Genomic DNA, 72,089 nt, shown 5'->3' on the forward strand with positions numbered 1-72,089 from the left:
GCTGAGTAAGATAAAGGCCCATGGTGTTAGAGGCAGGGTTCTAGCATGGATAGAAGATTCGCTGTCTGGCAGTAAGCAGCGAGTGGGTATAAACGTGCCTTTCTCAGGATGGTAGCCAGTGACAAGTGGTGTTCCACAACGATCAATTTTGGGACTACAACTTTTCACTTTATACATTAATGATCTAGATAAATGAACTGAGGGCATCCTGGCCAGGCTTGCAGATGGTACAAAGATAGGTAGAGGGATAGGTAGTATTGAGGATGCCAGGAGGCTGCAGAAGTATTTGGACAGGTCAGGCAATTGGGCAAAGAAGTGGCAGATGGAGTATAACATGGGAAAATGTTAAGTCATGCACTTTGGTAAGAATTTAGAAGCATGGACTATTTTCTAAATGGGGAGAAAATTCAGAAGTCTGAAGTGCAAAGAGACGTGGGGGTTCTATTCCAGAATTCTCTCAAGGTAACCTTGCAGGTTGAGTCAGTGGTTAGGAAAGCAAATGCGACTTTAGCATTTATTTTGAGAGGACTTGAATATAAGATCAAGGATATGCTTCTAAGGCTCTATAAGGCTCTGGTCATTTGGAATATTGTGTGCATATCTTAGGAAAGATGTACTGGCCCTGGAGCAGGTTTCGAGGACATTCACAAGAATGGTCCCAGGAGTTAAAAGCTTAACATATGAAGAAAGCTTGAGGACTTTGGGTCTATACTTGATGGAGTTTGGAAGGTTGAGGGAGGGATCTAATTGAAACTTACAGACTACTGAATGGCCTGGACACAGTGGATATTAGGAAGATGTTTCCATTAGTAGGAGAGACTTGGATCCAGGGACACAGCCTTAGGGTAAAGGGAAGACCTTTTAGATCAGAGATAAGGAGAAGCTTCTTCAGCCAGAGAGTGGTGAATCTATGGAATCCACTGCCAGAGAAGGCTGTGGGGGCCAGGTCATTGAGTATAATTAAGACAGAGATAGATAGGTTATTGATTATCAAGGGGATCAAGGGCTACAGGGAGAAAGCGGAAGAATGGGATTGAGAAACTTATCAGCCATGATTAAATGGTAGAGCAGACTAAATGGGCTGAATGGCCTAATTTCCACTCCAACTTCTTATGGTCTTATGATACTGTCGTGAATAGATGTATTTGCACCCAAAAGATTGGTAAGAACGAGGTCAAGTATATTTCCTCCTTTCGTTGGCTCCCTCACCACCTGCCACAGACTCAATCAAGCATCTTCATCCAGTAGTCCTGCTGCTGAGCCACTCTTGGTGATAGACATTGACATCTCTCACCCATAGTACATTTTTTTTTGCCATCCTCAGTGCTGCCTTCAAGCATTGTTCAACATCAATGAGTACTGATTCATCAACCAAGGCAGGACAGCATGTGGTTATCAGCAGGATGTTTCCTTACCTATGTTTAAACTGAAACTATGAAATTTCATGGGATCCAGAGTCCCAAGACATCTTCCTGCTGACTGTACCACTCTGCTAACACCTCTACTGGGTATGTCCTGCCGATCGGACATTGTCCATTGGGTACGACTCCAAGATTATGACTACATCAGACTTTTACTTGACTATCTATGAGACAGCTGTCGTGATTTTGACACTAGCTCCCAGATATTAGTAAGGACTTTGCAGGGTTGACAGGGCTGCTTCTGCCACTGTCTTTTCCGGTGCCTTGGTCAATGCTGGGCGGTCATTTATTTGTTGCAATTTTGTTGCATTTAATACAACTGAGAGGTACGCAAGGCCATTTCAGACATTTCAGAGGACAGTTGATAGTCAACCACATTGCTGTGGCTCTGGAGTCAGATGTAGAACAGACAAAATAAGGATGGCAGATTTACTTCCCCGAATGACATTAGTGAGCCAGATAGGTTTCTCTGACAATTGGCAATGATTTCATTGTCGTTAGTAGATTCTTAATTCCAGATTTTTTTTATTGAATTTCACAATCTGCCTAGGTGGGATTCAAACCCACGAAGTATTGATTAATAAAAGACACATGTGAACCGAAGATGCATGAAGGAATTCTCAAGGAATATATTCTTCTGCGTTCTCCTACCTGCAGCCTCTGCTTTGTCATTCCACTGGACAGAAAATGTTGGCTGTTATGCACATAGCTGAAAGATATTCAATTATATCTTGAAGGATCTTAAGGAAAAAGAGGATCAGCTTTCGCCCATTGCTATCTACCTGTTGGATGTTTATACAGTGAGAGTACAGAATATCCCACAATTTTGCTTCCTTGGATGATTTAAGTGCACTCACAGTTAGCATCAGAAGTAGACTGTTTAGTCCCTCAGATTTGTTCTGCCCAGCATTCACTGTGATAATGACCGATTTGCAATTAATCTCCTAATGCCCAGTTTTTCCAAATATCTCAATACTTATGGCAACAAGTCTAATATTCCAGGAATTAACATTTAGAAATTGCCATTTGAGAAAAAAGCAATTGTAGCCTTCAATGATTCTTCATGTAATGAACTGTGTCATAACTTCATTCCTGAAATTTTTGGATTTTTTTTAGGCAATAGCCTCTCATCCTCAAATAATAAATCAGCGGGAAAAAATTGCAATGTGTTCTACCTGTTACAGTTAATAGATTGAAAACTTTATTCAAAACACCTTTATTCTTCTAAATTCAATTGAATTCAATCTTAGTTTTGTTAATCTCTTCTCATAGCTTAAACCTGAGAGTTCCCTCCTGTAGGTCACTCTCATAACTTCAGTCATTATAATATACCGGAGACAGGGAAGAGGCTAAAATGAGATTTGATAGATGTTTTCACAACCACAAGGGGTCCAGACATCATAGGTAGAGAGAAGAGATAATGGGAACTGCAGATGCTGGAGATTCCAAGATAATAAAATGTGAGGCTGGATGAACACAGCAGGCCAAGCAGCATCTCAGGAGCACAAAAGCTGACGTTTCGGGCCTGGACCCTTCATCAGAGAGGGGGATGGGGGGAGGGAACTGGAATAAATAGGGAGAGAGGGGGAGGCGGACCGAAGATGGAGAGTAAAGAAGATAGGTGGAGAGGGTGTAGGTGGGGAGGTAGGGAGGGGATAGGTCAGTCCAGGGAAGACGGACAGGTCAAGGAGGTGGGATGAGGTTAGTAGGTAGCTGGGGGTGCGGCTTGGGGTGGGAGGAAGGGATGGGTGAGAGGAAGAACCGGTTAGGGAGGCAGAGACAGGTTGGATTGGTTTTGGGATGCAGTGGGTGGGGGGGAAGAGCTGGGCTGGTTGTGTGGTGCAGTGGGGGGAGGGGATGAACTGGGCTGGTTTAGGGATGCAGTGGGGGAAGGGGAGATTTTGAAACTGGTGAAGTCCACATTGATACCATATGGCTGCAGGGTTCCCAGGCGGAATATGAGTTGCTGTTCCTGCAACCTTCGGGTGGCATCATTGTGGCAGTGCAGGAGGCCCATGATGGACATGTCCTCAAGAGAATGGGAGGGGGAGTGGAAATGGTTTGCGACTGGGAGGTGCAGTTGTTTGTTGCGAACTGAGCGGAGGTGTTCTGCAAAGCGGTCCCCAAGCCTCCGCTTGGTTTCCCCAATGTAGAGAAAGCCGCACCGGGTACAGTGGATGCAGTATATCACATTGGCAGATGTGCAGGTGAACCTCTGCTTAATGTGGAATGTCATCTTGGGGCCTGGGATGGGGGTGAGGGAGGAGGTGTGGGGACAAGTGTAGCATTTCCTGCGGTTGCAGGGGAAGGTGCCGGGTGTGGTGGGGTTGGAGGGCAGTGTGGAGCGAACAAGGGAGTCACGGAGAGAGTGGTCTCTCCGGAAAGCAGACAGGGGTGGGGATGGAAAAATGTCTTGGGTGGTGGGGTCGGATTGTAAATGGCGGAAGTGTCGGAGGATAATGCGTTGTATCCGGAGGTTGGTAGGGTGGTGTGTGAGAACGAGGGGGATCCTCTTGGGGCGGTTGTGGCGGGGGCGGGGTGTGAGGGATGTGTCGCGGGAAATGCGGGAGACGCGGTCAAGGGCGTTCTCAATCACCGTGGGGGGGAAGTTGCGGTCCTTAAAGAACTTGGACATCTGGGATGTGCGGGAGTGGAATGTCTTATCGTGGGAGCAGATGCGGCGGAGGCGGAGGAATTGGGAATAGGGGATGGAATTTTTGCAGGAGGGTGGGTGGGAGGAGGTGTATTCTAGGTAGCTGTGGGAGTCGGTGGGCTTGAAATGGACATCAGTTACAAGCTGGTTGCCTGAGATGGAGACTGAGAGGTCCAGGAAGGTGAGGGATGTGCTGGAGATGGCCCAGGTGAACTGAAGGTTGGGGTGGAAGGTGTTGGTGAAGTGGATGAACTGTTCGAGCTCCTCTGGGGAGCAAGAGGCGGCGCCGATACAGTCATCAATGTACCGGAGGAAGAGGTGGGGTTTGGGGCCTGTGTAGGTGCGGAAGATGGACTGTTCCACGTAACCTACAAAGAGGCAGGCATAGCTGGGGCCCATGCGGGTGCCCATGGCCACCCCCTTAGTCTGTAGGAAGTATGGCGTACTGACCTCTACATCGCCGAGGCCAGACGCCAACTCTCCGACACCACCTCCTACCGCCTCCTCGATCATGACCCCACACCCGAGCACCAAACCATCATCTCCAACACCATTCATGACCTCATCACCTCAGGGGACCTCCCACCCACAGCCTCCAACCTCATTGTTCCCCAACCCCGCACGGCCCGTTTCTATCTCCTTCCCAAAATCCACAAACCTGCCTGCCCTGGTCGACCCATCGTCTCAGCCTGCTCCTGCCCCACCGAACTCATCTCCACCTATCTGGACTCCATTTTCTCCCCTTTGGTCCAGGAACTCCCCACCTATGTCCGTGACACCACCCACGCCCTCCACCTCCTCCAGGACTTCCAATTCCCTGGCCCCCAACACCTCATATTCACCATGGACGTCCAGTCCCTGTACACCTGCATTCCGCATGGAGATGGCCTCAAGGCCCTCCGCTTCTTCCTGTCCCGCAGGCCCGACCAGGCCCCCTCCACCGACACTCTCATCCGCCTAGCGGAACTCGTCCTCACACTCAACAACTTCTCTTTTGACTCCTCCCACTTCCTACAGACTAAGGGGGTGGCCATGGGCACCCGCATGGGCCCCAGCTATGCCTGCCTCTTTGTAGGTTACGTGGAACAGTCCATCTTCCGCACCTACACAGGCCCCAAACCCCACCTCTTCCTCCGGTACATTGATGACTGTATCGGCGCCGCCTCTTGCTCCCCAGAGGAGCTCGAACAGTTCATCCACTTCACCAACACCTTCCACCCCAACCTTCAGTTCACCTGGACCATCTCCAGCACATCCCTCACCTTCCTGGACCTCTCAGTCTCCATCTCAGGCAACCAGCTTGTAACTGATGTCCATTTCAAGCCCACCGACTCCCACAGCTACCTAGAATACACCTCCTCCCACCCACCCTCCTGCAAAAATTCCATCCCCTATTCCCAATTCCTCCGCCTCCGCCGCATCTGCTCCCACGATAAGACATTCCACTCCCGCACATCCCAGATGTCCAAGTTCTTTAAGGACCGCAACTTCCCCCCCACGGTGATTGAGAACGCCCTTGACCGCGTCTCCCGCATTTCCCGCGACACATCCCTCACACCCCGCCCCCGCCACAACCGCCCCAAGAGGATCCCCCTCGTTCTCACACACCACCCTACCAACCTCCGGATACAACGCATTATCCTCCGACACTTCCGCCATTTACAATCCGACCCCACCACCCAAGACATTTTTCCATCCCCACCCCTGTCTGCTTTCCGGAGAGACCACTCTCTCCGTGACTCCCTTGTTCGCTCCACACTGCCCTCCAACCCCACCACACCCGGCACCTTCCCCTGCAACCGCAGGAAATGCTACACTTGTCCCCACACCTCCTCCCTCACCCCCATCCCAGGCCCCAAGATGACATTCCACATTAAGCAGAGGTTCACCTGCACATCTGCCAATGTGATATACTGCATCCACTGTACCCGGTGCGGCTTTCTCTACATTGGGGAAACCAAGCGGAGGCTTGGGGACCGCTTTGCAGAACACCTCCGCTCAGTTCGCAACAAATAACTGCACCTCCCAGTCGCAAACCATTTCCACTCCCCCTCCCATTCTCTTGAGGACATGTCCATCATGGGCCTCCTGCACTGCCACAATGATGCCACCCGAAGGTTGCAGGAACAGCAACTCATATTCCGCCTGGGAACCCTGCAGCCATATGGTATCAATGTGGACTTCACCAGTTTCAAAATCTCCCCTTCCCCCACTGCATCCCTAAACCAGCCCAGTTCATCCCCTCCCCCCACTGCACCACACAACCAGCCCAGCTCTTCCCCCCCACCCACTGCATCCCAAAACCAGTCCAACCTGTCTCTGCCTCCCTAACCGGTTCTTCCTCTCACCCATCCCTTCCTCCCACCCCAAGCCGCACCCCCAGCTACCTACTAACCTCATCCCACCTCCTTGACCTGTCCGTCTTCCCTGGACTGACCTATCCCCTCCCTACCTCCCCACCTACACCCTCTCCACCTATCTTCTTTACTCTCCATCTTCGGTCCGCCTCCCCCTCTCTCCCTATTTATTCCAGTTCCCTCCCCCCATCCCCCTCTCTGATGAAGGGTCCAGGCCCGAAACGTCAGCTTTTGTGCTCCTGAGATGCTGCTTGGCCTGCTGTGTTCATAGGTAGAGAGAAGCAGTTTCCTCATACAAAAGGATCAAGAACGAGAGGGCAGAGATCTAAGGTAATTTGCAGCAGAAGCAAATATGATTTAAAGAAAAGCTTTTTCACACAGCAAGCAGTTCGATTTGGAATGTACTGTCTGAAAATGTGATGAAGAATAATTCACTTGATGCATTCAAGAGGGCATGAGATGATTACTTAAACAGAAATGATGTGCATGGTTACAGGAAAAAGGCAGGAGAGTGTGAAATCATGTTCATTTGTACATGATGGGCTGAAAGGTCTCTTTCTGCACAGTAATAATTATATGAAGTATCACTTTATAATGCAGTTAACAAAACCTCCCATCACTTTACTGATGTTTGAGAGAGAACAAATAGGGTGTAAATTGGCCACGTTGGATTTGTCCTGCTTTCTGTGGATGGGACATGCTCAGATTATTTTCTACATTGCTAGGAGAATGTCAGTATGCTGGTGCTGTTATCTGTACCTTTTCTGCTTAACTAGGCTGTAGCTAATTTTGGTGCATACATGTTCAGCACTATTTCCAGAATGTTTTAAGAGTCCACATGCTTTATCCGTTTCCTTGCATACATTGATTTGTTTAACCCTTAACCCTGGTTTAATAAAACTTGCCTTGGAATGGCTAACATCCTGACCCCTTCTTCAATTATTAAAACTGGCACAATGTATTATTCTGAATATCTGACATTTCCCTATATTAACTGACATCAGTTATTAATTTACTTTGGGCTTGCAGTATTTCTGACAATCTGTTTTTCCCTAATGCATTTTTATGACTATGTTTGATTTTGGTATCTCTTGAAAGATTTTTTAAAAAGACTGTTTTTTCAGCCTTTGTTGCTCACTGTATCTTTTCCATTCACTGAGACCTAAGCTATTTTTTTGCATGTTATTTTTCTTTCTCTTAGTTTGATTTTGTCTCTTACATTTTTAGTGATCCATAGCTGTATATTTGAATAAGTGAGGCCTTTGTCCCTGAAGGGAATTAACTAGTTTGCTTTGCATTAGATTCTTTTTTTAATGTCTTCCATTTACTTTCTGTTGCTTCACTTGTTTAAAAATTTGTCGGGTTTGCTGTGGACAAATCTCTCTTTCAACCTGTTGAAGTCTTAGCCATTTCTTAGTGCTGTTTCATCTTTCTCCCTTTCAAACACAACATTGAATACACTCGTATTATAATCGCTATGTAACATATTTCCATGTGTTATTAGGTTGCTAGCTTAATCAGTTTCATTACTCGTGTCTTTAATATACACTGCCCCTTTGTTGGTTCTTAGACATAGTGAATGTATGAGTAGCTCAACTACCAGCGTAAATTAACAGAAAGAAGGTGGCCAGTTAGAAGGTCACTTCCATACCGCTGTCAAATGCTTAATGGTAGATGACGTACAGATGCAGGCAAACCATTTGCAGAGGCCAAAGGGAGGGTTAGTGAGCAACCTCACAAGGCAAGTTAATTGTTGATGAAGCAGAAAGAGAGAGGACTGCAAGAAGGAGGCATTCACCCAATTATCCCTGCAGCCTCTAATAAATATTGGCTATATCTATCTCCTGGTTCACTGTGCAACTCCAAGTCTCTGTGGATATGCTAATTATGACTTTCCTGATTATTTCTAAATGAATTCACAAAATCATACGATGGAATGCTGATCTCCCACTGTGAACCTGCCTTCAAATCATTACCATAAGACATAGGAGTAGAATTGGGCCGTTTGGTCCATCAAGTAGCCCTGCCATTTGATCTTGGCTGTTATGCTTCATAACTCTATTTTCCAGCCTCCTCCCAACAACCTTTGATCCCTTCACCATCAAGACCCTATCTATCTGGATCCTAAATACACTCAATGACTTGCCTCTATAGAACTCTGTAGCAATGTGTTCCACAGTTTCATCAGCCTCTGGCTGAAGAAATTTCTCCTCATCTTAGTTCTAAAGGGTCATTCCTTCACTCTGAGGCCATAAGCATGGGTCCTGGGCTCTCCTACTAGCAGATATACTTTCTCCACATTCAACCTATCCAGGCCTCTCAGTATTCTACAGGTTTCAGTCAGATCCTCCAGCATCCTTCTAAACTCCATTGAGTACAGACCCAGTGTTCTCAACTGCTCCTAATAAGACAAGCCTTTCGTCTCCAGAATCATACTTGTAAACATCCCCTGGACAACCTCCAAGGCCAATATATCCTTCCTTAGAGATGGGGCTCAAAACTGCTCAAAATATTTCAAAAGTGTCTTGACCACTGCCTTATACACCCTCAGCAGTACGTACATACTTGCTCTATAGTCTAGCCGTCTCAAAATAAGTGCTAACATTCCATTTGCCTTCATAACTGCTGACTGAATCTACAGGTTAATATTTACAGAACCCCAAGCTAGGACTCTTAAGCCCTTTTGTGCTTCAGATTTCCATAGCTCTTTCCCATGTAGAAAATAGCCTACACCTCTATTCTTTCTACTAAAGTGCATAACCTCACACTTGCCCACATTGTATTTGACCTTTGCCCACTCTCCCAGCTTGTCCAACTCCTTCTGCAGCCTTCCTGCATCCTCAACATTATCTGTCTCTCCACCTATATTTCTGTCATCTGCAAACTTAACAACAATGCCCTCAGTTCCTTCCTCCAGATCATTTCTATATAATGGGAATAGTTGTGATCCCAACACTGATCCCTGTGGAACTCTACTAGTCACCAGCTGCTATCCTGAAAAAAAAAGCCATTTTGTTCCCTCTCTTTGCGTTCTGCCTGCTGGCCAATCTTCTACCCTTGCCCCTAACATCATGAGCCGTTATCAAGTAGCCTCCTACGCAGCTGCTGGAATTCCACACTGATCATATCCACTGACTTTTCTTTGACTAATTATCTTGTTACCTCCTCAAACAGTTTGAACATAGTTGTCAGGCGTAACGTCCCTTTGATAAAGCCATGATAAAGCAGCCCCATTTTACCATATATTTCAAAGTATTCAACAATGCCATCCTTCATAATAGACTCTAAAATCTTACTAATGGCCAAAGTTTCCTTTCTTCTGCTTCTCTCCCTTCTTGTACAGTGGCATTGTATTAGCCATTTTCCAGTCATCACCACTAATGCCTCTACAATGTCCTCAGTTAAATCCTTCAGAACTCTGGGTTATACTTCACCGGGTTCGGGTGATTTATCTACCTTCAGACCTCTCAGCTTCCCCAGCAATTTCTCCTTAGTGATGGTCATTATATTTTTTTTGTCCGATTACTTGTTCTGGAAATTTTAATACCCTCTGCTAAGCCTTACCCTCCTTTAGCATTTACATAATTTTCCATGCAACTGAGCCCTACCACTATTTAGTTTAGTCTTATTGAAACAGTAGGGTATCCAAGGACCATTTGTAAAATTTCATTGCAAAGCCAGTTTCCCAGCTATTTAGTTTTAAGCCCTGTTAATTCTTTCCACTAGTTTCCTTGTCCTGGCCAATTCATATGGTGCCTATCCCAGTGGTATGTTTCCCACACCCCTTTTACTGCAAGCCCCCTTCATATTTCCCTGTTCCAATTTATTTTTGCTTTGGGTTATATTTCAGGGATTATATTATTTGTTTATGCCCTGGGTGATTTTTGAAGATTCTATTCTGGAAACAGACAATAGACAATAGACAATAGGTGCTAGAGTAGGCCATTCAGCCCTTCGAGCCAGCACCATCATTCATTATGATCATGGCTGATCATCCACAATCAGTATCCTGTTCCTGCCTTATCCCCATAACCCTTGATTCCACTATCTTTAAGAGCTCTATCTATCTCTTTCCTGAAAGTATCCAGAGACTTGACCTCCACTGCCTTCTGGGGCAGAGCATTCCATATATCCACCACTTTCTGGGTGAAGAAATTTCTCCTCAACTCTGTTCTAAGTGACCTACCCCTTATTTTTAAACTGTGCCCTCTGGTTCTGGACTCCCCCATCAACGGAAACAAGCTTTCTGCCTCCACAGTGTCCAATCCTTTAATTATCTTATACGCCTCAATCAGATCCCCTCTCATCCTCTGAAACTCAAGTGTATATTAGCCCAGTCCCTCCAATCTTTCAACATATGATAGTCCTGCCATTCCGGGAATTGACCTCGTGAACCTACACTGCAATCCCTCAGTAGCCAGAATGTCCTTCCCCAAATTTGGAGACCAAAACTGCACACAATACTCCGGGTGCAGTCTCACCAGGACCCTGTACAGCTGCAGAAGGACCCCTTTGCTCCTATACTCAATTCCTCTTGTTATGAGGGGCAGCATGCCATTAGCTTTCTTCACTGCCTGCTGTACCTGCATGCTTGCTTTCATTGACTGCTGTACAAGAACACTCAGGTCTCGCTGTACTTCCCCTTTACCTAACTTGACTCCATTTAGATAGTAATCTGCCTTCCTGTTCTTGCCACCAAACTGGATAACCACACATTTATCCACATTAAACTGCATCTGCCATGCATCCGTCCACTCACCTAGCCTGCCCAAGTCACCCTGTATTCTCATAACATCTTCCTCAAATTTCACACTGCCACCCTGCTTTGTGTCATCAGCAAATTTGCTAATATTACTTCTAATGCCTTCATCTATATCATTAATGTATATTGTAAATAGCTGCGGTCGCAGCACCGAGCCTTGTGGAACCCCACTGGTCACCGCCTGCCATTCCGAAAGGGACCCGTTTATCACTACTCGTTGCTTCCTGTCAGCCGGCCAATTTTCAACCCAAGCCAGTATTTTGCCCCCAATACCATGTGCCCTAATTTTGCTCACTAATCTCCTATGTAGGACTTTATCAAAGGCTTTCTGAAAGTCCAGGTATACTACATCCACTGGCTCTCCCTTGCCCATCTTCATAGTTACATCCTCAAAAAATTCCAGAAGATTAGTCAAACACGATTTCCCCTTTGTAAGTCCATGCTGACTCTGACCTATCCTGTTACTGCTATCCAAATGATTCGTAATTTCATCTTTTGTAATTGACTCCAGCATCTTTCTCACCACTGACGTCAGGCTAACTGGTCTATAATTCCCTGTTTAAATTGGCCCATACATCTTGTTATTCTTTAAACAGGTCCTCTTGCCTACTATTCTCTATTTTGTTGGTCCCAGCAAGGACCACAATGATTGAATTTTCCTTTATCCTCTCCAAAAACCCTTAAAGCTGGTTTGGGATGTCATTTACCCTGGAATAACATTACATCAAACCATGTGGGACTTTTGACTGAACCAATAAAGGTTGCGATCTGTCTCCCTATTTATCAAATCGCCTGTAATATAATTACTAGATTTGGCTTTCCCTGTTCTCACACCCTGTCCCTTATGAAAAGTCACGTTCTCCAGAAAGCCATAGGCTACATTTTTTCTACTTTTTCCCCTCATTTGTTAATGTGTTGAACAAAGGGCCAATACACAAAGTAAGATCATATAAGGGTATGGATAATTTATTAGCTTAGGTACAGGATTGGCTATCCAACAGAAAGCAGAGTCAGGAGAAATGAGTCTTTTTTTCTGGTTGGCAAGATGTAACTTGTGGAGTGCCAGAGGTTTCAGACCTCAGGCCCCAACTATTTATAATCTATATTCATGACTTGAATGCAGAGATAGAGAATACTATAACCAAATGTGCAGATTTATAGATTCACGAAAATAGATGGGAATGTGAATTGCAATAAAGAGATAAGAAATTTACAAATCAATGTGGATCAGTTCGGTGAAGAGCCAAAATTTGGCACATGATATTTAATGTGGATAAGTGTGAAGTTATCTATTTTTGGTGCAACCTGCTCTCTAAATGGAGTTAAACTTGACAGTATTTCAATGTAGATGGATCTTGGTGTCCTCATGCATGAATCACAGAAAACTAGCGTGCAGTTATAAAGGAAGGAAAATAGGAATTTTGGCATTTATTTCTAAAGCCATGGAGTATAAAAACAGGAAGTATGGATGCATCTGTACAAGACATGAGTGAGACCACTTCTGGAGAACTGAATACAATTTTGGCCTGCTTACTTGAGGAGGGTTGGAGTTGCATTGAAGGAAGTTTGGATGGGGTCCACTAGATTGATTGCAAAGATCATGAAGAAAGATTGAACACTTTAGGCCTGTGTTCTCTGGAGTTTAGAAGGATGAAAGGAGATCTAATTGAAGTGTATTAAATGCTAATGGAGACTGACAAACTAGACTTAGAATGGATATTTCCAGTAGTGGGCAGAATTGAGGTCATAGTTTCAAGATAAGATTTAAAACAGAGATGAAGAGAAATTACCTCTCTCAAATGCTTATGAATCTGGAATTCATTATCCACAGTGCAGTGGGTCCTGGGACAGTGAGTAAATGTAAGGAGGAGATAGGCAGATTTTTAATTAGCAATGGGTTGAAGGATTATAGAGAGCAGGCAGGAAAGTGAAATTGAAATTGAGATAAAATCAACCAAGCTCTGATTGAATGGCAGAGTATGCTCAAGAGGCTGAAGTGCTTTCACTCGCTCCTAATTCTTAAATTATGTTCTTGTTCCCACAGTTATTGTCCTTTTACTCACAACTAGCAAGCATATTGTATTTATTGGACAGGATTGGATTCTGTGTTCCATTGTTTCTTTTATCTTGATGGGATTCCCATTATTCCCAACATTATCTGTGCCTACATCCGACCCCTACCCCAAAGCTTCTGCACCAGGTGGTATCTAATGTGTAAAGCATACTTTTCAGATATGGAGCTTACCCTTCTGTGGTACCCTTCTGCTGATCCTTAAAAGTGAAAATCAAGCACTAAATATGAACTCATGAAATTGAGATTATTATAATCACAAGCACAAACTTGCTGTTGTTACCGGGGGATGTTTTAGATATTCAGGCAGAATGCATAAGTGTCAGAACCAAGGTCAATGCGGTGGAATCATTTATTTTCTAGTCGCAGTCCTCCATTGGCTCTAACAGAGTTTGAATTTAAAATAGATGTGATAATGTAATTGTATAAATGAGACAGTATTTAGCTCTATGTCAGAAACAAGACAGCGAGGTCACTTTAGTTAACAAGTAAAAAAGAAAGCATAGATCGTCTAAAAACTGGTCTGCAATTGAAATCACTTTCTACACAAACTGTTTCTTCCTGGATCAGTTATGGCTGGTTGATTTCCCTTTTTATTTGCAGTGATGTCGATCCAGACTTCTCCATTAAGACCTCTCCAGTTACGGTGATGAGGCACTTCACTGGGTTTTCAAATCTCAAATTTTGATCAGAGCATTTTCAGAAAAGAACAAGAAGATAAAGATTGTTTCTTTTCACTAGTTTCTCTCTAACTAGCTGAGTTCAAGTGCAATACACTTTCCACAAATGGTTGTGTCACGTGATCTCTCTCTGACGATATCTGAGAGTCCGTTATGTCGTTTAAGCTGATGCTCTTCACAAATCCAATACTGTCACTGCAGCAATAAGTGTCTTTTTACTTTGCAAAGTGTTCTTTTCAAAAAATTCAAGATATATATCCAACATTTTATATCATGTATTAGTATTCAGATTACATATTATTGTAACAATGGTATAGAGGCATGTTGTAGCAGCTATTTTCTCCTCTTTATTACGCCTGGTATTTCTCATTCCTCAGCACACTGAAATGAAAAATCTGATCAAATGTTTTCCATACCCAATTGCATAGTTGAAAGAGATCAAGGTATCCTATTGCAGTTAATATACAGCAAAAGGAGATAATGAGGGAGAGGTGGGGAACAGACCATTGCTCCTCTCTCAGCCAAATGCCACCTTCCTGCACATATGTCTGTTTTGCCCTCGAGGAAAAAACAAAAAAGGACTAGAAAAATGTTACTATCAAGTCAAGTGGAGCAGAAGGTCTACTGTGTAATCAGCCTAGGATCAAGCAGATTGTAAAGATTACAATTGAAGAACTATCCCTTGGTTAAGTGACAATGGGAACTGTAGATGCCTGTGTTGAAGGTAAAGACCATCCCTCATTCTAGGTGCTGCAAACCAGTTGCAAAAAAAAAATACCAGGACAAAGGAACTTCAATCAGCCTACAAAACCAAGGGCCTCCACAAAAAAACAAATATCATCGTCCCCTGCTGAAATGGACACAATATTCAAACACCCACATTTTGCCAAGAATTTAGACACCGATCCATTTTTTTTCTAAAAGTTTTTTTTGTCTTTTTGAACTCGACTATTATATTTAATCTGCGCTCAATTGCTAATTCTTCTTTCATTTAGCAATCAATAAACTTGTTATATTTGTTAATTCAAGACAACCTGGTTAAATAGCTCCTTTTAAAACATAAGTTCATTTGTGCCTGGGGAAAAAGATTTCCACAAAGAAAGGGATATTTGTTTACATTGTGCTTGTTGCAACCAATTAAGGGGTTTGGTGAATAAAACTCCTTATCATGGAGCTTGACAGCTTAGAGTATGAATTAGGGAGTCTCAATCAAGGTCAGTTTGTGATAGTGCCCCAAACAATAACAGATGGTTTATCCAAAATATTTAACAATTGATTTCCAGAAACACATACATGAGCAAGAAGATGCCCAGGGAATGCTCAATATCAAAAATAACTGAGTTACACCTGAGACCAGAGAAGACCTTGAGATCAAGATAGTTGATAGATAAATAAAGATTTAGGATATCATCGTCATGCATAAGAGATGGTAGGTCAACTTGTGTCTCCAACCTACCTCTTTAGAAACCATATACAGGATTTGTTGAAAGGAATGTTCAGTAAAGATCCGATTATGACTGGGATCAAGATGTGGTGATATATCTATTGCACATCAAGAAGATTCATCATTGTCAATATAATGACAGAAATTGCAATTTGATGGCTAGCAGTAGATCCTGATAATGTTTGCACAATTTAGTAAGTTCACACAAAAGCTTGAATAATTTAAATTCAGGTAAATATGAACATGTTTGGTAGGAATATTTAAGGAAAGCAAATGGCTACATAAAATTCACACAAGTGTTTGAGAATACGGGGAGTTTAATTTTTACAAATTTTGACTGATATTATCATACTGCTTTAAATAAATATTGCATAACCATCTTGTTTACTATCATTCACTAAACATGCCAGCTAACATCTACAATGAGATCCATTGTTACTCTGTCAGCTCTCAAAGATGAGAGGAATTCTTTGGAGGGACAGAGTATGCCCAAAACAGACAGATTTAAGTGAGCAAATAATATCATAATGTGCGTCATGCACTTTCAAACCAAGAAAGATAAATTGGAATAATTTCTTTGTGCTATAACTAGGGATTGTAAAGAGATTTAGGGATCCATGTGTGTAAGTCACTGAAGTTTGTCGTGTTAGTGCAAAAGCTGTACGAAGCAAATGGAACAGGGAGGAAGATTTCTAACTGCACTGAGCTGTCGTCTATCTATAGTCTATTTGATTTTGGGCATCCCACCTCAAGAAGGATTACACTGTCCTTGGTCAGTGCACTGAGCAGTTTCAGTAAGCTGGTATCAGTTAAAAGGCACAGATTGCACAAATATGGTTTGTATTACCTCGTGTGGGAAGGCTATGTATGATCTATTCTAGATTTTATCAGAGGATAATCAGATTTTACAGCTAAGGTAAAGGCACACATTATCAAACTAAGAATCAGAATAATGAGGTTCTGATCTTAAATTTAGAGTGAAAGCATATAATAGTTATCTGTTGAAGATTTCAATGAAGAGCAAAAATGGAAAGTGAGGCACCCAACATGAGACTAGCTGAGGTCACTGTTGTTCAGAATGCCAGGTACACTGTAATAGCTCGACCAGTTCAGTTAATTATGCTGGACTGAACTATCAAGATGACCTAGGTTTGTTAGAAAGGAGTCGCGGTGATTCATTCTTATACTTTTCAACAGTGAAGTACAAGTCTCACTGTCTGTGATGATGAGGGAATTTTATATGCTGATTATCTCCAAAATTTCTTGGTCAACATTTGTGAATTTTGTGATTTCTGTGCATCTGATTCTGATCCTTTCCTTTCTTTTATGCACTCTGTTTGCTTATAAAGGGCTATAGCGGGGTATTGAGTGGCTCTCAAGCATGTGTGCACCTGATAGATACAGAGCATTCAGTGAGGGTTTATTATCAGTTTAACAAAACCTCACTGATGCATTTATTATGTATCATGATTGTCACTCATGTACTTTTGACAACATATACTGAAAATTGGGGTGGGGGGTTGTGAGGGAGCTGTTTGAGCTAGTGTCATAGAAATTCAGGTTTTTGGTGAGTGACAGTGCTACAGAGGAGAAGGGTCAATGGAAGAAATGCATTGAAACGCAATGGAGAGTGCTGCTGATAGTTACATGGACATGTTGAATGATATAAATGGAGTATGTATTTCAAAACACAGTGAGAGTGGGGTTCTTCTACAGGATGTGAGTGAATCTTGTTATAACCAGACCCCAAAGAGGTCTCACCAGGTTGGTATGATTGCAGGATGGATACCCTGAATTGTGTAGCTCCCTGGTGAGGAAAGATGAACTAATTCCCCTTCTTTATTCACACTCTCTGTCTGTGATTTACACCATGGTTAGTTAAAGAAGAATGTCTTCCTTGTGAAGCTTTCTTTCCAGATCTGAATGAAATTATGTTCAAAAAGGAGCCAATTTAACCAGACTTTCATGAGTTAACAAAAGAGTGAGATCAACAGGTACTAAGTGTGAGACAAAGTAATAAAGCAGTGTGCATATACACAGATTAGAAATGAGGAGAGCATAAAGGAAAAAGATTAAAATATGCATGGGTCAGTGACTTGTGAAGAGAAAATGGTGGAATATTGAGGGTTGAACAGTTGATTTGGATTCTTGGCTTTGCATTTTTGTTAATCCTTTTACCCTGTTTCCTTTTGACAGGCTTGCTGTGAGCCGGCTGCTAGCACTCAGCGAGAGAGTCCTCCTTTTGCCATGCTTCTTTTTGAATGGTTTGCTGGTTGTCTGATTTCTTGCATTCAAACCAAAGGACTCATTTATCTGCATCATAGGTTGGCAAAAGAGACTTGAGATGCAAGTTGGTGGAGAAACAAATTTAGTTATTTATTTAAAGGACTGGAAAATGCCATGTTTAACATTAATACAGTTGACCGAGAGTTGCAAATATTAAGTTGAGAACAGGGAATTCTGGATTTGGTGATAACAAAATCTGATTCTGATCCTTTCCTTTCTTTTATGCACTCTGCTGGATGAACACAGCAGGCCAAGCAGTATCTTAGGAGCACAAAAGCTGACGTTTCGGGCCTATACCTTTTCTGATGAAGGGTATAGGCCCGAAACGTCAGCTTTTGTGCTCCTAAGATGCTGCTTGACCTGTTGTGTTCATCCACACTTTGTTATCTTGGATTTTCCAGCATCTGCAGTTCCCATTATCTCTAATACTATTCTGAATTTGGTGATGTGTAATGAGCTGGACTGGATTAGAAAGCTTAAGGTGAAGGAAGCCCTGGTGTCAGTAATATACAGAATTCACCTCATAGTTTGAGACGGAGAAGCTGGACTGAAATTGTTGTTTCTGTTAGGCAGGGAGACTAGGTCCTATGGGCACAGCCTTAGAATTAGAGGGGATCAATTTAGAACGGAAATGAAGAGATATTTATTCAGCCAGAGAGTAGCCTGTGGAACTCATTGCCACGGAGTGCAGTGGAGGCTGGGACATTAAATGTCTTCACGGCAGAGATTGATAAATTCTTGATCTCACAAGGAATTAAGGTCTATTAGGAGTGCGTAGGTAAGTGGAGTTGAAATGCCCATCAGTCATGATTAAATGGCGGAGTGGACTCAATGGGACAAATGGCCTTACTTCCACTCCTATGTCTTATGGTCTTATGGTTTTATGGAAATATGAGAGTGGGCTAGCCAATAACATAAAAGAAGATCATGTGATTTTTTTTAGATAGCTAATAGATAAGAGTGGATTTTAGACAGCTGGAAAAAGAGGCTGGAGAATTAGTAATGGGGAAAAAAGAAGAGGAGGAACTGAATAGGTATTTGGCATCAGTTTTCAAAGTGGAAGACACCAACAACACCACCAATAACAGGAAGACAGAACTTCAAGAGAGTCAGGGGCAGAGGTGAGTATAGTGGCCATTACTATGAAGAAGGTGCTGGGAAAGTTGAAAGGTCTGAATGTGGATAAATTACCCAAACAGATATGACTACACCCCAGGGTTCTGAAGGAGATAGCTGAGGAAATTGTGAAGGCATTGGTGATAATATTTCAGGAATTACTGAAGTCAGGGAGGGTCCCAGAAGACCCAGAGACAATCGCTAATGTAATATCCCTGTAGGAGAAGGGAGGGAGATAGAAGACAAAAACTGTAGGCTGATTAGCCCTGACCTCGATCATTGGTATGATTTGAGAGTTCATTATTAAGGATGAGATTGCAGAGCACCTAAAAATGCATCATAAAGTAGGGCTGAATTAATGGCTTCATCAAGAGGAGGCTGTGCCTGACAAATCTGTTAAAATTCTTTGAGGAGGTAATAAGCAAGTTAGACAAAGGAAAGCCAGTGGATGTGATCTATTTGGATTTTCAGAAGGCTTTTTGATAAGGTGCTACACAGGAGGCATCTAAATATTATAAGACCCAATGGTGTTAGGAGCAAGATATTGGCATGGATAGAGAATTAGCTGACTAGCAGAAGGCAGAGAGTGGGGATAAAGGATTCTTTTTCAGGATGGGAGCTGGTGCCAAGAGGTTTTCCAGAAAGAAGTGTTGAAATCACAACTATTCAAGTTGTATAGTAATGATCTGGACAAAGGAACTGAGAATGTTGTTGCTAAGTTATCAGATGACATAAAGTTAAGTGGAGATATAGATAGTGTTGAGGAAGCAGAGAGGCTGCAGAAGGACTTGGATCAACTAGGAACACAGGCAAAGAAGTGGAGGATGGAATACAATGTGGGAAAGTGTGAGGTTATGTACTTTGTAGGAGAAATAGAGGTATGAATCATTTTCAAGATGTGAAGAAAGCTTCCAAAATCTGAAACACAAAGGGACTCAGGAGAAAAAGCAGAAGTTGTTGGAAAATTTCAGCAGGCCTGGCAGCATCTGTGAAGAGAAACCAGAGTTAATGTTTTGGATCTGGTGGCCCTTCCTCAGAACTGGACTTAGGAGTCCTGGTCCAGGATTCTCTTAACTTGCAGGTTTAGTCAGTAGTTAAGAAGGGATGTTAGCATTCATTTTGAAGGCTAGAACACCAAGTCAGGTATGTACTGCTGAGGCTGTCTAAGAGTCTGGTCAGACCACATTTGGAATATTCTAAAAGCAGTTATGAGCCCCATATCTAAGGGAGGATGTACTGACCTTGGAGGGCGTCCAGAGGAGGTTTACAAGAATGATCCCAGGGATGAAAGTCCTGCCATCTTAGGAGCGATCGAGTACTATGGGTCTGTTCTCAATGGAGTTCAGAGGGAAGAGGGAGATCTGATTGTAATGTACAGGAAACTGAGAGACCTGGATACAGTGGTACGGAGAAGATGTTTCCACTTGTAGGAGAGACACAGGGCTTAGCCTTAGAGTGAAGGAATGACCTTTTAGAAATGAATTGAGAAGGAATCCCTTCAACTATGGGGTTGTGAATCTGTGTTATATAAGACCACAGAGGGCTGTCGATGCCATGTTATTGAGTGTCATTGCTGTAAACTGGCTCTCGATTATAAGGAGATCAAAGATTATGAGGGGAGGGCAAGACAATGGGGTTGAGAAACACATCAGACATTTTTGAATGGTGGAGCAGACTCAATCAGCCAAATGGTTTAATTCTGCTCTAGTATGTCTTATGGCATTCATAGAATAGCAACATCTGATAGTTTATTTTGAAAAGCAATGTTCAGGATCGCATTAAACAAACTTAATTGCAAAGTGATAATAATTGAGGTTTTATACTATTATATCCATCTGGAAAAATGTATTTGCAAGGACTACATACTGATTTCCCGTAGTCATATAACGTCTGCAGTAAGTCATTTGTACCTTAGTTTGAGAAACCTTTAAAGAAAAATTACTTGAAATGTGTCAGAAATGTGAAGCTGAAAACTGTGTGGATTTTCAGAGCTGTAAGAAGGCCAGATCCTGCTTAAATTAAAGCAGATTTAAATATTATTTAATGTGTAGGTGATTAATTTGAACGTATCCCTTTGGATGACATACAACCATTATGCTGCATTCTGCTAACTTATCTAAATGTGAACTTCAGATTGGCCATCAGAAAAAAATACATAATTACATTTCAATACCTGATGTGATGGTGAATATTGATTTTAAAACTTACAACGTTGAACTTCCTCCACAGTGAGAAGCACTAAACGAGAAATGAATTACATTTGCTCTGTTGTCTTCCCGAAGTCTGTGTGCATTTGTCGTCAAAGGGTGATTTTTAGGATCGGGTGAGATTTATACTTGCCAGGAACAAGAACAGTAACCTGTCTTTATAGCAAGCTATTACAATAAAAAAAGGCCCAAGGCATTTTACAGAAGCAATAAGATAAAGTGGATCATGAAACAAAGATTTGGGGAATATGCTCGACTGTATCCATAGTAAATCATGAAGCCAAGAATCAATAAATGAGAGCTTACCTTACATTTGTATGAGGTCCCAGAGGAGCTGTTTGTGACCACATTGTTCTTTGCCTTTTTAAGCATGTTATTGGAAGTGATGTTCTGATTTGCTGAAGACTTCCCAATCTACAGAACAGTTGACACATTATTTGCCCTCATACAGTGTTCATGAACTGCTTTATAGTTACACCCGCAGGAAGGAGTTACAGGCTTTTAACCCAGTGGACGTGAAGGAACAGCAATACAGTTGCCTGTAAGAATGGTCACAGGTCATCATGACTTAGGGAAAGTTAAAAATTATCATGCTCCTGTACATCTGCTTCCTTCTGGATAGTAAAGAGCACAGGTTTCAAAGGAGATGCCAAAAGAGCCTTGATGTTTTGGAGCAGTGCATCCAATAGATAATGCATGCTGCGACCACTGTGTACTGGTGACAGAGGGAGTGCATACTGAAAGTAATGGATGGGATGGTAAACAAGTGAGTGACAATGTCCTGGATACTATTGAACTTCTTGCTTATTGGAACTGTATCCATCCATCACATGGAACATTTTCTGTCACATTCTTGACTTGTGGCCTGTTTAATTGTGCACAGTCTGCAAGAAACCAGGAGATGAGTTGCACACTGCAGAATTTCTGGGCTAATGCCTGCCCTTGTAAGCCATAGTATTATATGAATGATTGAGTTCAATCTTGGTTGGTAGCAGAGGATTCAGAGATGGTAATTTTGTTTACTGTAAAGGACAGATATTTAGATTCTCTTTTGTTGAAGATGGTCATTGTCTGTCATTTGTATGCCATGAATGTTACTTGCCACTTTTCAGGCCAAGCCTGAATGTTGACCAGGTCTTGCTGCATATGTGCATGGAGGAGGAGTCAGTAATGTTACTGAAATCTCCCAAAGTAAATTCTGTTCCCTTGTTTCTTCCAATTCATGTTCAATATGGAGGTGTACTAATTCATCTGCTGAGGGGCATACTAGTCAGCAGTATATTTCTGCTGATATACTCCAAAGCTATGAACTGTCAGTAGGACCAATGTTAAGGATTTCTGGGGTAAATCTCCCCTAATTGCATACCACAGTGCAGCTCCTTCTGGCATGTCCATTCTGCCAGCTGGTCAGGATATGCTTCTAGAAAATGATGTTGGAGCATGGAACATTAATTAAAAGATTTGAATTGTTAAGTATGGTTATGTTAGGCTAAAGCTTGAGTAGTCTGTGAGATAGCTCTCCAAATTTCAGGATAAGCCCTCAGATGTTAATAAGGAGGACTTTGCAGGTCTTGATTGTTTCTGTTTCTGAGGTCAATATCTAATTGTTCATACAACATCACAGTTTTTAAGTTTTGTTGTGATTTAGTATAATTGAATGACTTAGCAGGTCATTCCAGACTGCATTTAGGAGGTAATCACACTACTGATCATAGATAATACATCAGCCTTATCTACTGTTGGCACAAATGTGAAATGTGCTGACATATGATACAAGTTCTCATCTGTCAATTCCAGCCTTTGTGAGAAGTTGGCTCTAACTCTGCATTCAGATTACGTTTAGAGGTTATGCAAAAGATAAACACTTTGCAATTGCACTGTGGTTATATATGTATTCCAATGCAATTTAGAGACAGTAAGAACTGCCGATGCTGGAGTCAGAGATAACACAATGCAGAGTTGGACACAGCAGGCCAGGCAGCATCAGAGAGAAGGAAAGCTGATGTTTCGGGAAGGTCCCAACCCAAAATGTCAGCTTTCCTGCTCCTCTGATGCTGCCTGACCTGCTGTGTCCCTCCAGCTCTACACTGTGTTGTATCTAATGCAACTTGGATGTGTTCAATTTGACAATCAATAGGGTCACTATCAAGACCTTTACTCGCAATCACAGCAATTAATATCTATCTTCTAAAATTTTCTAGTTTAATTTCCGATAGATAATTTGATTTGTCTTATCACATGTAATTGTTTCAAACACCTTCCTGCAAAAATTCCACCCCCCATTCCCAATTCGTTTGCCTCCGCCACATCTGCTCCCAGGATGAGGCATTCCACTCCTGCACATCCCAGATGTCCATGTTCTTCAACGACCACAACTTCCCCCCAGCAGTGGTTGACAATGCCCTCGAACTTGTCTCCCGCATTTCCCGCAACACATCCCTTACACCCCGCCATCGCAATAACCGCCAAAAGAGGATCCCCCGAGGCCTCACGTATTACCCCACCAACCTCCAGATACAACGCATCATCCTTTGACACTTCTGCCATTTACAATCCAACCCCACCACCAATGACATTTTTTCATCCCCACCCTTGTCTGTCTTCTGGAGAGACCACTCGCTCAGCGACTCCCTTGTCCACTCCACACTCCCCTGAAACCCCACCATACCCGGCACCTTCCCCTGCAAACACAGGAAGTGCTACACTTGCCCCCACACCTCCTCCCTCACCCCCATCCCAGGCCGCAAGATGACTTTCCATATTAAGCAGATGTGCACCTGCACATCTGCCAATGTAGTATACTGTATCCACTGTACCCGGTGTGGCTTCCTCTACATGGGGGAAACCAAGCGGAGGCTTGGGGACCGCTTTGTAGAACATCTCCGCTCAGTTCGCAATAAGCAACTGCACCTCTCAGTCGCAAACCATTTTAACTCCCCCTCCCATTCCTTAGACAACATGTCCATCATGGGCCTTCTGCAGTGCCATAATGATGACACCCGAAGGTTGCAGGAACAGCAACTCATATTCCACTTGGGAACCCTGCAGCCCAATGGCATCAATGTGGATTTCACAAGCTTCAAAATCTCCTCTTCCTCCACTGCATCCCAAAACCAGCCCAGCTCGTCCCCGCCTCCCTAACCTGTTCTTCCTCTTACCTATCCCCTCCTCCCAACTCAAGCCGCACCTCCATTTCCCACCTACTAACCTCATCCCGCCTTCTTGACCTGTCTGTCCTCCCCGGACTGACCTATCCCCTCCCTACCTCCCCACCCATACTCTCCTCTCCACCCATCTTCTCCTCTATCCATCTTCGGTCCACCTCCCCCTCTCTCCATATTTATTTCAGAACCCTCTCCTCATTCCCCTTTTCTGATGAAGGTTCTAGGCCCGAAACGTCAGCTTTTGTGTTCCTTAGATGCTGCTTGGCCTGCTGTGTTCATCCAGCTCCACACTTTGTTATCTCGGATTCTCCAGCATCTGCAGTTCCCATTATCTCTGATCACAGTGAATAGTGTTGTTTAGTGTCCCTACTCTCTGGTGCCATCTTAAAACACAGAAGACAAAACAAAACACAGAATCTAAAGCCAGAAAATAAAACATTAAAGTTCATCTCACAGTCCTATCTCAATAAGTTTAGGGGGCCTTGAAACAGAAAAATATTTAATCACAGTGCACATTGATCTGAATTGATAGGTTCCATTTATTTATTTATTTACCCTGCCAGCTTAAGAAAAGTGTGAGCAGGCGAGTTGTATGTGCAAGGCTAGTTATGGACAATCCCATCATATTTGAGTGAGCTGATTGAACAAGTTGGATACTCTGGGAGCATACAAACAAGAGCAGAATAGTTAGTTGCTTGGATCTATTTTCCTGTTTGATTAGATCACAGCTGATTGGCTACCAGTTTCACATGTTGGCCTTTGCCCTATATCCCTTAATACTTTGTTTCTTTATTTCAAGTTCACAGATGATTGAACATTAATGATCATTCATGGAAAAGAGTTTCAAATTTCTACCAACCTTTCTGTGTAGAAGTCAACCTAATTTCATTCTTTCAAGGTTGATTCTTAGATTGTGCCTGCCTTCCCACAGCCCTGATGTGCAAACATAGATTATCTGTATCTCCCATATCTGCTTCCCCGAATCCTGTGAAAGCTTTGACAGACTTAGTTCATTACAGCTTTACATCTTGTCAAATACAACCCTGTTTTATTTAATAGCTACTTGTAAACTGACCGTTTATGTGCAGTCATAATTTCAGTAAGCCTACATACACTCCACAACACTCATATCTGCAGTAAGTGTTTGTAACTCAAGTTATACTGACTTCTAATTGATGTCTGAGTATCACACATGTTGATGCATCAGGGAGGGACAGAGTTACCTGAATGTTTCAGGGGGCAGTCACAACCCATAGGTTAGTTTTTTTTAATGGTCCATGTAGGGGACACAAAAGCTACCTAGATGGTAGCACTAGTGGAAACTCAATTATAGGTATAGACCAATCGGTTAAAAGTTCTTGCAATTTGTATAGACAAGAGCAGGGAAGGTAAGGAGGTCGAGCAAAATGAACAGCATGGGAGCTATCCAATTAGGGATATTAATTTGAATACAGTAATCCTTGTATCAGTAGTGATTGGGCACAATGGAGTTGAGAACAGAAACTGTTCTCTGCAGCTGAAAACATGAGTCCCAAAGACTGTCTTGTCTTTATAGTGTCATGATTAAAGATGTCTCCTCTGAACTACAGTGGAACTTTGCGTAAGAGGAGAATATCCAGTTCTCATGGTCCATGTGGGTTTGATGACCTAGATATGACTAAGAAAGAATTTCTGCTGAAGGAGAATGCAGAGCTAAATTAGAAAGCAGATTCACAAAGGTAATAATCTCCAGATTACTACCCGAACCACAAGTAAATAGAATAATTAAGATCAACAAGGTTGCTGATAACGTCCTGCAATGAAAACTTGTGATGTTTATCACTTTTCATGCGTATAATACTTTGTGCAGACAGATTTCTTGTGGTATTGTTATGTCCTGTTCATTTTTGTTGTTTTTCAGGGATATTTTAGTGGATCTGTTTATTACCAATAGAATCCATAAGAGCTGCAATCGTGCTTCAACAGTAAGGAAAGCCAGCTGTTTAAGGATTGGCAAGCAGATGGAAAACAGAGATTTGGAGTAAAGAGGTCGTTCTCAAAATAGAAGGTATACATGGGGTGTCACAAGGATCAGTACTTGGTCACCAGCTGTTCATTATTTTAGTCATGATTCAGACCTGGGTACCAAATGTAATATTTCCAAACAGGCAGATGATACAGAGCTCAGTAACAATGTGTGTTGTGAAGAAGATGTAAAATATTTTCTGGAGGGTTAATGAGTAAGCAATAAAATGGCAGATAGAATAATGCTGAAAAAAATAAGGTTATCCACTTTAGTAGGAAGAACAGATGTGCAGAATATTTCTTAAACGGTGAGAGATTCTAAAGTGTGGATATAACAAAGAGACTGCAGTAGTTACTGTCACTTTAACATCTGTCAGTGTTCGCACTTAAAATATAAATAGAGTTACAGCACGCAGCAGCTCAATGCACCTTCAACCCATTGACCTTCCTTTGCGACTAGAAGAACTTGTGCATCTGATTGCATTTCACCAAAGACTTTCCTAGGACAAGAATACTGCCATGATGGCCTTTTGAGTTCAGCCCCACTTGACTTCCCTAGCCAGATTTTCTGGTGTTAGCCAATGTGGTTCTTTTGTTTCAGCAGGGTTGTTGGCCCATTAGGCTTCACTCCAAACAACCAGCAGACTGTACATAACTGCAACGCATGAACTGATCAACATGAGAAGGCTCCAACCCTAACACTGTTCAAATTGATCGTACTGCAAAATGGCTTTTATTTTTGTGAAGGAGAAATTTAGTGAAGATATTTGTTCTCACCAGAGTCTGGAGGAAAATATTTACCACCCCTGTTTCATTTCTCATAGTAGGGTTCGTGTATTTAGCTTCTGTGTTTTAGCTAACGGCATTGCGTGCCTGAATGTAAATCCAGCAGCCTAGGGTGTTGATCTGTATTCATGGTATTCTGATGAGTGCAAAAAAGTTCCTTCTAATCACAGTGAGGAAATCTGACCTGCCTGAAACATTCTGAGAATTTAAATGTTTGCTATTAACCTGCCATTGGGAAAACAGCAATTTTGTCTCCCTCCCTCCCAATAATGTTTCCCCACGTAGCTTTCTAGAAGCTCTGGACAGACCTGAAGCATTCCAGCCAGTAACCCTGTTTCCCTATCCACTTGATGCCAGGCCTGATGTGTACTCCAAGAACCTCTGTTTTATCTCTTTTGTTTGGAGGAGGTGCAGGCTGATTTTAGGTTTTGAAGAGAGTTCATAAGTACTGTTGAGGTTTATAGCCACTTAACAGCATGTTCAGATTGAGCTGCACACACTTATCATTTAATGGTGAACACAGCTTGCACCATGAGAGATAGTAGGAACTGCAGATGCTTAAGAATCTGAGATAACAAGGTGTACAGCTGGATGAATACAGCAGGCCAAGCAGCATCAGAAGAGCAGGAAAGCTCTTGTTTCGGGTCTGGACCCTTCTTCAGGACCTTCTTCAGACTGCATGCTGTCTGCTTTACTTTATGTCTCATCACACTTTGCGATCCCCACATCCATTTTGGGGGTATATTGAAGTTTTAGACCATGATTGCTATGAGAGTGCAGATTGTATAGACAGAAAAAAATTGTGACAACTGCAAAATGTTCCTATCTTACATTTACATTAACAAAAGCTGTTGATTTTCAATCTACTTATTTAAATAACAATAACTCGTCAAACTCATTCAGGAAATGTTAAATTCAAGTATGTAGACAAGCTGACGTTTATGTAAATCCAACCAACCCATAATTTGGAAGATGTCAGTTCAATCTGTTTCAAGCACCTTCGATTTTACCTAATTATAGACCTGAGGAGAAGATTGCAGTATAATATTACACAGTAATCTTTAGACAATCTTTTATGGTTAGCAGTGCAAAAATTGAATTAATCCTTGAAAGATGAGAATTATACACTTTGTTAATATTGTTACTTGGTGCTGACAGCCTTCTATCTTCTTAGATGATGGCCACCACCATCGTCGTCATCTCTGTAGATCCACCTGATATGGCTCAGGAACTATTGCAGCAAAAGGGCCTCTGCTGCATTTCTTGCAAAGCAGGACAGTGGGCTCAGAAAGTGCACTATTTTTTGTCCTCTGTTTTCTCTGGCCCTCTTTTCAGCCAGTTGGTCTTTTTTCTTTTGCTTCTCTCTACCTCTTCCAGTGCCCTTCCAGGCGGTAAGCCTCCAGATATCATGGCTATCAGTGATGATCTCCTCTTTGTCGATGGCAATATCAGCAATCTTCTTATCCCACTCTCAGGAGTCAATGAATTGGACAAGTGATTGTAGTCCAGTGGATAGTTTGCTTTACAGAAGGTCTTTGGGTGTAAGGTTATCCTTTGATAACTTGATCACAGCCAAGCCTAGCATAAACTCTATTGGCTTAGAATTTAATGTATGCTGACAGACATGCTTTCAGTCTAAATGATTTTTAATTTCCAGGTTTATAAAACAAAACAATACAAATAATTTTTTTCATCCTTGCAAACTTCATAAAGTATATTCTCCTTTTAATAAACTCATAAATAATCAAATGAATTTTCTGTTTTCAACAACGTTAATCAGTTGTTTGTATTATATTTTATTAATAATACACTATCTCTAGGATATGAAAAGAACAATCTTGACTTACAATATGTCACCAGTGTAATGGTTTAATGCCGAAATGGTCTTTGGGCAAACTTTATTTCAATGAGAGCATTTTACACATATTTTCTGTAACCTAGATGGCATGAACAACTATCTTGCAAAGACAATGGTAATACATGGTTTGCATTTGTTTTGCTTAAGTATGAGATTTGATTCTTATCAAATCTGCTCAAACCATGAAATCAGTATAAATTCACAAGAAAAGCACAGGAACACTGTCAGATAGAATTTGACATTGATGCATATTAGAAGATAATTAGACAGATGCCTGAAGCTTGGCCACAGGTGTTGATTTCATATGATGTCTTAAAGGATGAGACAGAAGTGAAGCAACCAAGTTTACATGTATTTTTCCTATTCTAAGTATGAAAGTTGTACACACTTTACTCAGGGATTATCCCTCATTCATAAGGTAGTAGATTATCAAATTATCAGGAGCCCTGTTGCTTGTAATTAATATTGTGTTTTGTTCTTTGAAAAGCTATCAGAATATCATACACCTAAATGTGCTGGAACTGTTAAAATTATTTCCCCATTTTCAAAGATAATTGGGTATTTTACAGGTGAATATCTAGAACAATAAATAAAGCAAAGAACTGTGGATGCTGGAAATCTAAAATAAAAACAGAAATTGCTGGAGAAACTCAGGAGGGGTGGCTGAATCTATGGAGACAAAGCAGAGTTCAGAATGCCGCTGTTTTGTGTAAAAGGTTAAGGGAGTGAATGTGTGTGAATGTAATGCCAATCAAGTGAATTACTTTATCTCACATGATGTAAGACTTGTGTATTGTTTGAGTTGCAAGCATCGAAACAAGTGGAATGTATTCCTTTACACTCCTAACTTCCACTTGTAGTTGGAGGACAGACATTAGAGTGACAGGTTTCAGAGAGATAGGATTCCAAGCTCTGCCTTGCCTTTTAGCTACAATATTGATTTGACAAGTTCATTTCAGCATCTGTTTCATTCGTAGCCATCAGCATATTGACAGGAGGAAGTCAGCAATGATAATGCCACAAATGTTCATGTGTGATGCTTGAATTTACTTTTGTTGGAGGTGGTTTTTGCCTGGCACTTGTACCTTTTGAATGTGACTTGCCACCTATTAGTTCAAGTCTGGATGTTGTCCAGGTCTTGCTGAAAATGAACATGGACTGCTTCGACATCTGAGGACTCATAAAGGCTGATGAACGTTCTGCAATCGTCAGCGTGGATCCTTACTTCGCATCTTATCAGGACGAGAAAGGCGTTGATGTAATAGCTGAATGTGAAATTTTATCAGCTAAGAATCATACTGAAATTGAAAGGGGTACAGCATTGCAGAATCTAGGGTGCAACTTTAGAGGTGTTTCAAGTAAGTACACAGCCAATGTCAAACCAACAATGACTGCTGTGATATTGAATATATGAACAGATAGAAGTTATATCATTGCAAAAGAAAAATATTAGAAATTATAAGGAGTTTTATAACAACTAATTTACAAAGTTGATTGGGGCTGGAAACTAATGTGAAAAAATAAATTGCCAGGGCTGGCTCAAAGGGAGGCAAAATCTAGGGTTGGGTCAGAACCTGCTTCTCCTTTATTTACTGCTGTTATATCCATGGCCTCCCAGCTTCCTTTTTGATTTCGCTGTCACTGCCATCTCCTGTGCAACATCAGGTGGAGGAGTGACAAGAGGCACAGCAGGAAATGGAGAAGCAGTAAGTAACAGATAGAGAATAGAGATGCCAATGGTAAAATTTTTTAAAAAATGACTGTAAGAAATGGAATTGATTTGAGATGAATCTGATTCAAAAAAGCATACAACATTGATTGAGGCAACTAACACCAGATTGCCATCTAGTGTTGGGAGGATTGAAATGCACTGAGAGGTAAATACTCAGTTTTGCTGGCATTATAATATTACTCATGAAAAACCAGAAATGAAAGATACTTTAGACATTCTTATAATAACAGCATTTTTAAATGACAACAGCTAGATCTAACAAAAATATGTACTTACAAGAAATTTAATGTCATAAATAACTAGTTGTATTTTATATTTGAAATTAAGTAAATTCACGAGTTACATGTGGTAACCTTTTCTGAAAGTACAATATCCCTGAGAAACCCCTGGTTTTCTCTTTTATTCAAGAGTTTAACTTCAGTGGTGAGAAAGCTTCCAGCAACAATTATTAGGGATGGAACTCGGCCTCACGTTGGGAAGAGGGGCTGGTTTGAAAGAGATTCATGGATTTCTAAAGTGGAAATCATGCTTAACTAACACGCTGGTGTTTTTTGAAGAGGTAGCAGAAAGGGTTAATGAAGGTAATGCTATTGATGCTGTATACATGGATTTCCATAAAGCATTTAATACAGCATCACACAACAGAGTTGTGAGGAAAGTTATAGGTCATAGCATGAAAGGGGCAGTAGCAACATGGATGCAAAATTGACTGGATGATAGGAAACCAAGAGTTAATGGGATAAAACGGTGTGAAGTTGGATAAACACAGCAGGCCAAGCAGCATCAGAGGAGCAGGAAAGTTGATGTTTCGGGTCGAGACCCTTCTTCAGAAATGGGCTTTTCTGAATTTTTGAAGAAGGGTCTCAACCCGAAACGTCAACTTTCCTGCTCCTCTGATGCTGTTTGGCCTGCTGTGTTCACCCAGCTTCACACCATGTTATCTCAGATTCTCCAGCATCGGCAGTTCTTACCATCTCAGTGAGAGTTAATGGGTTTTTTTGTCTCAAGGATGTTTTGCAGTGAAGTTCCACTAGGATTAATATTGAGTCCCTTGCTTTTCCTGATGTATATTGGTGACCTAGATCTTGGGATGCAGGGGGCAATCAAAGGTTTGCAGATAACATAAAAAATTGAAGAATATTAACTGTGAGGATAGTGTAGAATTTCAAAAGAACAGACAGGTCTACGGAGTGAGCAGATAAGGTGGCAGATAATGTTCAATGCAGAAAAGTGTGAAGTGATGCATTTTGGACAGGGCAACATTGAAAGACAACATAAAATAAAGGATAAAATTCTAAAGGTAGTGTGGGAGCAGAGGTACCTAGCTCTACATTTGCACAGATCATTGAATGTGCAGAACAGATGAAGAAAGTAATTAATAAAGCATGCATTGGCCTCAGCATAGGGTACCAAGGCCAAGAGTAATTTTGAACTTCTGTCAGATGCTGGTTATCTCTCAGCCAGAGTACAATACAAGGTGCCACATTATAGGAAAGATATGAATGGATTGGAGAGAGTTCAGAAGTAATTCACAAGAATGATACCAGGGACAAAGAATTTCAGTTATGAGGACATCTTGAAGAGGTTAGAAATTTTCACTTACGAGAGAAGAAGGCTAAAAGAAGATCTGATGGAAGATTTCAAAATCAAGGGTTGCCAAATTGAGTTAATCTCGAGAAACTGTTCTCAATCATAAAAGCAACAAGAATAAGAGGGCATAGATTTAAATTGATCTGCAGAAGGAGACAATATAGTGTGGAAAAAATCCTTTCTCACTCAACAAATGTTTCAATTTTAGAATGCATTGCCAGTACGTGGTAGAGGCACATTCAGTTGAGGCATTCAGTGTGGTATTGAACAATTGTTTGGATGAAAATAATGAGCAAGGTAATGGGTGGGGGGGGGGAGCAAGAGATAGGCACTACTTGATGATACTTATTTAAAGACCCACTGCAGTTATGAAAGGCTGAATAGCCTCCTTTTGCTCCATAACATTTCTGCGATATTAAAAGTATTGTTAACACTCACAAACAATGAAGGGTACCTTCATAAATGGGACAGTTGAAACAATTCACTCAGATGATTTGAAGCAAAAGAAACTTCTTGGTGTAAGTCTTTAGAGAAAGAGCACTACAGGTGAAATCAGGAGGAGCAAAGAAAGATTTCAGCCTCGACATGGTAGGCAATAGAACAAGACTGATAGCACAAACTGGAAGATAAGATATAATAAATATCCTGTTGAAGCAGATAAATTGAGACAAATGTTAGCAAGAAGTGTAAAGGATCGAAGAGACAATATCAGCACTATGGATGGAGAAAAGAATCTGTAGGAAAGTGAGTTGGCTAGGTGCTTTGTTCATTAAACTGAGTATACAAAGGTAAGATGTTAAAGAGTTAGTGCATGGGGATAATTAAATATGAATGATTAACTGTTAAAATAACTCTTAGAGAAGCTGATATTGTGGGTTGTCTGATGAAAACTAAAATATTATTTCTGTACTTTTTAAATTATCAATCTATTGTGAAACCTAAAAGTAGTTTAATTTTAAGCAAACCAGAACCTTGCAGAAATGCAACATCAATTTTGTGAACTCAACATTTTTATATTACTTTTTCCAGGCATTCATATATTACTTGACTTGCGTAATAGTAAAACAATGTGACAAAGTTGTGGATGGAATCTTCTCCTGGCATTCAGAGTCTTGGCTGCTGGCTGGAGAGCTGGTGTGAAAACTATACTGCTAAAGGGAATAGAGATAATCCTGGAAATTGCAGTCTTACTCCTGTAGTGGGCAAATTATTGGAGAAGATTCTGAAAGCTATTATTTATGATTATTTAGAAAAGCACAGTTTGATTAGAAATAGTCAGCATGGCTTTGTGAGGGGCAGGTCATGTTTCACAAGCCTTACTGAATTCTTTGAGGATGTGACAAAACACATTGATGAAGGTAGAGCAGTGGATGTTGTGTATATCAGTTTTAGCAAAGCATTCAATAAGCTTCCATATAGTAGGCTCTTCAGAAATTAAGGAGGTATGGGATTTAGGGAATTTTGGCTGTCTGGATACAAAACCGGTTGTCCCATAGAAGACAAAGAGTGGTAGTAGATGGAAAGTATTCAGCCTGGAGCTCAGTGACCAGTGATATTCCGCAGGGGTCTGTTCTGGGACCTCTGCTGTTTGTGATCTTTATAAATGACTTGGATGAGGAAATGGAAATGTGGGTTAGTAAGTTTGCTGATGACGTGAAGGTTGGTGGACTTGTGGACAACGTGGAGGACTGTTGTAGGCTGAAGATCAATGGGACATTGGCAGGATGCAGATCTTGGCAAAGAAGCGTCAGATGGAATTCAACCCGGAAAAGTGTGAAGTGATTCATTTTGGAAGTTTGAATTTGAATGCAGAATACAGGGCTAATGGCAGGATTGTCAGCAGTGTGGAAGAACATAGGGATCTTGGGGTTCACATCCATAGATCCCTCAAAGTTGTGACCAAAGTTGATAGGGTTGTAAAGAACATAGCATATTGTGAATTGGCTTTCATTGGCAGGGGAATTGAGTTCAACAGCCATGAGGTTACGCTGCAGTTTTTAAAACTCTGTTTAGACAGCACTTGGAATACTGTGTTAGGTTCTGGTCACCTCATTACAGGAAGGATGTAGAAGCTTTAGACAGGGTGCACGGGAGATTTACCAGGATGCTGCCTGGACTGGAGGGCAGGTCTTCTGAAGAAAGGTTGAGGGAGCTAGGGCTTTTTTCATTGGAGTGAAGAAGGATGAGGGGTGACTTGATAGATGCTTACAAGATGATGAGATACATAGATAGAGGGATAATTGGAGACATTTTCCCAGAGTGAAAATGACTATTACGAAGTGGCATAATTTTAAGGTGATTAGAAGAAGGCATAGGGAAGATGTCAGAGGTAGATTCCTCACACGGAGAGTGGTGGGCATATGGAATGTGCTGTCAGCGTTGGTAGTGGAGTCAGCTACTTCAGAGATTTTTAAACGACTCTTGGATAGGTACATGGAGGATAGTAAAATGTAGGGTATACAGGGAAGATTGATCTTAGTTGGATAATAGGTTGGCACAACATCGTGGGCTGAAGGGCCTGTGCTGTGATGTACTGGTCTATGTTCTATGTTCTATTCATGGAAAGCCCTTTGAACTACCCATTAGCCAGGCAGTGGGGAGACTTATGGGCCTTCTTTAGAATCAAGATCACCAGCGGCAGAAGACCTGTCTAACAGGGGCTCCCAGCAGAACACAGGCCGGTGGTTCTTGAGTCAGCAGCATTGCTGGGGAAGATAACAATTGGTGCCTTTAGAATTTTTCAGGTTTTGCAGGCAGCCAGATTTTTTTTTTCTTTGGTAGTTTTCTGAGCTGACCTATAAACTAGTTTCCTCTACTCTATTTGCATCAAAGTTATGAATGCATGTTCTTTTTGAATTGTAATCATAATTTCATATCTCACAAACTTTGCATGTAAAGTTTTTGGGGAAATGTTTGGTGTCTGTCACCTCTGATGCAAGCATTTGCATTTTATTAAGGTAGTAAACTAAAGTCATTCTCTAATATCTATATTAGATGACTTAATTTAGTCTGACCAAAGTCCTGCTTCAATTGCAAGTTTTCTTAAATATAATTAGCATCAAATGTTGAATGTGGAGATTAAGCAGGTATTCAAACTTATTCAGCTTAACTTAAGTTATGAGTGATTTTTAAAAATTTCTTGGAAAAAAGAACAAGCCACAGAAGCTTCCAATCTTGCATTTGTCAGGACAGGCACAAGAATGCCACAGTTCAAAGGAGTAACAATTTATATTGCATCTGAAATGAATGCTAATTAGTTGGCATGTAGAGTGTAATTGGTCAGTCATTATGATGTACAGTCTTTGTACCTGGCATCACAAAATCATCCAGGGTGAACATACATTTTGATCCTTGAACCCTTTTCCTAAGGGCTAACCAAAATAGCTCCCACAATATCCTCCATACTTTGGGTTTGGGTGAGAGTGTAGAATGCCTTTTTTTGTCTATATGCTTTCATGGGATATGGGCATTGCTGTCAAAGCCAGCACTTTTTATCCATTTCTAATTGCCCTTGATTCCTTTTTGAAATATTATTGCTGAGATATGCTTAGGATGATGAGGCTTATGAAAAATGTCACCCTTTGTATGATTTTGCACTTTAGTTGAGGTCAGTCTATGGTGGGTGCTTTTCACATCTCAATTCTCATGTGGACAAATTCAAATACGATATTACGTCTGTGGTAGTTGAAATGTCTTTTTGGCTTGACAGCGGCATCCTGTTAAATGAAATAAACCACTTGTGATGCTATTATGTTATAGCAAAGTCAAACGGCTAGTTTCACCAGTTGCTGAAATTTGAATGCTCATAAATCTAATTAGAAAGACGTGAGCCATTGGCTTACCATGCAAGCTTGACCTGAATTTAGGGAGTGTCAAAGTATCCTGTGGGATATTGAATGTCGCAATCAGATCATTGCTGGCCGTGCATCATGCATACTCACAACTGGGCTTCACAACTCTCTGTAGACTGGAACTAGGCTTTTCAAATTCCAAATGCAAAATCTGCAGCACGGTAAAGTCACTTCAAAAATTCTGTGCTGTCAGAGCTGTGATCTGGTATCAGCTATACACCTGCCAACTGGCAGCTGCTAATGCACATGAATTGCAGATTTAAATTACATTACAAAGATATATGTGGCCTTTGGGCCAACTTGTCTTTTCCTGCTGGTGATGAAGCTGTTGACAGCACTGAAATAGGAACTGTCTGTTATTCACTTTTAAGAAGCAGGTAGTGAATATGTTTAAATCCATTCATGGCTTTGATCTCTTTTAACTCGTCCTTGGTACAGGAAGTGAAGGAATTGCTCCACATTTTAAGCAGGAGTTGGAAACCATCAGTAACTTAATGTGAAATGAGGCATGTTCAGACTCCTTGTGTTAAGATATGCATTGTAAAAGAATGCAGTAACTTGTTAGCACAAACTTAATGTGTACCAGCATTTCTGAGCTATTCGATTTATAAGTGAAACTCAAAAAACTACCCTAAATTTCTAGTTTATGACCTCCCTTGACATCTGTATAAAGAATGATCAAAGGGGAAAAAAAAACCAAGTGGATATTCAGTGATGTGGATTTTCCAGTGTTGGACTGGGGTAGATGAGGTCACGCGACATCAGGTTGTAGTCCAACAGGTTTATTTAAAATCATTTGTTGGTAAATTTCCTCGCCTGGTTCCCTTTTCGTTCAGAAATAATTTTGGCATTGATGACGCACTTGCTTAGCCACAAACATAATCAACAAAGTACAATTTGGCATGATTGATTATTGCTGTGTTTATTTCTAAATAGAATTTCTTTGGAATCTGGCAAAAGGTGTCAAATGCTAAATTTAGTTGTTTGACTATTTTGATCAGAATAATTTTGAGCATGGAAAAGCTTACATTGAGTTGGCTTCAAAAACAAAACAATTGGATGTATTGATGGGATTTCTGCCACCTTATTTATGGATGGCATGGCGGCTCAGTGGTTAGCACTGCCGCCTCACAGCACTAGACGACCCAAGCTCAGTTCCAGGCTCGGTTGCCTGTCTGTGTGGAGTTTGCATGTTCTCCCTGTGTTTATGTGGGTTTTCTCTGGGTGCTCCAGTTACCTCCCACAGTCCAAAGATGTGTAGGCTAAGTGAATTGGCCCAAAGGAATGTGTAGATTAGGTGGGTGAGAGGGGGATGAATCTAGTGGGATGCTGTGAGGTTTGGTGTTGACTTGTTAGGCCAAAGGGATTCCACAACACCACCCCCCTGCCATTATCCTGCATGTTTATTCTTTTTTTATCCCATTGCTCTGACAAAGTTGTAGCTGGGTAGCAACTCCCAGCCACTTGGGCCAAGTGGTATCTTGTCTCAACCCTTCCTCAAATTTGAACTTATATTTTGGTTCATTCTTCTCCTTTTCTACAACTATCTTAAATCTAACTGAGTTATGGTCACTGTGTCCAAAATGCTCCACTACTGATGCATCTTCTACCTGCTCAGGCTTATTTCTAAATATTAAGTCGTGAACTGCCCTCTTCCTTGTTGGGTCCTTTGTGTGCTGGCTAAGAAGGTGCACCTGATTATTAATTAAGAATTTTGTTCCCTCCGACTTTGTACAGTAAGACTTTCCAAACTGCCAGGGTGTCTAGGATTTCACATAGAGTGCAGGATGCAACTCATCGGCCTGTGAATCCGAGGCATACCTTAACTAAGTAGAATATGGACCCTTTTATTTTACCCCTTATTTTTAGAAAATTCTTATTTTTGCCTATGTCCTGAATTTCACTCATGGCCAGTGCTGGTGTGTCTGCTTGTCTGTGAGGGACCTCACCTCACCATTTCCTCTCCACTCCCTTCCTCCCTTCCATCTCCTCACCTCACCTCTTCCTGGCCTCTCCTCTCCAAGTCTCCAAGTTCTCTCCTCTTCTCCCGTCTCCATTCCTCTTGTCTCCTCACCATCTATTCTCTTCTCTCCCCGTCCTCCCTCCCTCTCTTCCTACAGTCTTCATACAATGCTGAGTATTTTTCCAGATGGCGACCCAGGCTGGAATTGGAGCAAGACTCATGCCTACTTTGCCCCATACAGCAGGACCTCTAGGACATTGTTTACAAAACCTATTGCTAATTTCCCCATGTCTGCCATGTCCTGAGCAAATGTTAGGAGCCATGTCAGAAAGTTCTTGACTGAGAATGCTTGTCTAGGTACACAACAGGCTCTTGAAGATGGTGGTGGTATTTATTCCAGGATATCCCAGCAGTGATGAGCTGTTCCGGTAACAGCATGTGATAAGATGGAGCTGGGGTAAGATGTGAGGGATGCCATGGCATGGTTTAGGTAGTTAATTTGGTATGCTTGTTAGGTAAGGCAAGAAAACTTAGTAGGCCATGTGCAAAAATTGACACACCTTGTTCTTTGCCAAAATAAAGCGCATCCACTTCAGCCCAATGATACCAGGAATGCAATATTTCAGATACATGAAATTTGAAAGTTTCTCATTATTCTCAAAGAATTTGAAGTGGAAATTTGACAAAGGTACTAAAGTAAATAGGAGAAGCTGTTTCTATTGGCAAAATAGATAACCAAAAGCCACAAATGTAAGACAATTGGCAAAGAAACTAGAGGCAGTATCAGATCTTGTTTTTGGTCAGAACCGCTTGGAATGCACAGCAGTGAAAAGAACAATATTTTTCCAATGGCAATTGAAAACAGACTCAATAAATGACAGATGTGTAAGCATATGAGACTAATGGGATGGCCCTTACATAATGTCAGCCTTTTTCTGCTCCTTAACAATTTATGATTCTATAATTATTTGAACAAAGGTCAGGTGAAAAATTTACACATCTCCTTGAAAAGCTGAATCGCAAGAAATCAATTAGCCTGAATCCATAAGAATCAGCACTGTGAAGAGTGTCTGTAAAAGCCATCACTTTCCTTAACTTATAATTATGACATTTTTGTATTTTTATGTAATAATTGCAAACCTGCCAATTGACTCAGAGGTCAAATTCCACTTATAAATTATGACTGGCCTGGATTAATCTTGACTAAGCTCTGAACAAAGTGATTAAGAAGTTTGCAATATTTCAATAAATTTACTACTTAGTCATCAATTTGATCTTTCTTTAAAATGTTGGTAATCTCATGGTGTAAAAAGAAAGTGATTACCTTCATACGTATCATAAGAGTAGAGCAGAGAATGCTTTGTCGTTTCACACAATCGCTATTGAGTGGGAGCAGGCCATTTGGCTACTGAGTCCACACCAAACTCTGAACAGCATCCCACCCTGACCCATCCCTGCACTTGCAATGGCTCATCCATCAAGACCACACATCCCTGGATACTACAGGCAATTCAGTATGGCCAATCCACCTAACCTACCCATCTTTAAACTATGGGAGGAAACCAGAGCACAGATATGGGGAGAATGTGCAAATTCCACACAGACAGTCTCCCAAGGGTGGAATTGAACCAGGTCCCTGGTACTGGGAGTGTGCTGTGCTAACCACTGAGCCACCATGCTGCCCCTTTGAGTTTCCTTTTGTGTTCTGTTGATCAGGCTGATAGGAAGTCAACATAGATCTCTGACAAGTAGAAAATTATTCATCACGTAGATTTAATTTAAATTAGCAAATTTCTGATTGACAACAAAAGTGACAACCATCTCATATGGATCAAACAATTGTTACAGTTCAGGTAACTCTGTCATTTTTAATTTACTATAAATGCAAAATGGACCTCCCCTAACTGGACAACATATGCAAGCAAAAACCTATACCTTTTTAGCTGACAGAAATTGATTGGCAGTTCCAAGATTAGGCATTATTTCAACTGTGGTACAACAACAGAAGTCAGTGCATACAAGATTAAAATGTATTTGGAAAATATTTTGTACATTTTTGAGTGCTAGGACCTCTCAGTGGACTTTCATACACTTTCATAGATGATAGAAATTTCAGTAGTCCTTGCAAGTTTCTGACAAAATTAATGACTATGAGAATTTTGAGGCATTTTAATAGTCCAAATGTCTTCGCAGGCATGCCCTTCATCATAATTAAAGACATGGTAGTGCAAACTATTCCATAAGCTGCTGATGAACAGGTGCATGCACACCATCTGGTTTCTAAGATATAATTTGAATGGCATCTAGAACAATGTTCTGTACCCTGATTAAATTCCAGTTCAATAATTCAGGCCTGATCCCACAGAGAATTCATTCCTGACCTACAAATTTTTTATTTCAGTGAGGAAAGGGAGCTTCTATCCTAAATGCAGCTGTCAGAGAATTACATGAGGTGAAGTACAAAAATGCTGCTATTTTTGTCACAACAGCCTCCTACAATATTTAATTCTCCATAATAAAGAAGAACAGCAAGCTATTTACTGCAGTGGACATGGTTGAAGTTAACAGTGAGGGAGCAAAATGATGATAAAACTGAGAACAGTTGTTGTTTGATTGCATGTGAAACCAACCATCCACTTCCACATGTGAAGAATTCTCAGTTTATAAATCAACTTCCAGTTCATTTGACCACAAACTGAACTGCAATAGCCATATAAATACAAAGGTTACAAGAGCAGGCCAGAGGCTGAGAATGTTGCAACAAGTGACTCATTTTTTCTGACTCCCTAAAGTCTGTCATCATTTACAAGGTGCAAGTCAGGAATCTGATGGAATACTCCTCACTTGTCTGAATAGATGCAGCTCCATAACCAGTCCAGAAGCTTGGCACCATCCAGGAAAAAGTAGCCCACTTGACTGGCACTACACTCACTCCCTTCAGCACTGACAATCAGTAACAGCAGCATGTACTACCTGCAAGATGGTCAGCAGAAATTCACCAAAGATCCTTTGATAGCATTTCCAAAACCACAACCACTTTCATCTAGAAACAAAAGGGGAGCCAATATGTGGGAACAAGTTCCCCTCCAAGCAAATCACCATCCCGATTTGGAAATGTGTCACCGTTCCTTCACTGTTGTTGGGTCAAACTAGAATCCCTATAGAGTGGGAAGAGGCCATTCAGCCCATCAACTCTGCACTGACCTTCCAAAGAACATTGTACACAGACCCAGCCCACCACCCCATTCACACGATCGCACATTTTACATGGCTAATCCACATAGCCTGTACATCTCTTGACATGACATGGCAATTTAGCACGGCCAATCCACCTACTCTTTACATCTTTAGATTGTGGAGAGAAACCAGGACATCCAACAGAAACCAATGCAGACACGGGGAGAACATGCAAACTCCACACAAAGAGCCAACCAAGGGTATGGAACACAGATCCCTGGTGCTGTAAGATAGCAGTACTAACCCAAATCAAGCGCCTTAGATGAGACACAAATCCACAAGGGTAGTTTCGGAGGCCAGTGCCTCATACATTAGGCCACTGATGCTTCACATGGGAATCCCGCAATTCCATCCATAACAGATTTCAGGGGGTATATCTACAGCATATGGACTGCAATAGTTCAAGAATCACCTTCTCAAGGGCAACTAAGGGTGGGCAATTTAACGCCGGCCTAGCCAGTGACACCCTATGTCCCAGAGTAAATTGAAAAAATACATCACAAGTGTTTACATTGAAGGCTCAATATAATAATTCTTCAACAATAAACAAGGGGACTCAAGCTTGCTACAAAATGAAATTCCTTCAGCTCTGGAAGAAACAACTGTATTTCTAGTTTATGTTCAAATGCAAACAGCAAATGAGCTATCCTGATTATTATTATGTGAACCAACATGACCAACTAAGGTGCCTTTGCAAATATAGGGCAGTTGACTCTGTTTATTACTTCCACTTATTGATAAAATTGGTGTTTTGGCAATAGCTCATTGCTGCAAACTTGTGGTGACTGACACAATCAGTCATGATTATCGTGGGTTGAACTGCTAAGTGATAAAATAAATTTACTTCTGCAAATGCTTATAGCTAATATTGGTTTAAAGCTGAATAATTCTAAAAATTCTGTAATGTAATACAAGCATATTCTTCAAAATTATGTCATAATTACAAATTATATATTCAAGAAACTTTAAAGGGCTGTAGAGTATAAATGTTCAGCAGTTATTGTGTATTCAAAGAGTAATGAAGTGACCATGAATGGGTGCTTTGAAAATTAGAGATAGATGATGATTCAGCATCATTTGGGGAGATGACTGCCCAGTAATATTATTGTGGGATTGTTAATCCAGATACCCAGTCAATGTTCTGGGGAACTAGGTTCAAATCCAGTTACAGCAGATGGTGGATTTTGAATTCAATAAAATTCTGGAAGTAAGAGCCTAATGATAACCAATGAAACCATTGCCGGTTGTCAGGAAAAGCTCAACTGACTTACTAATGTCCTTCAAGGAAGGAAGCTGCCACTCTTTCTTGGTCTGGATTCCAGAGCCACAAGAATGTGATTGACTCTTAGCTACCCTTTGGACAATTAAGAATGGGCAAAAAATGATGGCCTGGCCAGCAACGCCCTTGTCTCATGAATGGATAAAAAAAAGCTAGCGCAAAGGTTATGGTAATAGTCAAAGAGGAGAATTTGATCTGTTCATAATCCCTATGAGTTGTCCAGTTACACTTATTTCTTGTTTCTTTCACACAGATATTTATTCTACGTGTACAAGACAAAACAAGCTCATGGACCTTTAACTCCAGGTAAGTAGTTGTTGAAGATGAGTAATGACAGGATGATCTAGTATGAAAGGTTATTTTTCCAATCAGAATTGTTCTGAGTAAGTATTAGGCTTACGTGCACACAAAGAAAGATATTGTCCCTTTTCTATTGTTATTCACTGACTCTTTTAATGTTATGAATTTTACTAAATAATGAGGTTTATTGTTCCCATCTGTGTATTGTTCCCATTAGTTCAACTTCTGTTGGAATGAATGACAGCGGGAAAGACAAGGCTGCTCATTACAGATAACAGTAGATTAATCGCAGATGTGAAGTTAACAGTGGGGAGGCAAAAACAGAATGTGTTTGATATGAATCAGACAGTTAACAGAAGTGTAGAATGCATCATCGATGCATGATCATCAATTAGTCAATTCCTTTGTCCTATATGTAAAAACCATTGTAAAAGTATAGAACTTTACTACCACTTAGTACCTGACTCACTCCTTGCATCATTTTCTAAAAGCTATTGGGAAGTTGAAGGGCTCAAATTATCAAATCATTCAAATTTCCAGTGGGGCCACAATCTGGACAAGAAGTAAAACTAATGTGATCCAAATGATGATTATTTCGGACAAATCTACATCAAAACTTTTGAGGCACTGTGCCACATATATCAACAAAGAAATCATGCCAGTCTTTTTTTAATGCCAAATTACTTTAATTGTGGGTTTCAAAAAGGGCAATGACTTTTGACTGTTCTCGGCCTTGTTAGCCCTCTGTTGAAACAACAGAGGCAATCTCCCCATTGCCAGAATAACTGGACAAGTGGTTCGGTCACGCAGCTGGAAGTCCACTCTAAATACAGTAGTAAATTTGTACTTTGACCTGATCAGGCAGCTGCTTAAAACAACACCTTTTTTATTGTGTTGTGAATTTGATTATTTTGTGAATTAAAAGAAAAAACAGTCATGATAAAACCCATAATCTGAACATTTCAGGCAGCAGATCTGGCTGCCACCATCTATAATTTATCTTCATATAGCTTTTTCCATGCATTTTTCATAAAAAAAGCTCAGAAATTAGGAAATCCATAAAATGTTGCATGCTTTAAAACATATAAGCATTAATATAGAAGAAAAAGAATCAGAAACAATAATAACAAATGACATTAAGTGAATGCTCCGAGAATTATTGTCTAACCACTAACAGTCAACAGGGAGCTTTAGAAACAGGCAATGCCCAAAAAAAATTGAACAAGATCCTTCAAGATGTTTCCTTTCAAGTTTTTGAGAAGATTTGTAGCTTGGGTCATGGATGAACTTGTAGACTTGCTTGCTGAGCCGATGTGTTTGATTGCAGATGTTCCATCACCTGCTAGATAACATCGTAAGTGCGCCTCTGGTGAAGCGTTGGAGTTCTGTCCTGCTTGTTATTTATATGCCTCAGTTTGCTGGGATGGTTGGCATCACTTCCAGTTCAGTTTTTCAGTAGCTTTTATAACGGGTCTGGTTCAATGTGTTGGTTGATGGAGTTCTGGTTGGAATGCGATGCCTCCAGGAATTCCCTGGCAGGTCTCTGTTAACCTTGTTTTCCTATTATGGATGTGTTGTCCCAGTCGAATTTGCATCTGTGTGTATTGAGACCAGTGAGAAGCGCTTTCGGGAGTTCCTTGAGATGAAGAAAATGCAACATGTTTGAGAAGTATTATTTGCATCTTCCTCATCTGGACAGTAAAAAGAATGGATTGCCAATTGTAAAGCCTTGGTGATGTTACTTCCATTGATTCCTGTTGTAGATCTTTGTTTAAAGTCACTGTAAGATAGATTTCTGGTTTGGATGCATAACCTGTGACTTTTATAACGGAGATTCTCTTTGTGATTCTAGGAATATGGATGTCACTGGCAAACTGACATTTATTACCCAAACCTACTTGCTCCAAAGGGGCAACCATATGTCTTTTTTTTGTTTGTTTTATTTTGAACCAAATTTCGCCTGTATCATGAAAACTATTATGCTCAAAATAAGGTCAGAATACTATTATGTGGGAATTTCCAGGATATTTTTCTTCTGACAATGAAGGACTGACAAATAAATTCAAATTATGATGGATGTGATTTTTAGGAGACCTTTGAGTTCATAGAATTTTCAATGTTCTGCTGCCTTGTCCTTGTGGTGGTAGAGTCTATTGATTTGGGAGATGATCTGAAAGAAGCAATGGTAACCTGGCAAACTGGCATCAAATACCCATACCTCCTTGACCTAAAGAGGCAACAGTGTGGCATTTTAATATTTATTTTGCAAAGAATAAATCATGTACATTGCCGTCATATTATGTTGTTTATAACATGAATTAATCTTCAAGCTGGTAGATAAGTAGCTGATCAAAAACAATGGATCTGAAAATAGTTTGGATGTAACAGCTGACATGTTGATTGCTAAGGTTGATTTGATTAACCTGGTTGGCAGGGCTGGAATTCCTCCTTCCCTCACAGCACCATGTTTTGTCTCATCTGAAGATGGTATCCACAGGTCTAATGTATTTTCATGGTGATGTTGAATAAAAGATTATTAGAAAGGCATTTCTGACCCCGCAGACATCTGTAGGTGTCAAGGTTATGAATCAACCATCATGGTTTCTGAACAAGATAATGGGAACTGCAAATGCTAGAGAATCCAAGATAACAAAGTGTGAAGCTGAATGAACACAGCAGGCCAAGCAGCATCTTAGGAGCACAAAAGCAGATGTTTCAGGCCTATATCCTTTCTGATGAAGGGTATAAGCCCGAAACATCAGCTTTTGTGCTTCTGAGATGCTGCTTGGCCTGCTGTGTTCATCCAACTTCACACTTTGTTATCTTGGATACTCCAGCATCTGCAGTTCCCATTATCTCTGATCACAATTTTAACCTCACTGCGAAGCCTCTTCCAGGGATGCCTAACCTGAAGAAGTTACCCTCCTCCCCCTCTCTGTTGAAGGGTCTAAGCCCGAAACGTCGGCTTTTGTGCACCTGAGATGCTGCTTGGCCTGCTGTGTTCATCCAGCTTCACACTTTGTTATCGTGCTTTCTGAAGCCTAATTCAAAGAAGGTGGAGAATGAATGTGTGTGGTCTGGTTGAAAGGCAGGTTGTCAATTTCAGTCGGTCAAAGCTATATTAATATGGCTTTATGAGATTTAACTATGGCTGGTCACTTTCCTGGACTTCCAGGAATTCACCAGACAATTCACCAGTGAGAATACATCACCAGTTGAAGAAGCTGAAAGCATGTCAGGGAAATTTGAAATGAAATCTCATAGCTGATTTTTATTTTGTTCACCTGCTTATGTGAAAAATTTACATAGATTTTCCTTTCAAACCTTTTAATGGTAGCTATCACAACTTTGGAGACCTGTAAATCCATCTGTTCTCTGATATGAGTCCTTATCTTTCAGATAAGCTTCATATGCTGTTTAACTTTAGACCTCAGATGAGGGCCAAGGACCAGCAAACACATGAACGCCATGAGGATCAACAAACAAAGCAGCAACAGACTGTGTTCCTCACAGAAGTGTTAGTTCATACAATAGATGGGATAGCAGACTAATACATCTTACAAAAAGGCCACACCTACAACATAGTTTGCGGGTTAGAGGATAAATTTTGTCAACATATTGAGACATCAGTATTTCAAGAAGTTCAGGGTTTCATGGCAGATGCTGACAGTCATTTGCAGTCTGAAATAAAACTTTATGCTAAGTGGTAGAAATACAACTCAGCATCAATGGAGAGAGAAATTGTTCTGTTGAAGGTCATCTACCTGAAATAATTGCTGTTTCTCTCTCCACACATATTGCCAGAACTGCTGAGTATACCCAACATGTTTTCTAATCACTGGTTTAAAACAACACTTTGCTTTTGCTTTCAGTTGACCTGAAGTTACTTACCAGTACTTGTGAAAGACACAAATGCTTTAACTATTTTGGCTGAAGACACTTTCAGAGCTCTATGGGAGAGATTTGTGGGATCTTCTAGCTGAGCAGCAACAATACATCAGACAAGTGACTGATAAATTGTTTTCCAAGGAATAATGCCACTATTGCCACTAATTATACCAATCAGAGTGAGTGAATGATCAGGTTTGTGCCTCTCACAGACTTTCTGTAAGTAAATAGAATGTGGGCTGTAAGAAATAAGCATACCCAGATCACTGAGGAATGTTTATCAACATAATTTCTGGAAGGTGACCATAATGTTTTCATCTGTTATTGAGCTCTTCTCACGTCAAAGCAGACTTAGCGACTTTCTGCCTGGGGTCTAGGGAATGACATTTGAAATATGTTGATAACACCAATGGAAAAATCAACAAAAAGCAGTTTGGTGAGAGCCATATAGTAACTAGATGTGTCATTAAGGAAGCCAGAGAAGAGGTGAATCAAGTGCCTGGAAAATCTTAGGACATGCTTTAACATACACCAGCCAGGGTCTTCATAATCATTCTCATGTCCTGCATTACATACTGAGGGAACAAGGACTGAGCACAGACAACTTGAAATAACCGAGGAAGAGGAAGACATGGTGAAATATCGGTGAGCTCATGCACCGGCAAAGGCATACATTCCTGTCTGGGATTCACAGTCTATTATTGGCAAGCAGACATAGTACAACTGAAAAGCCGATCAGTACTTCAAGAAATTTTTTGTGCTACTCCAGGAATATCCCATTCACGATACCTAATATCGATCATCTACCTCCACCTGAACAAAGCATAAACGTTGCTGTAACTTCCCATGGAGGCCGTCTATTGCTGTCCTTAACATCACCATTTGGCTTTACGCATTTGTAAAGTGTGTGTCTGTAGGTGAAAGCCTAGCATTTGGCTTACCAACCCACTGGCCACAAAAAAGCTCTGATTCCATAACTTTATATCACAAAATATCTGAAATCCTTTAATATTAGAACTCACTGCTAAAGCAACAATTTGAAATAATATCCAGCTTTATAACACCAATGTTACCTTTATGAGAAACTGGGATATTTCCAGATAATGTGCAGAAAAAAATGCAAGCTCTGAACCACAAAGTAAATTATGTCTACTTACATAAAGAAGTTAACACCTTACAACATAGCATCTTCGGAAGAGTACCTCGATATATATTCCTTAGAATATGTATCATTGTATGATGCCATCTTTGGAAGATACAGCTCAACTATTGCTTGGGGCAATAGTCAAGTCAACTGAGCCAAATATAGCAGAGATCATATACAATTATGTCAATTATTTCAAATTTTCCACTGGGAGGACAGTTACTGTCATACCTGAAATCACCTTTTGGCTGAAGAGAAGCAAACTGTTGACAGAGTATGCATGAAGCATCTGACACCATATTGCATGACATAGGCAGAATGACATTGAGAATCAGTGGAATATTGAAAATAGTCTTAAAACATATTCCATCTTCTAAATTATGCTATATGTTATGAAGAGCTGAGGATCTTGCACTGATCCCTAAGGTCATTCATTGTCTGCCACTCAGAAAAGGTCCCTTTATTTCTACTCTTTGTTTCCTGTTTGCTAACTAGTTCTCTATCAATTTTCAGCACACTGCCCTCAATCCTATTTGGTTCAATGTTATGTGCTAATCTCTTACATGAGACCTCATCAAAAACCTTCTGAAGCTTTCCAAGTAAGCCACATTCACTGTCTCCCCTTTTCAACTCTTCACAAAATTTCAGTAGGTGGACAAGCATGATTTTCCGATTACAAATCCATGCTGACTTTATCTGATCTTGTACTTTTCTTAAAGTGCTCTGCCATTAAATCTTTCATAATGGAGTTTAGCATTATCCCTATTAACAATGTCAGGCTAACTGATATATAATGACACATTCTGAGGAATGGTCGCTAGACCTGTTTTCACCTTCACAGATGCTGCCAGACCTGCTGAGCTTTTCCAGCAACATTGTTTTTTTTCCCCGATATATAATGCCCTGTTTTCTCTTTATCTCCTTTTTTACATCAGCTATCCTCCAATCCATACGAACTATTCTCCCACCTACAGAGTCTTGAAAGATGACCATTAATGGATACATAATTTCTAAGGCCACTTCCTTAAATAGACTGGAATATAGATTATTAGACCCTGGCAATTCATCAACTTTTAATCTCATCGATTTCTCCAACATCATTTCCCTACAGTTACTGATATCCTTCAGTTCCTCCTCCTCACTAGCAACCAAAGACATCATTGATATATCGGAGAAAGAGTTGTAGATCAAAGCCTCAAATAGGACTGGAACAAGCATGTTCAACACACCCCACAAACAGACAGACATTTCTGTGGTCCCTGCATGTGCCCATAGCCACACCTTTGACTTGGAGAAGGTGAGATGAGTTAAAGGAGAAGTTGTTCAAAGAGGTAACAACCTTGGTCAGGCAAAAGAGAATACTGGTGGCTAGAAACTGTTCAGGCCACCTTTAAAGGAAGAAGCAGAAAGTCTTCAGACCATCTTGATGGAGAATAGGCATTTGGAGGGATTGCACATCTGCAGTGAAAAGAATGTGGTTAGGGCCAGAAAACTGGAAATTGTGGAACTGATGTAAAGCATCAGAATAAACACGAATATAAGTGCCAAGAGACTGAACAAGTGGGATAAAATAGTCAAGATAAGAAATAATAAAGTCAGGAGGCAGAAACAGATGGTAACAATGGGTTAACCATAGAACAGAAAATCAGTGAGAGGGTTCAAGCACATGGTTAAGTATCAGTGTTTGTAAAAGAAACAGAAGATCTTGGCATTTGTATGGCCAAGATTTAATATGTGGATGCTTCTGCTCATTCAGTAGTGAATGGCCACCCAAAACAGTCTGATAATTTAGAGACTTTTGTGCTGCAGCCCGTCCAGGATACAGGACAAATTCATCACTGTGTCAGTGGTGGAAACCTGTTTTGAGAAAGTGGGACATAGAAAAGGAAAATTAGGATTTGAAAATTAGCCATGCCAAGTCAGGATCCAAGGAAGGATGGTGCTGAAAGGAGTAATATTGGAACAGAAGTTGGTGCGTGTTTTAAGCAAATTTTTGGTTCTGTATTGTGGTTATTGAGGATGGAATCAAAAGTGCAACATGATATAATTTGGAGCAGTCAGATCTGGAGGTGGTAAAAGCATAGATAAACATTTCTGATCTTTTTAAATTTGGGAAGTAGGCTAGGCTAGCATTTATGGTCCATCCTTTATTGATTTTGAAGGGTAAATGTTAAGCAGAGGAAGGGACAGAGCTGAATGATGTTAAGTTCATACCTTTCAATTGAGAAAGAAATACTGTCTGTCAGAACAATGACCCATCTGTGGCTAACTAAGGAAGCTGGGAATAGTACCATTAGACAAGAAAGAACTGTAAATGCTGGAAATCTGAAACAAAAAATATAAATTGCTGATGAATTTCAGCATGTCTGGCAGCATCTGTGGGAAGAAAGCAGAGTTAACGCTTCAAGTCTGGTGAGTCTTCATCAGAACACAGATTGAAAACATTAATTCTGATTTCCTTCTTACTGTGAAAGCTGGTATTTGGTCAGAAGTTGAGTAAATAATAGAAACCATCAAATCATCATAAAATTCAAGGAAAGAAAAAATTGAGTATTAGAGAAACTATTTTGAAAGATAGATGCAGATTATAGATATATTTCTACAATTATATAAAGAGCAGAAGAGTAGTTAAAGTGAATGTTAGTCCATTAGAGGGTAAGTCTGTGGAATTAATATTGGAAAACCAGGAAATGTAAGAAGTGTGATAAAATTTGCTTGTTCAAACAGACCCTATGAAAGACACAAAAATATCCTGTGAAATGAGTATGATTTAAGAGGGAAAAGAAAGAGAAAACATAAAAAAGTTCTGAAAGGTATACACAGGTTCTACAATGAGATAAAAATATGTTATGTAAGTTAGAAAAAAGTTGCTGTTGACATACATTTTCTTTAGTTCTCAAGGAGTGTCATGTCAGGCTCGAAATGTTCACTCTGCTTCTCTCTATACAGATGCTGCTAGATCTATTGAGTTTCCCCAGTATTCTCTGTGTTTGCTTCAGAATTCCAGTAGCTTCAGTATTTGTTTTTAATCTGATTCTTGGGCTGGAGGGGTTGCTCTATGAGCATTGTTTGGATTGGCTATCCATTATGTATTCACTTCACAATTTGAAGACTGAGGTGATCATACTGAAACACATAAGATGCTGAGGGGATTTGATCTGGCTAATATTGGAAAGATGGTATTTCACCTGAAAAGTCTAGAATTAGAAGGCAGAGTTTAAAAATAAGGCCTCTCCCAGATAAGATGTAACTGAAATTGTGTGGAATTTTCTTCCACAGAGAGCAATGCATGCCGAGATATTGAATTCATTCAAGGCTGAATTAGATTGTAGATTTACATAAGACTCAAATTATAAGGAATTAAAATGGGGTCTGTAATAAAGATCATAGATGGGCTTAACGAATGACAGGGTTGATTTGAGAGGTTGGATGGTCTACTATTCTCATTTTTATGATCTATCCACTTCACAAGTTATAGCTATCTCTCTGGATTTCTCTGTTTTTTAAGATTGCTTAGTTTTGAAATAATGATTTTCTCAGTTATTCTTGTGTACTGAAGATTTACTTTGAAGAAAAGGAGCCATACTGCTCTGCTGAGTTTAATTATCTTTTATTTGCAGATCACACAGGATATTGCTATGCTTGTTCTTCATTTGATGAAAGGTAGAATGTTCATTTATCCTGCATTAATTTTCTGTAGTAGGTTGAGATTTGGTAAAGTCAAGTTTCCAATCTGTTTCCTTCAGTTTATGAAGAAGTAGCACATTTGTTCACTGCCTGTCTATTTTGTTTATTGTGGCAAATTGACATAATCCTCTTAGCTACCAAGTCTGAATTAGCTGAAGTGAACAGCAACCAACAATTGCATTTGCCTTCCAGCAGTAGGAGCTTAATAATACCTTTATTGCTTTTGTAACTAACCTGACTGCAAATGATAGCTTGGTATCTTGCTTGGTTGGGCATATAATAGCTACTTGACAGTTTGCATTCAGTCATTTACATCAAAAATTATTGCCCCTGAACATTACCATTTAAATGTTTATAAACTCAGTTGAACTATTTGTTAACAAAGTGTAGAGGTGGGCGAACACAGCAGGCCAAGCAGCATCAGAGGAGCAGGAAAGCTGACGTTTCGGGCCTAGACCCTTCTCCTGAGATGCTGCTGGGCCTGCTATGTTCATCCAGCCTCACATTTTATTATCTTAGAAGTAAACTCTTCACAGCTTTACAGTTAGATAAAGCTTATCCATCCTTCACTTGCTGTTGCATTTCCTCTGTTAGTTTGTGACTACTGCTTTGAGATTAAGTAAAACAAAGAAGTGGAGATCTGAAGATCTGAAACAAAAACAGAAATTGCTGGTGAAACTCAGCAGGCCCGACAGCTTCTGTGGGAAGAAAGCAGAATTAATGTTTTAAGTCCAGTCACTTCAGTATGGTTTTGATGAAGAGTTGTCTTTAATTTTGAATGTATGTTTTTAAAGTTTGGTAATTGCTTTCTTGGTTGGTTCTAGTCCACCTTTTCACAAAGAAGACTAAAATTTAATGGCTGTGCTCTGTATACTGGTGAGAGAATACTCTCCAACAAAATATTTTTAATCAACTTGATGCAATTTCTGATGGCTATCTTTATTTTTCCAATGTTGTGGGCAACTGCAAGTATGTATGAACTCCCATTGTAAGGCTTTATGATTTTTATGTTGATTACATTTCCCATTCTCTTAACTGATTTTTTTTCTCTTTTAACTTGACAGAAATCAGCAACACTTGGATAGAATCGTAAATTATTGTTCAAATGAACTTGAAGCAGAGTTCTGTAATTGTCTTTTACTGAAGGACAATTATTGTGATGCTGAACAGAAGAAAGGCAAGTCTTCTATTTTGCACAACTTGGTTACCGTGCTGAATTTGATTCATATTTATTAATATACTGAAAGGAGTTTAGTAATCTGTTTTAAGATGGTTTCTCAAATAAGCAGTAATTAACTCTTATTTGAACAGGCCAACTCTATTTCTCCCATTCTTTTTTATCCAATTAGTTTGTCATTTTTAAGCTCTGCTGGTTGTTGCCTTGCCTGAGAGATAAAACATATTTATGGTAGTTACGATGATTCACTAGTGAAGTGGGACTGAATAGTAGAACTTTGGATCTTGCAGAAGTTTCTTGTCCATCAGGCAGTGTAGTGACACTAATAGTAGAAATAACTGTTAGGATTAGCAATTTGAACCATTGTTTCATTCTTTTTCTTTCCTTTTCATTCTCTGTTCAGAGAGAATCCCCATGAAAAGCAACAATAATAATACAACAGGGGCTGTTGTCCGGTAATGGTACATCATAGTTATGAATATCTGTGGCTTACAACAATATGGTGACTGACCCTAGTCAAAATTACTAAGAGATGTCATCAGCATATAAGTCTACACCTGTAATGTCACTCAACATCCAGAATTCTTTTTTGAAAGTGTAGTGAATACAAGAACTGCTGAAAGAATGCAATTTGGCCCCGAGTAACCAAAATGAGTCAACCATAAAAAGTGAAGGTTGCAGCAAAGATAAATTTACATGGTTGTTACACAGGCAACTTTGTTATTGCATGAAATGGTGTATTGTGGCTATGCCCAGTTATTTAGCTATTTTAAAGCTCATGCTTACTTTTAATACAGTGAAATGTATTATTCAGAGTTATATTAATTAGATATTTTACAGAAAAATCTCATAGTATTTTATTTAGAAAGATGTTTTCTTCATTAAGTTTTGAAGTACATCGTGACTGGAGGAGATGTATTTTCACTATCTCATACAAGAGCGCATTTAGCTTGTATTAATATGGCAGATATGTCAATTCTTTCTGTTGGTTGTTTTAAAAGTGTATTAAAATGCATGGATACCTGTCTAAAATTTTTCCAATAGCAGTCATTTCAAAATATTGAGTAAATTGAAGTCTTAGCCTCTTTTCTATGAATTGGAAAACATTGAAGTATTTAATAAACCTGAAACTAAGAGCATACACTATGCAAGTTGTTTTGATTATGATGAGAAGCACTTAATAAGTTAGTCAAATCTTACCTTGCCTCATGATCAGGATAATTTTAAAACAATATTTGAGTCTTGATTATGGGAGTATTTGGTGTGTAAAAAGAGGTAATTTCATTTTGATGAATGTGCATTAAATGAAGTGCAACTTTTAACATGTATTTTTGTTTTGAACACGAACATTTTCAGCTTTATAATTTTACCATAGAACCTCTTCTGCTCAGATTTGAATGATTACTACTTAATCCAAAATTGACATTAATGTGCATTAATCTCAGGGTGATAAAATTTGGAAAAATTGGTTACCCCAGATTAAAAGAGAACCAAGTTTGTTTCCTTTAAAATGCTCACATCTTGCAATTCATTTTCAAGAGTTTCTGTTCTTCAAAAGTGCAAATTTATGCCATGTCCTCTATTCCATAAGCTATTTGAAAGAAGCTTCTAAGATTTTTTTTTGAATAGTCAGTTAATCCTGAGGCTAATTGGAGCAAGATTAGATTCAATATTGAGTTTTCTCAGTGTCCATAACAACCTTTAAAGCTATGATTTGTAACTCATGTGATATTTCCATTTTTTTTCCTATATACTTTGACAAAAGAACATTTTGCCAAGGTTATATTTGAATTTATAAAAGATAAAAGCATTATATGTTGTGTTATGTCTTGCAGCAGATTTTTGAAATCCCTTCAGGTACATGTTTATGATGTCATCACGATATCATGGCATGTGACCTAATGATTTAAAGCCCTCAGGCTCTATCTTACCGAGTTCAGTCCTCTTGCAAGCATGACAAATTTTGCTTGAGCCCAGACATTCAAGTGCTTAAGGCTGCAGTGTACATATGTAAATACCAAATGCTGTAATAATTGAATTCTTCAGTACTCTGTGATTCATATCTCATAATTATGCAATGGGAGCTAACCTGAATATCACAACATGACAGCCAGAGATCTTCAGTATATCTCACCAACTCTCATCTGTATACATTTCTTGCGTGATGGATCAAGAGATAACCTGCAATAAGTCTTCTTATTGATTGTTTTTATGCATATTTAAGAGTCGTGCAGAACTGGAAAGAACAGTTTTCTTCCTATCAGCTCATTGCTTATTCTGTGAACTCCAAAGAATTTAAATTAAGTAATTCAAGGAATATCTTATGTATGTAAATGGAATATATAATAAGGCCTGGCCAAAAATCAACATATCTGTTAAACAGCTGAATTCCAGAGGAAAATGTCAATGCCCAAGAGACAGTTCTAGTTCTCTGATCTCTATTGTTAATTCTGCAATATTTATTTACACAACATTGAGGTTTCAAGTTATCGCAGTTTCTGTTATTGATATTTTAAAGTATCTGGAACATAGGTCAGTTTAATATCTGAGTAAAAAGAATTAGTACAAATTATAATTGAATAACTTTTCAAAGAATATCTATTGTCACTATAAAGTGCATTAATTCTACATCTGTGGATCAGTGAGCATGGAAGAGCCACTGCTTTGCATCGGGTGGATAAGGAGTAATGAAAGGGTTGGGAAGAGGGGCACATCCTGGTATGGGGGCATCAGGAAAACCTTTTGTGTATTTGCCATCAAAAGGTACCCGTTCATTACATTAGTTGATGACATCTCCGATATACCATGAGCCTCAAATCTTTAAAAATTTGGCCCATGCCTTGAACATTGTGAAGGATTAGGGCATGCCTTTTTCCATATTTGAGCCTTTTCAGATTAGGAGTGAAATCTGCAGGAAGGCTTTTTTAGAAGGCTCCCAAGAAATTTCTATTTCATAAAGATCAAGGCTATCATCTGTACAACTAACGTTCACAAAAATTTCCTTCAAGGATTTCCTGCCCAGTTTATATTAGTGATAATGGGAACTGCAGATGCTGGAGAATCCAAGACAACAAAGTGTGAAGCTGGATGAACACAGCAGGCTGAGCTTTTGTGCTCCTGATATGCTGCTTGGCCTGCTGTGTTCATCCACTTTGTTATCTCAGTTTATATTAGTGTTAGTTTATTTCCCTTCAGCCTTGGAGCAATGGCCTCAGCCTAAGTCACTCTAACTAATGTGAGAAAATCAACTGAAATATTGGGGGTCAAAGAGTGAAAACACAGAAATTGGAAGCTTGGATCTCACTCTATTGGCACTAACCTTTTAAATGAAATAGGGGATGCTTTTTTGGAATTTATTTGAATTCCTGCCTTCGATCTGCCACCCACGTCAGTACATGAGCTCTGTGGGGAATTCTTCCCAACAAGAAAGAAGGAGTAGACAATATTTTTTCCCACTGGCTGAAAGGACAGTAATATTACAGTAATCAAAGAGCAAACCACCTACATATCATAAATTTAGGAAATCTGTTGCACTTCATGGACTGTGTTTATTGATGTTTTTTGGTTTGTTAATATATACTTTTAAAAGATGTGTGTATGATTCAGACACTGACCAATTTACTCTCCATCTAGACTATGTGCATGCATGCTCCAATATAGCTATTGTAATGCATTTCTGTTAAAATATGTTCTGCTAGCACATACTACATTCATCCAAGGATATCAATTTGACATGGTAACATATCGCCTTTTTTCTATCTTAGCCTATGCTGTTGATCCCAGTGTTGTGACTTATCTCTGAGCATTAACTATTACATTATGCACCTATTGGGGATGATTTATATGTGCGTCTCTTAGGCAGTGCATTGTATGAATGATGTACCACAACACGCTCTGGTAACTAATTGATGTTATCTGAGGATCTTTTGAAGCAAAACTCTTAAAAATCAAAAGAAAAAACAGAGACTTGTTTTGTGTTTATGTTGCATATTTGGAGACACAATCAATCCATTGAGCCCCATAACATGCTTAGTTATTTAACTTTTTACAAAGGTAAAATTGCTGCCATTCAATTTGTAAAAAGACTCAACATTATTTTCCTTTGTCATTTTGCAATAATATTTGTGTGTCACTTTGCTGTGATCTTCTCTTTGTTGCCTCGATGGTCTCTCTCTTGCCTCAGTGGGGCAGTACAGTTCCAGTTTGTCTCTGCCCCATGCCATTGCTGTGAGACAAGGCAATATTTTAATTCAAAATGTATTCAGTTCAAGGTATTTTTCAATAAAATAAGCAAAGAATAACATTATTTTATACAAATTTAAGATTAGATATGTTATTATGTACAGATTACAACTAAAAGGCAAGGGCTGCCAGCATGATATAATTGGATGGGGTTTAAGTATGCAGAGTCTGACACTTTTTGCATTAAATTGGAAACTGTTTGGTATTTATTTCTCACTAAGTTGCAGAAAAGATGGAGCTTAGGTCAAGGGGTTATGGTGTATCTGTATTTAGCTGTCTTGACCTCCAGATTTGAACAAGTGGCTGGATAGCCATTGTATTTAAACCATTTTTCACTCTCTGCTACAAAAGTCATAGCAATGAGTCATAAGGTTAACCAAAGGCAAGAGGAATCTCTCCAAAATCTAGACAAAATATCTTCCCTTTTGTACAAGATTAGACCATAGCTTTCAAAAAGCCTTTCCTCCGATGCTCTTTGAGTTCAGTTTTATGAGGGCTCCTTGATGCAACTCCAGGTCCAGTCTTCTCTCATTCAGGAAAGCCACTGTCATCAGCATCACATCTAGGATTCAGTTTGTGTGTCCATAAATGTGTAATTACCTGAGAGGTGGTAATATTCATCACTCTATTGAAACAGCTCATTCCATGGGCATAGCTGTTTCTGAAGTGCAGGAATTCACCAATGTGTTTGAGATGATACTATAGTCATGAATCTCTACATTTCTAAGGAATTCAACCTTTTTTTAATGAAGAGCTGAAAAGAGCCATTCCTTCAGTGCTTCCGACTCAAGATAGTCATGAACGCTCCTTCTGTTTTGTCTCTTATACTCATGTGCTGGTTCCACCAGCACTACAAATGTCAATATTCATGAAACCACCTCCTCCTGTTAGTCAGTTAATTATCCACCATTACTTACAACTAGATGTAACAAACCTTTGACCTGATACGTTTGCTGTGGGGCTGATTAACTTTGACTATCACATTCTGCATCCAGTGTTGAGCATGTATTGGTAGTGTTTTCACTGGGTCTGCATTTCATTCTCTGATATTGTGATGTAAGATGTGTCATAAATTTTAATATCATTTAACTTAGAATTTAAATTTTGAAATGGTGGTATGTGGGTTTAGGTCTGGGCATGAGAGAGTTTAGCAATTAGTTCATCAGTATTTCTGAAGCCATTTTTAAAAAAATCCAGCATACATGATAGAGAAAGCAAAAGAGTTTTCATGGAACAATAAGGGAAATTTGTTAGTATTGTTAGAGTTTTGTAATTCGACAGTGATAAAATTGAAAGGCGCTAAGTAGGGTTTGGTTGAGAAGAATTTTAGGAGAGTGGAACATAAAAAAAAAAGTTTCTCCTTGAGATTAGCGTTGGTTGTAAAATGTTAGGAAATGGATTACTTCATTGTAAGGGTCTTAATTGAAATCTTCAGATCAGAAGTGTATGGTTAGAACCTTGAAGGGGTTACTTAGAGCTAAAAACAATCGTAGTTCAGTTATGTGACTAATAAAGAAAAAGATTCTCAAACTCTCAAGACCAGGATTGAAAAAAATGTTAAGTAATTGGAATAAGTGTGATAGAGAAGGGATGTCTTTCTGACATTTGAATGCTAAAAAGTGATAATATTGGGGCGAGTGAAATTGCATTTTATCATGTGTTTGAAAATCATTCAAGTTGTAATATATGTAAATAGTTTGCTATATTTTATTTTAACATCTTTCAATTAAGCTCTGCTTTGTTTTAAAAAGAAATCAAATCTGCAACATTGCTTTCTTGCGTTTGACTGAAAAGCCACCTTGCTAAATTAGAAACAAAAATCTACCAAGCCAGGTATCTGGTATCTATTTTATCAAGTTCTGACATCAGCTGGGATCACACCACTATAGCTGGTGCTATTTCAGATCTGAATGCTCAAAACTGCTCATCAAAATAGGATTGGTCACTTGGCTTCACAAGAGGGACTTACGCTTTATTAGGACACAAAGTTACAAACTATGCTCAAGTCAATAACCAGCAGTCCATTTTTGAGCTGTTACAAAAACAAAGTTGCTGGAAAAGCTCAGCAGGTCTGGCAGCATCTGTGGAGGAGGAGACAGAGTTAACATTTCGGCTCTGGTGATCCTTCCTCAGAACAGAGGAAGGGTCACCGGACTGGAAACCTTAACTCTGTTTTCTCCTCCACAGATGCTGCCAGACCTGCTGAGCTTTTCTAGCAACTTTGTTTTCATTCCTGATTTACAGCATCTGCAGTTCTTTTGGTTTTTATTTGAGCTGTTACATGCGTTTTGAGTCTATCCTATTTAAAATGACAATAGGGCAAAAAATTGTGATTGAATGCCCTCAGTGTGAAGATGGGGCTTGTTTTCCTGAGGGCTGTTCAGTAATCATGGATAAATGCATGCATCATTTTGAGAGGTTAGGTATAACTAGACAATTCTCTTGTTCAGTATTTCACTAACTGCTGCAAGATCTGTCTGCTTGCTATCTGTTTTAAGCTTTATTAGCTGAGGTATTAATGAGCCATTTTTGATGGTGGACAAATAAGTCTTTCACCCAAAACACATTCTGTGACCTGACAAATAACCTGTGCTTCATTTCAAGTGAAATTTACCCTGGAGCAACACTGACTCGCGATCTGTGGGAGATGGTAGATGGCAACCAGCAGGTTTTTTTTAGAGATAACAAAGTGTGGAGCTGGATGAACACAGCAGGCCAAGCAGCATCTTAGGAGCACAAAAGCTGACGTTTTGGGCCTAGACCAGATACTCATTTCAACTATTTTCTGAAGAAGGATCCCAACCTGAAACGTCAACTTTCCTGCCTCTCTGATGCTGCCTGGCCTGCTTTATTCCTCCAGCTACACATTTATGTTATCTCCAACTCCAGCGTCTGCAGGTCTTACTATCTCCACCTGAACTATTTGTTGTTTCCAGTACTGAACTGTATTTTCAATATCCAGGGTTATCGTTATTAAAACAACACATGTTTTGATGGCATGCGGAGATGTATTTAATGATTTTGCATCCCTAGGGTGAAGAGTTATATTCTTTCCATAGGATTAAAAGGCATTGGAGCAGAAGTAGATCATTCAGCCTATCAAGACTTATCTGCCATTCAATGAGATCATGGCTGATATATTATTCCTCAATTCCACTCTCCTGTCTTTTTTCCCATAACCCATTTCTCATTTTTCAACTTATTTCTGGTTACGTAAAATAAACAAATCTTGGTATTAAAACTGAAGTTGTCATCTCGGGACCAGCAAAAAGAAAATTCAGATATTCTGGGGAAAATCCTGAAGTTAGACTTTGGCCTGTAGTCCTAATAAAGGCTCCTTTGTGTTCATCACTGAATGTTTTCCACTCTCTCTCTGTTTTATCTTTGCTGGGTTCAAATCCAGGTCAGAAAACTAGGAGCAGTTTTACTCCAGCGATGCGCTTCATTTTACAAATGCTATCCACCATAACCTTTCAAACCCTGTGTCATTTTGTCAAATATTTCAGGTCATTCAAATTAATCTTTAATGCCAGAAATATATTTCCAGCTGTTAAGATTCTGCAGCATTCTAAAAGGCTGTGTCAGCACTGTGCTGGTGATGTACTGCAGTGGTGTCAACATGTTAGATAGCATTCAGAATTCAACTCACTACCAGAAAAGTAGTAGATAATATCATGGGAATAGAAATCTGAGAGTTTGTTCATTTCTCCTTAAATGCTTATAAAACAATCATTTTTTAAATATTGATGTATTAAAATTGAGAATAAATGATTTAACCCTTTAAGCCTGCTCCACCATTCAAGAAAGTTATGGCTTATCTTCCACATCAAATTCAACTTCCCATACCATCTCCAAATGCTTTAATTTTGTAATTTCCTTTGTACCCAAAAATCTATCAACTGCTGTCTTGAAAGTATGATGATATAGGTGCATCTACTGCTCGCTAGAGTAGAGAATTCCAAAAGTTTATAACCTGTTGACTGAGGGAATTTATTGTCATCACATTCCTAAAAATGCACATTCTTTTCTGAGACTCTGATACTGTTCTTGATTCTTGAGTAAAGAGATACTTTTGTCGTCATCTACCCTGTTAAGAGACATGCAATAAATTTTGGCCCAGTCAACAACACCCACATTCCATGTGATCCCAAACAATTTAAGAATGTGAATCTTTAATTTTGAAGTATGAGTGAATTAAAAAAGGCCCCTTGAAAATAGTTATAGTTGACCTACCTTGCCTCTCATTCTTCTAAACTCAAAAAAAAAGTAGGCCAATGGTCTGCTGAACCCTTCCCATAGTATAAACACCACAATCCAAGAATGAGTTAGAGAACATTTCTGGAACTTTTTTTGGGGAAAGGGATAGATGTTGGAAAATGTACTGTCTGCTATGGTTCAGTTGGACGTGCTCTTGCCTCTCATGTTCTGGCTTTAAATTTCATTGCATGGAGGGACAAGGCCATGTGGCATTCCTTTCTCAGCATTTTAATTGCTCCAGTATTGGTGACAGTACCATCAAATGCTGAACTCTGAAAATCCCTCCTTAAATGTCTCCATCTTGATGACAATCCTTCTTTGAGGTGCTCCCGAGAAACAAACGAATGGTTCAGTCAAACTATTGATCATTTGCCCTATTAGAACCTTGGGAGATTTACAGGCATCATCAGATTCATCATGTTTCTGTTTCACACATGAAGATATTTATCACACTAGTGGTACAATGTAAATACAAGTAAATGTTGCTACAAATTAGACTGAATCCATGAGAACAGTTATATACTAACCAAGTCTTTTGGAACTTCACATGAAAGACAAATGTTTTCAAATATTTTCTTTTAACTAATGAGTACGGTGAAAAATAAGAAATGGCCTGCATTTAGTCACTTCATTTCATTTGTCTGGATTTGTGTATCAGCCAACTTTTAAAACACAGAATGCATGCTGCAAATGATAGAGGGAATAGAATTGTGGAATTGTACAATATAACTCTACCTGTTCAGGGCGAAGCCAGAGGAAACTCTGGTGGAGATCCATAATGATCCTGACATGCAAATCAGTCGTCTGACCTTGGTGTAGGGGTGAAAGGCTAAATCAAACCATCTAGTAGCTGGTCCCCTCCACAGTTTCCCTCAGGATAGCTGGTGCTCGTCCGCCACACAGTTTTACCCGGTAAAGCAAATGATTAGAGGTTGTGGGGCTGAAACAATCTCAACCTATTCTCAAACTTTGAACAGGTAGGAAGCCCAATACATTTTCCAACATCTATCCCTTTCCCCAAAAAAAGTTCCAGAAATGTTCTCTAACTCATTCTTGGATTGTGGTGTTTATACTATGGGAAGGGTCCACTGGCTTGGAGCGGGTGTGGAATGAGAGTGCCTAGTGGGCCACTTTTGGGAAGCAGGACTGGCGCTGCGGGATGAACCAATTGTGTCTGGCTCCTGAAACGGCTAGTCTCACTCTCCATCCCCATGTCGCCAGCACTCTAGTTTCCTCACTTTCAAGTATATATCCAGCTCTCTTTTCAAACTTCCTATGGAATCCACCTTCACCACTCTCCCAAACATCAATTTCAAATTCTAACAGCTGAATAAAGACATTCCTCATCATCTCACTGTGAGCTCCCTTGCTGAGAATCCTGAAATTGTGATTAACAGTTACTAACATTACCAACTAGTGAAAACAGAATATCCTTCTTTACCCTGTCAAAATAGTTCATAATTTTTCCCACCTCATTAATTTCTTAATTTTAAACCTCTTAATTTTCTCTGTTCCAAGGAGAATAAGCCCAATTTGTCTCACTATTTCTTGTATCTAAAATCCTTCATTGCGGATATGATTCTTGTAAATTCCCTCTGAATTCAATCCGGGCCTTCAATATCCTTCCTTAAAAATGATACCCAGAATGAAACATAATATTCCAGGTGTGGTCTGACCAATGACTTGTAATGGTGTTGCACCACTTTCTTGCTTTTATACTCTATGGCCCTATTTATGCACCCAAGGATACTATAAGCCTTCTTAATAACAGTTTCAATTTGCCTGTCTACCTTCAGAGAATTATACACATGAACCTCGTGGTCTGTCTGCTTCTATACTCCCCTCAAAGTTCTACCATTGATTCGATATTATACCTCTTCAAGCAAATTCCATTACCTCACATTTCTCTCATCTGCCAGGTGTCTGCCCATTTTGCCAACTTGTTAAAATATTTCTAAAGTCACTCAGTGTTATCCTCATAATTCATTTTCCTTTCGAGCCTAGTATCATCTGTAATTATAGAGATTTTACCCTCAACAACCATCTCCAAATTATATACATTAATCAGAAAAAGCAAACGTCCCAACACCAATCCAAGCTCATCCCCAATTTGAGAAATGCTCATCTGAAAATACCCTCTAATTCGACTATTGATCCAATTTCTAATCTATGTTGCCAAGGACCCATCGATCCCAAACATGTCTAACTTGTTAATCAACCTGCCATGTGGCACCATATCTAATGCTTTCCTGAACATCCAAATATACAACATCCACAGCACCACCCTCAGTCACTGCCTATCTTGTCAAAGAACTCAATTAAATTTGTCAGATATGACCTGCCCTTGACAAAACCATGTTGACTGTGGAGCAGAGGTTGAGAGCATTAAGTTCCTAGGTGTGACTATTACGGAGGGGGAAATGGTTGAACTCCTTTGATAATTACCAAGATGCAAACCCCAATCTGCTATGCTGGGATGAGAGGCTCCCTTCTAATAATTACTCCTGAAACACTCAAAAGACTACCTTTCCCACATAAGCTGTCAAAAGAATGGTTAAAAGATAGAAAATCCCTGATCTCCACTTTACAAATAACACTAAACAATTTATTTGTTTAACCCTAACAATGAACAGATTAACAGAATTACTAATTAATCGAATAACTCCCCCTAGACTAACAATTATTTTCTAACCAGTCTAAATTCTACTGGAATGCTGTTTAAATAAAAAACAAATCCCACTAATAGAAGCCCAATTAATAAAAAGCAATAAATACAACTTAATCTCCCCGAGTTCACATGGACTGTCTTCTGCAATATTCTGTCATGTCCATTCTCTTCACAAACTCCTTTCTTTCATTAATTCTGCTGCTAGGAATGTTTTATCTCTATAATTTCTTCAATGAGGATTTTGAGTTAAAATACTGTGGTGTGTTTGATTAATTAAATGGACTTACTCAGCTGTATGGTGCTAAGTCTGGCAGATGGCTCACCCCAATTTTCCAAATGCCCTTGTCTTATATACCTGAAGTGACATGATCAAATTCTTATAATATGATTTGTTTCTGGTTGTCAACGCCATCAGATTTAAATTCAACTGGCTATGAAGTTCGGTTTTAAATTAATTGGCCACATTCAAACTCCTCACAACATCAAAACAAGACTGCAGTTTTGTCTGCCATCAGTAACATTTTTTTAAAATTTCTCAGTACAGGCAAAACAAATCTCTTAAAATAAACTGCACATTTTAGCTTTCTGCCTTCCATTTCACAATTACTCTACCCAACTTTATAACACCTCCCTTCATAAGAAAAATGAACTGTTATGAAAAGATGGCTTTATTTTTTCCTAAATTTTAACACTATTACCACAAAATACATAGTTCAGTACACTAAAGTTTTACCTTTCATGCTAATTCTTAATTTATGTGACATAGAACTGGTATAGTCCAATCTTATCTACGCATTTTCCTTAAAACCTTGATAACGCACCTGCAACACCGCAATGAGTACAATTTGTAAGCTAAGAGTCTGTCATAAGACACCAATCAAATAGTCTCATATTTTTGTCCTTAAATTTTTGCCAAAACAAAAAGAAGTATGCGTTGTGGTCTATATACACAACCACATATTTAATATTGTTCCTAAGAAATCTGAAAGTGTTGCAAGACCAATACCAAACACAGATTCATTTTTAAGAGTGGAGTATTTTCTCTGATGAGTGTTGAGTTTCTTCAAAATATATCCAATTGGCCTTTCAACTCCACCATCATCCTCCTGCATCAACATATCTCCAACCCCTATTTCGCTGACATGGGTAGTGACTTTAAAGAGTTGAGAAATTCGGTGTGGCTAAAACTGGTGAGGTGGTTAATACAGCTTTTAAATTCTCAAATGTCTCCTGGCATTGCTCTGTGCATCAAACTTGTGTGTTCTTCTTTAGAAAATCCATCAGCTGTGCCATCACGTCACTAAAGTTCAGCACAAGCTCCTGGTAGAGTCCATTCAGTCCCAAAATCAAACTACCTCTTTCTTCGAGATGGACTTGGAAATTCCTCAATGGCCTTCGCCTTTATGTTCCTTGAGGTCATCCTTCCATGTCTGATGTTATGTCCCAAGAACAACAGTTCTGCCTTCGCGAATTCAGTTGTTGCTAAGTTTGTAACCAGGTTTGCCTCCCGTAGTCTTTCCACCAGCTCTGCCGAATGCATCATACGATCTTTCCATTAATAGCTAAAAAATTACGTTGTCATCTATTTAGACAGCAAAATTATTCAATCCTGCCACAACTCTATTCATAAGTCTTTGAAATGTGGCTGGTGTGTTGTTCATACCAAAGGGTATTACTTTAAATTGATACAGCCCATTTGGGGTTACAAAAGCCGAAACTTCCTTCGCACTCTCTAACATACTTGCCAGTAACCATGGAGTAAGGCCAACTTGCTGATATAAGTGGCTTATCCAACTTTTTCCACACAGCCCTCCAAGCTTGGACTTGGGTACGAGCCCAATTTAGTTATAGTGTTGACCTTCTAATAATCCACGCAGAAGCGTTGACTACCATCAGGCATTAGAACCAACCACTATGAGCGAACTCCATTCACTTTGACTTGGCTTGATGATGTCTTCTTGTAACCATGCTTCCACTTCCTTCTGTACTGCATGAATTTAAGATGATTAGGCCTGTAGGTTTGTTGTTTTGACGGAACAGCATTCCCTATTTTGACCTCATGCATTACAGTATTAGCCCTCCCCATTCCATTCCTACATGTGTCCTCACATTTTTGTAACAAGCCTTTCAATTCAGCCCTCTGTTCAGTACAGTGTGGAAAAAAGCTCTTTGGCCCAACAAGTCCACAGTGAACATCAGAGCATCCCACCCAGACCCATCTCCCATCTAAAATCAACACATCCCAGGCAATTTACCATGGCTAATCTTTGGACTGTGGGAGAAAATCGGACCACCCAGAGAAAAGACACAATAGACATTGGGGAGTATGTGTAAACTTCACACATTGGCCCCAGAGTAGAATTGAACCTAGATCCCTGGTGCTGTGAGGCAGCAGTGATAACCACTGAGCCACCGTACTGCCCTTTTAAGAGTTTGATTAATTGACTTACTTTGAGGCACATCAAAATAAAATGATTCCGATTCTGATTCTTCACTGAGGGATGGTACCTAACACCTGTTTTTTTTTTTCCAATTCCCTGTCCCTGTCATTATAGGATTTCAAAATATTAACCTGACATACCCAATAAAGCTTCTTTCTATCTGGCACCTTCACCAGATAATTCACCTGACTCAACTGCGTTGAAATCTGATACAGACCACAATATCCTGCTTGGAGGGTGTCTCCTACCCACTGGTAACAGCGCCAATACCTTATCCCCACTGGCAAACGTTCAAACTTCAGATTTCTTATCTGCTTATTGCTTCACTAGTTTCTGTGCCATATTCAGATGTTATCTAACCAATTCTCCAGTTCTGCTTAATCTTTCTCTCAGCTCAGATACATAATCCAACTCAGATCTCTGACTTTGGATCTATCAACCTTTCCTTAATTAATTTTAAGGGCCCTCTTACTTCCTGTTCAAATATCAACTCAAAAACTGAGTCAATTCATTTGGGCCACCTCTAATGAGCAATAATATAAATGGGATACCTTTATCCCAGTCATTTGTGTAATCCAGGCAATAAGCCCTCAGCATGATCTTCATGTCTGATGCCATTTTACCAATGCTGAATGCGATTCAGGATGCTACACACTTGATTTAAAAGTGTTTGATACCTAAGCCATACATAAGTTTGGCTATACATAAACTATACATAAATAGTTTGGCTGTAAAATTGGACCCTTGCTCTCACTTAATTTCCCTGGGTATGCCATAAATGTACAAAGAAAGCAATCAACTCTTCCACAACACTTTTTGCCTTGACACTCCATAATGGAATTGCCTGCAGAAATCTGGGAGATGCATCCATTATGGTTGGCAAATACTGGTTCCCACTTTCACTTCCCCAGTCATGATTACACAGGGGAATGCTAAATCTCTGTCCAACTATTCCACAGATTATCGCTCTCCTGAGTAACATTTCAGAAGGAGTGCAAATACTTTTATTTCTTACTATTGGAGATGGACCAGCTCCCATATCTCTCAATATTATAACTTTTTTTACCTTCTCCCCCTGTTCTTACTGAGTAATCTGAGTAAACTTTACCTACAGAGGTGAGGTCTTTGTACAGATTGGGGACTGTCTCACTATTAAGCATATTCTCCTGCAGCTCCTCAACTCCTTTTGGAATTTCCTTCATTACTTCAACTAATCCCACTGGTTTAGCCTCTTATACTGCACCCTCTTTTTCAGTGCCCTTCTTCAACCACCAGCACTGTGATTTTAAGCATCCACCTGACAGCAGTGAAAAGTCCTTTTCCTAGTGCCTTTCTTAAGCCATCGGTACTTTCACTTTATGTGCTCTTCTCCATTACAGTGAAAACACCGAAGGTTTCTTGCCTCCTTTTCGTTCCTCTTGGGTTTCTTTTTTCACTTGTGATAAACTGCTCCCGATGTGATCCACTTTAAGTTTTTCATTGAAGAATCTCCCTCTTTCCCAATTTCTCTCTCATGGAATGAGATTGCTGTCAGAAGCTAAATTTCAATTGATGCACTAACCTGTGTTCATCTGCCATCTCTACCGCTCTTCTTACTCTGGTAACTTGCTGTTCCTCAATATGACTTCTTATCTCTGGAAGTGAGTTTTTAAACTCATCCAGCAGAATAAATCTGTCTAACATCCTCATATGTCTTCTCTATCTTTAATGCTGTCACCCAACTGTTGAAATTGCTCTGTTTAATTCTTTCACATGCAACATAACTCTGACCTGGTTCCTTCTTTGTGTGAATTGTTGTCTATGTGCTTCTAGTACCAATTTGTTGACACTCAAATTTGCCTGTTTAACCTCTTCATCTCTTGACACCTCCTCTGACAGTGCTGCAACTCTGACACTGACCCAGTCTACGAACTTGGTTGGAATTACTATTTTCCTCACAGTGTCTGACCAATTCATCTGCCAAGCCAGCTTCTCATATCGAAATGAAAAAAAAAGCTTCTGCATCTTTTTCATAGAATTTTGGTTTTGTTTTGCCATATTTGTATATATCCCTATGTCTTTGGCTGTGATGGGTTTGCTCAGCATCACTCTCCTCCTCCTCCTATCCTTTACCTTCATCTTCATCCCTTTAAGTTGACGGTCCTATTCAATTTGCAACTTCTGAAGTTTAATCTCCCCTCCCACCCCACCTCTCTCTCTTTCTCTCTCGCTCCCCTCAGATAAGAACCTTCTCTCCCTTTCTCCTTATTCGACCACAGCTCTTCTTTCTCTTTCTTTCAGTTCTAACTCCAATTGTCTAATTTTCATTTTAATTTTTTCTAACTCCACTGCACTTACCTGTTGCTCTGGTATGCCTAAATACTTGACCAGCTCCCTTACAATTTCAGCTTTCCACTTGTCCCGAGATAAATCCAAATTTAGTCTGTTTGCAAAGTCAAAGTATGTCCTTGTTCTGTCCTTCTAAACTTTTTTGGCCAATTTGAGAAGCATCTTCAAATCATAACCTCTTCAGCAATGTTAAGAGCCATTTCCCTCCCTTTTCATTTAACCTGCCACAAGTAACCAAGCTTAAACAGATTTTTCTCACCTAAGTTTTACTTAAAGATCTAGGACAATCATCCCCAAATCTGTCTAAATCAGTCCAGCCCCAGATTCGAGTCCCAATTTGTTGCAGAGGGGGAAATGGCCAAGCCCTTTGATAATTACCAAAACACAAGCCCCAATTTGCTTTGGCAGGTTTAGAGGTTCCTTTCTAATAATTACTCCCCACAAAACTCAGAAAAGCTTATCTTTCTCCTTGTAATCTGTCAAAAAATGGTTAAAAGAAAGAAAATCCCTGATCTCACCTTTACAAATAACAAGAAACAATTTATTTGTTTAACCCCAACATGAATGGATTCATAGAATTACTAACAAATGAAATAACTCCTCCCAGACTACTAACTACTTCCTAACTGGCCTAAATTCTACAGGAATGCTATTTAAATAAAAACAAGTCCCACTCAAATAAACCCAATTAATAAGAAGCAATAAATTATAACTTAATCTCTCCAAGTTCACATAGACTATCTTCTGGAATACTGTCATCTCTGCTCTCTTCACAAACACCTTTCTTCTGTTAATTCTGCTGTCACAGAAGTTTTATCTCTAAAATTTCTCCAATGAGGACCTTGAGCTAAAATGCCTTGGTACCATTGATTAATTAGATGGGCTTTTTCTGAGCACTGGGTAGTGCTAACTCAAGCAGGTGGCAGATGGCTGACCCCAGTTTTTGAAATGCCCTTGTCTTATATACCCATAATAACGTGATCATTTTCTAATCATATGATTGGTTTCTCATTGTCAACACCATCAGATTTAAATTCAATTGACTTTGAATCACTGAGTTTGGTTTAAAATTAATTGGCCACATTTAAACTTGTTGCAACATCAGAACAAGACCTGCCACCTGTAAGGTTTTTTTAAAAAAAAACACATATCTAAGCATAGACAGGACATAAATATCTTAAAGGAACCACATATTTTAGCTTCCTACCTTCCACCTCCTAATTATTCCACCCAACTCCGTAACAGTGATGTTAACTGACAACCTGTCCTGGACTTCCCATGTAGCTGCGATAGTCAAGAAGGCATAACAATGCCTCTTCTTCCTCAGGTTACTTAGAAAACTTGGCATGTCCATAAGGACCCTCACCAACTATTATAGATTCACCACAGAAAGCATAACATCTGGGTGCATAATGGTCTGGTACGGCAACTGCTCTGCCCAGAATTGTAAGATACTACAGAAGGTTGTGTACACAGCCCAGACAATCACAGAAGCCAACTTTACATCCATGAACTTCTCGTTGCCACAGAAAGGCTGCCAACATCATCACAGTCCCCTCCGAGCCCAGTAATGCTCTCCTACAACCTCTTCCATCAGGCAGAAGGTACAGAAGTTTGGACACATGCACCAACAAAGATCAGCTTCTACCCTGCCTTATTAGACTGATGAATGGAATCTCTAACTTCAAATAATGTTGATGTTGTTTCACACACCTCCTGTGCAGTGTAATCTGTAAGCCTCACTCTGTCCAAGCACCCTATGACCTCTATGTCCTTCCTAATTATTATCTGCCTGTATTGCTCGCAAACAAAACATTTCATTGTACTTAGGTACATATGACAGCAAATCAAATCAAATCAAATGACTGTTTGGTATTAACATATATATCTCTAAGTGTGTAGTTATCTTATCCTATATTATGGCCTCCATCAGTGTTCCCACTATTGACATCAATATTGGATGTAATTTTGGACTGGCATGCACTTGGAAGTTGGAAATTTGTAAAAGACACAATGTAAGAATATAAATCTACAATTTTGTAGTGTGACTGTAGAACACTGAAGGTGACCTGTACTGGGTTTGGCATGACAATGCACTCCTTCATTTTTGACTGCAGTTTGTCAATCAGGCTATACAGCCTCGTATCAGAACAGTCTGCTCTTCCATATCAAATTTCCATACCTCATCTGGTATTGAAAACTCGATCATGCCCTCCTGGGATCCCCAGCATCCTAAATGCCAATCTTCAGCCTTTTCATTTCCCTCCACATGATAATCAAGGAAGACCTGAAAACACTGGACACTACAAAGGCTATAAGTCCTTACAACAGTCTAGAAATGGGTACTGAAGACCTGTGCTCCAGAATTAGCCACACCTATGAACCAAGCTGTTCCAGTACAGTTACAACACTGACAACAAGCTGGCATTGTCAAATATTGAACAGTAATACCCCTGCCCGCCGTGCTGTTAAGTGGCAAGAGTTCAACAATAGCCTGCTCACTGATGGTCAACGTGGGTTCTTCTGTAACTACTCAGCTTTTAACCTCATTCCAATTGTGGCCAAAAAAGCTGAACTTAAGAGGTAGCTGAAACAAAACTGGAATTAATGGGAATCAGGGAATTGTTTGCTATACAATAGAATATGGTTGAGTTTTTTGGTGGTAAACTATCTCAGCTCTAGGTCATCTCTGAAGACGTTCCTCAAAGTGTAATCTCCTAGGTTCAACTGCTTCATCAGTGACTTTACCTCTACTATAATGTCAAAAGCGAGGATGCTTACTGGCTGCACATTCACCATTCATAACTCCTAAAATACTGAAGCACTGGAAAAGACCTGGATAATATCTAGGTTTGGGCAGATAACTGGCAAGTAACATCTACAGTGCCAGGCAATGGCAATCTCCAGCAAGCGTGATTCTAACATTTGCCCTTAAACTTCTTTTGCTTCACTACCACTGGGTCCCCTATAAATGACAATATTTTGGGGATTACCATTGACCAGAAAATGAACTGGACCAGCCAAATAAATACCATGGCTACAGGAGCAGGTTGGAGGCTGGGAATCACCCGTCCACCATCTACAAGGCACAAGTCAAGAGTGTGATGAAACACCCTCCACTTAACTGGATAATTGTAGCTCCAATAACGTCCAAGAAGCTTGACACCAACCAGAAAAAAGCAGCCTGGAGATTAACACCCTGTTCTCATCATCAACATTCATTTCCTCCTTCACCAATGCACAGTCGTAGCACTGTGTACCATCTATTTGATGTAGTGCTGCAACTCAGCAAGGGTCTATGGTCAAGTGGCCACAGGCCCAATATTGGAAATTCTAAACTGACCCACGCTGGAAAAATCAGATCCAACAGAAAATTCGTCAAACTAAATTAAATAGAGGCCTGCAGCTATCAGCTACAGAGAACAATGGAAACCAAGGTCAAAGAGTCACAAAGGTTTAGGGGAGCCAGTTATAATTAGTCTGAGGGTCATGTATT

At 39.9% G+C, this 72,089-nt stretch overlaps 1 long non-coding RNA gene across 1 annotated transcript; it reads left to right on the forward strand.

The window, feature by feature from the left end:
* Positions 1-26,106: 26,106 nt before the first annotated feature.
* LOC125453718 (uncharacterized) lies at positions 26,107-52,653 on the forward strand. The gene is made up of 4 exons (XR_007247832.1): positions 26,107-26,208; positions 42,715-42,767; positions 51,414-51,456; positions 52,545-52,653. It is a non-coding gene; the product is annotated as an uncharacterized LOC125453718 (long non-coding RNA).
* Positions 52,654-72,089: the final 19,436 nt, after the last annotated feature.

This window comes from Stegostoma tigrinum, chromosome 6 (assembly GCF_030684315.1).
Source record: "Stegostoma tigrinum isolate sSteTig4 chromosome 6, sSteTig4.hap1, whole genome shotgun sequence".
Lineage (NCBI taxonomy): Eukaryota > Metazoa > Chordata > Chondrichthyes > Orectolobiformes > Stegostomatidae > Stegostoma > Stegostoma tigrinum.